The sequence below is a fragment of the Nelumbo nucifera genome, chromosome 3 (genome assembly GCF_055504915.1).
Source record: "Nelumbo nucifera cultivar China Antique chromosome 3, China Antique-T2T, whole genome shotgun sequence".
Lineage (NCBI taxonomy): Eukaryota > Viridiplantae > Streptophyta > Magnoliopsida > Proteales > Nelumbonaceae > Nelumbo > Nelumbo nucifera.
The window spans coordinates 41,722,885-41,794,973 of record NC_142651.1 but is presented as its reverse complement, the minus strand read 5'-3'; the positions used below and the strand labels follow the sequence as shown (position 1 = coordinate 41,794,973).

Below are 72,089 nucleotides of genomic sequence, written 5' to 3'. Positions count from 1 at the left end.
CATTTATATCTTGTTCCAATTGGAATGCAGAGGATCTACTTTTTTTTTATTTTATTTATTCTTTTGCACTAATGGAAGGATCTGCTTTGAGAAAATAATATTATAGCAACAATTAGGTTATTAGAGGGCCTAGAGGAATAACTTTTTAAGCAAGAAAAATCTGCACAAATAGTTTGATACCTTTAGATTAGGATGTATTCACCAATACACATATATTTACTAAAACTTATCCTTTAGGAATATGGTCACATGACCTTTAGGTTTCAAATTCTAAAATTTCCCTAATTATCAACCTTATTAAAAATTAAATCCTCCTTCCACACTATAACTTGATCTAGATATGTAAAGAGTGCAGCACGTATTGGACATTTCGACCCATGCCCTTTTACATTTTCAATTCACATTAAGAGGTCACATGACCATTTCCAAACGGAAATAAGAATTGTTCAAATAGGAGTGTAATTTGGGCAGGCCTAGCCTGAGCCCAAATCGATCCAACTCAAAATTTTACATGGATTAGGCTTGAATTTTCGCTCCTCAGACTGGATTTGGGCCCAAGAAGTTGGGTTACTTTTATTTTCAGGTTAGGCCCGGGCTTAACCATTAGGTAGCCCGAATCCGTCCTGAGCCCGGCCCAACAATACAAATTCACACACACATAAGGAAGTGTCTAAATACATGACCCTTAAAAATACAAATAAAATCATGCATATTGACAAACATCTCTTAGTGGGTATCGCATCTTAAAACCTTATCTTTCCTTTTTTTTTTCCTTTTTGACAACCAAATGAAGCCCTAGTTTAATCCCACTTGTATTGACAAAGATGTTTCAAATGTAACGTTTCACCTTATACTCATTTATTTACTCAATAGGAAAAACAAAAATTCAAAAGCAGCATTCACGAATCACAATCAATTCCACCACAACGAGCCGGTGGTCCTCCACATCTACATAGATACCCTTTTAAATGTTTCTATTATTGTTTTTTGGTTGACCAAAAAACCCTTGAAAAGCAGAGGATGGGGATCATGGGATTGAATTCTAAGAAAGCAAATCTCTTCTCTATTTTTGGTAAACAACCTTGCAAGATTCCTTGAGAGCAATTTCAGTATAAATAATCTTTCATGTGGCTAGGGATTTGAATTTCCAAAGGCTAATAACTTCCTTGCAAGTTCCACCTTCCAATTTAAAGCCCTATTTTTAAACTTGAGAGTCGCATTAAAGAAAGAAAGAAAAAAAAAAATTCTAAGGGCTCTATCTCCCTCTATAAAGATGTACCTCTTAGGTGGCTATTAGTGTTATTTTTTAATGGGACTATTATTGCTTTTTGGTTGGGTGGCTGCTTTAGAATATTGACTGTGTCCCCTTCTTATGGAAGCCATCCACGAAAAGTAGACCAATATAGTTTCAAACCTGATGTAAAACCAATTTAAAAGGAAAATATCTAGCTATCAGTTGCAATTCTTTAAAACCAAGCTGGGACGACTGAATGGTCGAACCTCTGCAGAAAAATGGTAAACTAGACAGCTTTCTGGTTCAAAGTTTTGGATGGTTTTGGTGGTCTTGCTGGTTGAGACACCTAGTTAAACCAAACAGCTTCCTGGGTGTCTGCTCTAGATTTTGAGAGTTGTGGAAAAAACTCGATTTTCCTGCTGGTTTTACTTTACAACAATGTCCATGGAGCTAAAAAGGGTTCAATCAAAGTAGACCAATGTACTAATCCGAGAGTGTTGCTGTAAATCATGTTAGTGGAGGACTAGAGCTATAAAAAGGGTTCAATCTAGAAATTCACTTCTCTCATCATATACATCATCTCACATGGAGAAAAAAGAAGGATGGGTTGTTCTAATTGATTAGATTAGGCCTTTTCTCTTGTTTTATTTATACTAGTAAATTTGCATGTATTTTGTATATGGCAATTTTAGATGATGAAAATAGTAATATACATCCAAATTATTTTAAGCTTTGTATATATTTCTGTGTGTATAAAATAATTCTATATTAGAGATGTCCTAAATGTTTTCTACAAATATTTTGTATGTTTTGTGTTCATATCTTTGTTTAATTTTTATTATTTAATTATGACATCATGGCTTGACCCATTTGACCCAAATGGTTGACCTTACCCACCACCTAGACAAAAGGACAATTTCATTTTTTGGTACAATATTGAAAAAAAATGAGATTTATATTATTAAAAGTATTGGACATAGATCTAATAGCATAATTTATAGGTGACAAAATATCTTAAATATATCATTTAATGAGAGAGAATGGGCGTTATTACCTCAAATATATGACTTAATGAGAGATTGAATGAGGTGAAAAATAATAGTTCGAATTACATTTTTTATATTTCCATGTGTATAAAAATAATTCTTATTTATGACACTTGTTTTTGTTTAATATGATGAATATACAATATTAGATATGCGCCCAAATATTTTTTTGCAAAAATTTATGTTTTTTTTTCATTTTTTTGAGTTTTATCATGTTTTTAATTTTTATTATTTAATTATGACATCAAATATTGACACATTTGACCTAAAGGTTGAACTTTTGACATAGACCAAATAGGAAATCAACTTAATTTTTTTGTTGGCTTTAAAATTTGTATTTCATTTGCATTATCAATAAAAACAACTTTTGTTTATGACACTTTTTTTTCTTTAATATGATTAATATAAAATATTAGAGAAATGGCCCATTTCCTACAATTTTTATTTAACTATGACATCATGGATTCACCCAATTAGACTAGATGGTTGAATTGGCTTACCCACCACTTGGATGGAAGAATGATTTTGTTTTTTTTTTTTTTGTTAATTTGACAAAAAAAAGGTAAATTACTAAAACCTCCCCTTAAGTTTCTAACTGTTATTGAAATCTCCCCTAAAGTTTGGTAATTGCAATACCTCCCTTGAATTTTCTAATACAAATGCAAGTAAACCCCCCCCCCTCAGAATCCTCTAACAAGAGGCACGCAAATGTCCAAAATACCCTTATAGCTATTATTGAGGCTAGTTTTTGCATAACAAACAATACAAACTTTAAACAACAAAAAAAAATGTTTAAAATTGCACCTTTACCTTTTAGGGATTCATATTAAAGGAAAATATATAAAATTAATCAATTTCAGAAAAGATTGGAAGGGTTTGTAGTAGTGATTGATATGAAAGGAAAACTTGGAAAATAAACATTTTAGTCAAAGTAACTACATGGTTATTTAGGACATTTTTCATGCTTCTTATTAGGGGATTATAAGAGAAAGGTTCTACTTGCAACTATGCTAAAGTTCAAAAGAGGTGATTGCAATTACCAAACTTCAGGGGAGGTTTTCAGAAATGGTCAGAAACTTCAGAGGACGTTTTAGCATTTTAGGCTTTAAAAACATGGGTTTCATATTGTTAAAAATTATTTTTTGTATTTGATAAAAATCTAATTATTAGAATTATCAAATAAAAAATACCTTAAATACAAGATTTAATGTGAGTTAATACCTTAAATATAAGATATAATGAGAGGGAATTAAATAAGGTGAAAATTATAAATGATATTATATTATTATCCCTTAGAATTAAAGAGGGACTAAATTAAAAAATAGGGGTAGTTTAGTAAAGTTCCATACCCTCATTGGTACTTTTAATTATAAATGATTAATATAAAAGTTCCGTACCCTCATGTATGTATGTATGTATGTATGTATGTATGTATGTATGTATGTATGTATGTATGTATGTATGTATGTATGTATGTATGTATGTATGTATGTATGTATGTATGTATAAAGTAAAAGTAAATATACACAAAAAATTCTGACTTCACGTGGAAACTTTAAACTACAATAAAAATTATTATTATTAAATTTTGTATTCTATTTCCATCATAAATAAAAATATTTTTTTTAATTTTTTTTATTTGATATGATGAATATAACTTTAGAAATGTTCACAAATGTTTTACACAAAATTTTTATACTTTTTCATTTTTTGTGTTTTATCCTTTTTTAATTATTTATTATTCAATTATGACACAATGAGTTTATTTGAAAAGTTAGACAATTGACCCACCATCTAGATAGGAAAATAGCTTTGCTTTTAGATCAATTTTAAATTATATATTTCATCTCCATTATATAAATAATTTTTACTTATTACACTTAATCTTTGTTTGATAAAATTAATATATTAGAGATGTGAATAATTTTTTTATAATTTTTATATTCTTTTGATTATTTGTAATTTTTTACTTTTTAAAGATTTATTGTTTAACTATGACATCATCGATTAAGCCATTTGACCCACGGCCCATAAAGGAAAATAGTTTGGTCTTTAACTTGATCTTAAATTTTTTATTACCTTTTCAACATTGATAAAATTAATTCTTATGTATAATACTTATTTTTTATCAATATAGCGAATGTATAATATTATAGATGTACCCAATATTTTATTTTGTATAAATATATAACATTAGATATGTGCCCAAATTTTTCTCTAGTTTTTTTTTTTTGTGTTTCTTTTTATTTTCTATTTTTAAAAATTTTATTATTTGACTATGACATCATTTCATTTCTAGGTTGACTTTAGATTTGATATTCCATTTTAATCATTAATAAAATCACTACTTATATTTTATACTTATTTTGTTTAGTACAATGAAAATATAATATTAGAGATACGCCCAATTATTTTTGTTTTTTTCTATATTTTATATTTTATTTATTTTAATTTTTTATTATTAAGTTAGGGCATTATAGATAAAATCATTTAACCCCAAATGGTTGAATTGCTTACCCACCACTAAGAATGAAGAAAATGGTTTTGTTTTCAAATTACTTTTCAAAATATTTATTTTTATATTATTAAAACTAATAGTATGGATTTAATTAGTATATTTTAGTGATGAGAAAATATATCTCAAATACAGGATTTAATGAGAGAATATAACTTATATATGAGATTTCATGAGAGAATAGGAAAATAGTTTTATTTCCAATTGGTTTTAAATTTCATATGCTATTTCCTTAATTAATAAAAATATTCTTATGTATCATAATTATTATTGTTCAATATGTCAAACATATGATATTAATTAAAAATGTTCATAAGTTTTTCTTTAATTTCTATATTTTTTTGAATTTTTTATTATTTAATTGTGGCAACTTGAGTTGGCCCATTTGACCCAAAATGGTTTAATTTCTTACCACCACCTAGATGAAAACATTATTTTTTCCACGTAGATTTTAAAAGGATAAGTTTTTATGTAATTGAAATTATTAATTTATTATGTGTGGATTTGATTAGTGGAATTTAGTGATGAGAATAAATAAAAATGATTTAAATATATGATTCAACGAGGGTGAATGGGAGTTAATACCTTAAATGTGGGATTTAAGGAGGGAATTGAAAGCATTGAATAATATTATTCAATTTACAGTTTTTATCCTCACAATAAGGCTATGTTTGGTTTGAAGGAAAAAGTAGGGAAAGGAAAGGAAAGGAAGGGAAACCTTTACAAATTTTGTATAGGTTTCTCTACATTTCCCTTCCTTTCCCTATTCTTTCCTTCAAACCAAACATAGCGTAAAGGGACCATATTTCAAAAAATGGGGTATTTTAGTCAAGAAATTTGCAGAAATTTTAGAATATATTCGTACTTTTTGTAATAGTATAGGTTTATGTATTGAACAATTCAATTCTTATGACTGTTGAGACTGATACATCAAGGGTGGCAAATAAAGGAAAAACAAAGACATTGAATTGGTCTTCCTTGGAATGAAGGATAGCTGGTTCATTTAACCAAGGTAATAGTAACAAGTTAAATTTGTAACTATATATACATTTCTTGATATTCATACGAGATATTGTTTCAGAACCCAGAATCTATAGTAAGAGAGGTAAGAGGTGGCTTATGCAAGCAAAAACTCTACTCACATAGCATCCAGTGGCACATTGGGAATATCCCCATACATGTATATTAAATTAATGGAGAGATGTTCCCAATGTGTAGCTGGATTCCCCTGCTTTCACAATGTTCGCAGAGTTTTTGGAAACATCTCCCCATTATTGTATAGTGAGATTCCCAATGTGCGGCTAGATTACCATGTATATTAAATTCATAGGAACATCTTCTCATTGGGAATTCTACTCACAAAGTGCTCTTCGCATAGCGCCACTTTACCAAATACCCCCTTAGAAATTTCTAGCTCAAAGGCAATGTTATACATGTATAGATAACCCAAATCATGGAATGGAATAATAAGAACCACATCTACAATCAGGCTTGGAAATTGAAATGAAGGATAGCTGGTTCAAAATCCGGAATATGTCTACAGTACTCTAAGGTCTCAAAATTCAGAGGATTAAGGTAGTGATTGTGTTGGTTCTCTCCTCTGGGACTTGTAACAGTTAGCCTTTGGATTTAATTTTGGAAAGTTTCCTCATCAAGTGTTATTTGCATTTCTATTGATTCTCTTAATCTCTCCTGTCATGTGATTATTAATTTGATCAATTTCATCATGCCAAGTGACCATTTTTATCGCAATTACGAGGAGATGTTTTCAATGCAAGGTAGGATGTGTGAGGTCCATGTGAGGAGTAAATCCTGATTCTTCATTTGATAAGATCTTATATACGTACCTCATGCATGTGGCACATTTACCCAATGTAATGTTTTTGAATCACCGTTGACCTGGACAGTTGGACTATTTGGACTGGGAACCGTTTAGACAACTGGTTTCGTTTTACCTCAAACCCGGTTCTCGGAAAAAAAAATCATTGAATTGATCAACAACTTGTTGATCTGGGCAGTCGAATCATCGACCCATTCGACAGCTTTTGGCTATTTCTTTATTTTAATTATTTGTTTTAATTTTTTTATCAGAACGGGCTGTCTGTTTGAACCAGATGGTTGAACTGTTGCCTTACAAACCGGTGGCAATTCTGGCAAGAATGATTACAATTCCGGATCGGTTTTTAAAACATTGCCCTAATTAATGTACAGGTGAAGCAGTCCTCGCTCCCACTTACTGGATTTTCTTTTTTATTGCTTCATGGGGCTAATACCTCTTTTGTATAGGTGGTCAACTCCATTATTGAAAATGAATTTAACGATTTTATTATTTTATCCTGAAAATAACATGCATGCTAATACATGCACATTGTGCGAACCTGGAATTGAAATCTGCTCCTCACATAAGGTGTTTTACACTGACCTCACAGGCACAGGAGATATTCTAAATATATAGTGGGATGTGCCTGTGAGGTCGGTGTGAGGCGCCCTATATGAGGAGCAGATCCTGTCTTGCGAACCTGATACATATATTGGCACTCAAGATATTTGGAAAATAGAGAATAAGAAAATTAACAGATATATTAACAAACTATCAAGATAAGGTTTGTCAGATATGAACAAATCAAGTAAGCTCAGATGTGATCCTAGTATTTACCAAGGCTTGTCATTTATGAGTGCACATGCATTGTAATAATTTTGTGCCCCGTTTGCCCCGTTTTAAAGCCATGCCATCATCATCATCATCATCGAGAATCTTGTGCTTTGCATAATAACATGGGTTACTTGTTCATTAAGGGCACACGCACAAGCCCACGCCTGATTTGAAGAATCATTTGTAGAGATGATTATGGACTGTGCTGGGCCGTGCATGGGCCAAGTTAATTTGTACAGGATTATAAGAGCAATTTGGGCTGTCTGGCCCATGTCCTAGGTCTTATAATATATGCCTGTGCACGGTTCTATGAGAGAACCAGGCTAGGTATTTGGATTTGTCCCAAAAAGCTGATGTGATTAAAGTTTTAAATCTAAATTTGTATTTAGAATTATAAAAAGTATCATACAAATTTGTGATACATACATTGTAATGCAAATGCATAGGTCGGACAAACTTGATCATTCCTGACCTTAGGGCCTTATTAAATTTTAACAAATAAATTGAAGCCTGCCCAAATTACACACCTATTGGTTATTGGCCATATTCTTTGTTAGCGATAACTCTCGTAGTTAAATAGTGGTCACAACACAAGTAGGAGTGTTCATGGTTTAGTCCACTCTAGTTTGGAAATAATCTCATATTAAACCAGATGATTATGGTCTGATAAACTTTCAGACCAAACCAAACCTTTTAGTATAACAATCAGGCCTAATTAGACCATTTTATTGTATTTAGCCCAATTAGAAAACCCTAATAATTTATATACCTGCATAAGTAAATTTGGTTTCTGCAAGTCGAAAAACTGGACTGAAATTTTAAAAGTATTTGGACTAGATCAGACCATTTTTAAAACCAAACCAAATCAGACCACCAATTTTAATTCGATTCGATCTGATTTGACAGTCTAGACCATCTAACGAACACAGATTTAGACTCATTTGTTGGTAAGAAAGAGAAATAACAAGTGTTAGACGATCATGGGGTGTGTTGCCTTTGCAATTGCAATGCTTCTCCTAAACATGACACCTTTGCAATTGCAATCCCTGTGTAAGGCTGAGTGCAGCAGCTTTTGGCTTTTGGGGTAAGTAGATTGCAGTCTACCTTAGAAATCTAAAATTATAGTCCCCTCCTGCTCTATTAATAAACTCCTTATAAACCGCATTTTGTCCGTGAATTTAATATCGATTTATAGTCGGGATTCATCCCACCTTACTAGGCCAAGATTTGTAGGAGTGGACTACACAATAAAAACCTTTTGGCTTTTTTAAGTGGATTTCACACATAGATAGCCTATAAATTACATTTAGTGAAAAATTCAGAGAACCCAAATCAATTGTCTGGTTATATGCTTCAATCTTCTTAAATAGCTTATCTAGAGTACTTCAAAGCAGTGGCTTTTGGGCTTGGCTTTGCAAGGTGGATAATGACCAATAGGAACACAGCTTATAAATTATGTTTGGTGAAAAATCAGAAAAGCTCATATATATATACCGTTGTTCAGCCAAAAAATTGGAGATGAAGCTTCTTTTAGCGATTTTTCTCCTAAGGTTCAGTTTGGAAGGAGTACAAATAAATATGTACAATATATACAAAATAATATAAAATATAAGGTTTTGCACTCTACATATTTGTATTTGTACACCTTCCAAATGGAGTCTAAGCAGCATTTTCATAGTGGTTCAGTCAGATTAAGAGCAACTCAATCAAATTAACGGGCCCTAATCCTATTAACCCAAAGCTACACTAGAGTAGAAAAATTAAAAAAAAAATGTTTTGTACAATAAAAGATTACCTCCGTAACTCCAATAGCATAACCTTCGGATGACTAAATAGGGATATAAATCACCAACTGATGCTGGTTTAGTTGGTAGGATCTCTGATTCATTACAGCAGAGACCTAAGATCAAATCCTGTTAGATGGGTGGGTGGGAGTTTAAGGCCTTAAAAGGATGGAGGTAGAAACCAGATTGACCCGAATTAGCATTTTGGGGCCAGTTTAATTTGCGGGAATAAAGGACTGGAATCAGAATTGGAATGGGCAATTCAGATTCCAACTATTTGGCTGCATGGAATTGGAATCCTATTCCCATTTCTGATGGAACGACATTCCCCTTTGAGGAAATGGTCATTCCCTCCCCCTCCCTAGGGAATGAAATCCCATTCTAACTGATTTCAATTCCCATTCTGATATTCCTATCTGAACCAAACAACTATGGGAATAGATCAATTCTATTTCTATTCCAGCTCCAAACCAAACAGACGTTATATTATTTCTGGATCAGGACTTCGGAGAAAAGCCCAACCCGAATCCACCCTGAGATTGCACCACTATCCTATATTATTTCTGGATCGGGTCTTCGGGTCAGGTCCATTTAAATTCGGAGAAAAGCCCAACCCAAATCAACCCTGTTATTGCACCACTGGTTCAGTTGTGTGTTCAGGTTTGAAATCCATGGAAGGGCAAACTCGCTATGTCATGAATTCATGATTGTGTCATCTTTCCCATCTGCCATTGCGGACAGCTATTCCTAACCATGGGCAAGACAAAGGCGGAAGACACCCGATGAACAGGGAAGATCGGAAAAGTAACACCGTATTACATGCCTTAACGCCTGCAGTTTTGTTCAGTTTGCCATAGACAATTTTACTTTGGAGAAGGCGGGAAACACGGCCTTTTAGGCTTTTTACCAGCGAAAAGAAAGAGGGGAAAAAAAGCAGAAGCTAAACAGGAGATTGATTAAAAGCAGCGGATTATCGAGTACTCTTTGTTCTTCTGATTTCCAAAATCCTAAATCTTGAAGCTGTTTGATTGTTTTGAGCCCTTGGATTAGAGCCTGGAGTTCCACATCATAGCTGCCGATGGCCCCCCAGCATGGTTCTCCTTCAGCAAAGACCGTACCTCTATCTGTGCATTGGATGATGAAAGCTCGTCCTGCAAGACCTGAGAGTGAGTCATATGATCCATCAGTGCAAAGTGTGGTGAGGGTGTTCCTTCTCACATCTGTGGGAAAAGGTGGTGCTAATATTTTCAAAACATTTGTCTTGAAAGCATTGATACTTCCACGCTCGAGATATGATATTCCTTGGATTTGTGTTCTTGTGATCTTAAATGAGATAATTTCTGGCTCACCATATGAGATATAATAAGATACAACCCTTCCCTATCAATTGTATAGCCTCCTGCGAGTTTTTCCCACCACCTTGTGATGCAAATATAAACTTCCTCTTCCTCTTTGATGTCATTCGGGTTCAACCCTACCTGTGCTTTATACCAAACTACTCTTGTAAAAGGGCATGTAAAGAGGAGATGCGAGGTTGTTTCCTTTTAACTTTTACAGAAAGGGTAGTCTGTTTCAGAGGGGTGAAGCCATTTTGTACATTTATTCCGGGTTAGGAGACCATTCCACACCACTTTCCAAATGAAAACTGAACACCTATAGGGAATATTCAGTTTCCATAGGTCCTTCCATGGGAAATGTGTTTGGGAGGACGATGGTTTTTGGTTTCCAAAAACATTGTATGTTGGTTTCCAAAAATATTTTGTTGCGTTTCCACAAAATATTATCTTGGCTAGACTCTGGGTCTGGTGTGATTTGGAGGATATGAGAGCATGTTTGTTCATCAAAAATTTGGGCCAGCATCTGGTGATTCCAGCTTCGATCTAGGTTCAGAAAAGATGAAACATGATGGTTTCCATGAGGCTCAATGATTGTATCTCTAGGATGCGGGATACCCCCTGTGATTGTTGGAACCCATGGATCCATAAAAGTTGCAATGTTCCTGCCCGAATTGACTTGTCATATTATGTTTGGCTTTAGTTCTTTGAGTAGCTTTTGTGTGGAACGCCACCATAAAGATGAAGTGTGGGTGGTTTTGGCCTGAAATGGGCTTTGAGTTGGAAAGTACCTCTGTTTGATGATTCGGCTCCATAGAGTGTTTGGAGAAGATATCATTCTCCAAACTTGTTTCCCAAAAACTGCCTTATTCATGTCTTAGCTTTTTCTGAAGCCCAAACCACCATTTTGTTTTGGTTGATTTGATATTCTCCATTGTATTGTGTGTTTGGACTTGCTATCACCCGTGTGCCATCAAAAATCTCTCATCAATTTGTTCAGTTTGGAGAGTGTTCATTTGGGGAGAATTGTTGTTTGCATGGAGTAAATTGGCATGGCTTGTAGAACTGATTGGATCGGAGTGGTGCGCCTTGCTTGGGATAGGAATCTGGAGTTCCAAGGTGTGATTTTTTATAGCACCCGATCCACTAGTGGTTGATATGTTGATATCCTATTGTCTTGAACTCCTAGTCTAGTACCCAGGTACTTTATGCCTTGTAGAGGCTTTCTGACCTTGAGAATATGGGAGATGAATTTTCTGTGGTGTCTTGGGACGTTGCTGCTAAACATGATGGAGGATTTCTCATAGCTTTCTTTTTGTCCTGAAAGCTGCTCAAAATGGATAAGATTTGGCATAAAACTTTAACTTATGACACATCCGCTTTGCAGAAAATGATGCAATCATCTGCAAAGAAAAAATGAGCAACAAACATGCCATTCCTGCAAATCTTAGCTCCTTCAATGAAACCTTCTCTTTCAGCACTTTAACTTATGACAAATCTTGGCTCCATACCCTTGATAAATAAATATGGGGTGAGAGGATCTCCCTGTCTAAGGCCCCGTCTTAGCTTAAAATGGCCATAACATTTGCCATTTAGTTTCACTGAGAATGTTGGGGTAAAGATACATTGATAAGTCATTTGAATCCATTTTGGTGGAAAACTCATTTTGTTGAGTGTCTCTTTGAGAAAAAGCTAGCCCATTCTATCAAAGGCTTTGGGCATGTCTAATTTTAGGGCGATAAACATTTCCTTTTTTCTACTTTCTCATTTGATGCAATATCTCCTTGGTTAGTATGATGTTGTTTGTTATTTGTCTGTTTTTTAGGAAGCCATATTGACCCACCTCTTCTAGCACTGGCTATAGTTTGAGCACTAACGACTTAAAGATAATCTTGTAGAGAACATTGCAAAGGCTGATAGGTCTGAAATGTGTGGTAGCTGTGGAGTCATGGACTTTTGGTATGAAAAAGTCCGAATACCAAATTTGTATTGTTTATTTCTTTGGGGAGATGTTCAGAGTGAAAAAATTGGAGCACCATTTGATGTATGCCATTTCCTATGACATCCCATAAGTGTTGAAAAAAAAAAAGCTGTGTAGCCATCTGGTCCTGGTGCTTTGTGGGGGTGCATCTGTTTCATTACCCATGTTACTTCTTCGAAGGTTGGGGGTTATAAAAGATTCTCTTTATATTGCTCCGTGAGGGTTGTGGTAGTGATCAAAGAAAAGAGATTGGTGTTTAAACTTTCATTGAGTGTCCCCACCTATTGCATGGAATTGATGAAGAGTTGAGCAACTTGCTCTTTATTGCATGTCCATTCTCTTGATGGTTTCCCAGAAGTGAGGCCTCTTTATACATTCTTTTTCCGAGCTTGGAGTCATGTTCAAGTATAAGTGACTAAGTCAGGGTAGCAATTGCCAATAAATACCTTTATATTGATTGATCATCTTAATTTAGCATGAATTTAAATCGTTTGAGAAAATTTCTGTGTTGAAATAATACAATACTACTTGTTCATTTATTGGTAGGTTTCATTCTTATTTCATGTGTTATCAGTTTGTATATATATTCAACAAGGTTGCTTTTTTCTTTGATGTATAATTGAATAATTAGAAACAGAACATTGTGTGTTCTCATTGGAAATAGTTGCTGATAGCCCGCTATAAACAAGACTTTAAGCAGCGTTTGTGAAAGCATAAGCCTTGAGTGCACCCAAGGTATGAATATTTATGTGGTTCGAGGAGTAAGCATTATATGAAATGCATCCTTTTTCATGCCTCCCTATTACTCAGTTTGGAAGGAGTACAAATGCAAATTTGTACAATGCAAATGCATATAAAATAATACAAAATATAAAATTTTGTACTCTACATATTTGTATTTGTACTCCTTCCAAGCTGGGCCTATGGAAGCATGCACTTCATGAAACTACCACACAGCTTTAAGAAAAGTGAAGTGCTTTTGAAAAGATGTAGAAAACATTTCTTTTTAAGTTAGCTCTCAAATCCAGCTAAGATTAAGCATCATAGCATGATAACCTTTATAGAAAGGCTCATTATAAATATCACACACCAAAGAAAAATGATCATTTATAGCCATTTATTAGAAAAAGGCATTATTTTGAAGCTTAGGCATTGCTTATGCATAGGGTTAAAACTTGCTCTTTAGTTAAGTGAGAACCATAGGAAGTTGTACGTTATTTTACACAATGAATCATAATCTCTTGCATCCATTATGAATTATGAAGAATTGAATCTCTGTTGTAGTATGAGATCATTCATGCAGTTTAAAAGAGTTGGAAATTGTAGATAAGTTATTACATCCAAAACCGCTTTCCCAACTTAACTATTGGTTTGTGTAGTCTCAATTATACTTTATAATTTAATCTTACAATATTGTTCTAGATGTGATTCAATCCAATAAAAACTATAAAATAATCTCAGATTATAGCAAGGAAAGAAAAGGAAGAAGAAGACAACAAGAAAGAAAAAGAAGAGGATGGAGAAGAAGGGAAAGGAGAAGAGAGTTTGATGGTCTCCTCTTCTACCTATCTTATATTTTTATTAATCTCAATAAAACTGAACAAATTACAAGTCTACCCTTAAGTAGGTGGCCAACTCATCAACATACTTAAAAAATATATAAAAAGATTAACAGGTAGGGGTGAGAAAAAAACCGAAAAACTGAACCAGTCGAAACCGAACCGAAAAATTGGTTAATCAAACCGACTGGTAGGGGTGAGCATTCAGTTTATTCGGTTAAAAACTGAACTAAATAAACCAAAATTTAAAAAATTGAATTAAAAAAAAATAAAAATTGAAACCAAAACTGAAATTTAGAAAAACCGAAATCATAACCAAAATTTTCGGTTCGGTTTTCGATTATTTCTATTAAAATTAAAATTTAATAATATACTTTATTATATATATTATAATATATATTATATATTATATATTATACATTATATATTATATGTTACATATTACATATTATATATTATATATTACATATAAGAATAAAAAGTTTGGTTAATTCGGGTTAACCGAAATAACTGAACCGATTTAACCGAGAAAACCAAAACCGAAATTTTCAGTTCAGTTATTCAGTTTTAACCAAATAATGCTCACCCCTACCAATTGGTATACATATATTTTTATATTATATATATGTATTTTATATATATTATATTTTTTATATATTATAAATTAATAAATATGCATTATATATAAATATATATTTATAATTTTTATTATATATTTTATAATATATATTGTAAAAACTAAAAAATCAAAAAACCAACGAACTGAATTGATGATTAACCAACTGGCTTTGGTTTGGTTTTAGTTATCGGTTTTCCAAAAACCGATAGTACCGGTTTGATTAAAAAAGGCCCCAAGGTTCGATTAACGGAACCGTAAGCACCCCTATTAACAAGCCCATAAAGAAAAGACCTATTATCAAACAAAACAACTAAGAAGCACTAATAATAAGACAATAATGGACTAGAGCCCATTCGCCTGGCCTAGTCTCTATACACTCCCCCTCAAGTTGAGTATAGATAATCAATTATGCCTAGATGCTTATATAGTGTATCAACTTTCTTTCTGGAATACCTTTTGTCAAAATATCAACCAATTGTCTTTAAAAGCAATAAATGGCAAACTGACTTCTCCTAAAGCAACTCTCTCTATCTCTATCTCTCTCCTTCTCTCTCTCTTTCTCTCTTTCTCATATAAAATGTCTATCAACCTCGGTGTGCTTAGTTCTATCATATTGGACAAGATTATGTACAGTGTTGATAGTTACTTGGTTATCGCAATATAGTATCATTGGCTTCTCACAGTCAATACCCAATTCTCTCAAAAGTGATATAAACCACAATAGTTCTGAAACTCCATGTGTCATTGCCTTGTACTTTATTTCAATTGAGGATCTAGCCACTATAGAGACTACTTATTCCTACATGACACAATGTTCCCTACTACTATAGCATAGCAACCTGAAGTGGATTTTTCATCATCAATACATACAACCCAATCAGCATCAGTGTATGCTTCCAACTTCATATGTCCATGCTTAGCAAACAAGATACCCTTCCTTGGAATTTCTTTCAGGTAATACAGAACCCTATAGCTACTAAATGTATATCTCTACAAAAATGCATGAACTAACTAATGACACTCACTGCATAGGAAATATCTAGTTGAGTCATGCAAAGATATAACAACTTCCCAAGCAGTCTCTGGAACAATACTCCACCATCAGTCAACAATTGACCATAAATAGCTAAGAGCTTATGATTTAAGTTTATAGGAATGGAAGTTGGTTTAGCACCCACTTTGCTAGCTTTTACAAGTAGGTTAAGGACATACTTATGTTGAGAAATGAAGAAGACCAAGCAACTTCAATTCCTAAGAAATATCTGAATTCACAAGTCTTTGATCTCAAACTCAATGTTAATAAATTTTGAAATTAACTACTTCTCGAGTATCATCACTAGTAACCACAATATTATCAACATAAATTTTGAAATTAACTACTTCTCGAGTCTCTCTTAACAAATAGGGTATGAACAGATTGAGTCTATGTATGATCAAAGGTAACAAGGGCAGCCCAAAATCTCTCAAAACAGACTCTAGGAGATTGTTTGAGGTCATAAAGAGACTTCCTCAATTTACACACTTTCCCTTGCATTTCTTTTCCATACACCCTTGGAGGTAAAGACATGTAGACGTCTCATGTAGGTTTTCATTCAATAAAACATTTTTAACATCAAATTAATGAAGTGACCAATCAAAGGTAGCGATCAAATATAGAGAAATATGAACTAAATATGACCAAACTTGGGGTTAGCAATTCAAATTTGAATCTATTGACTTGTGGATATTCAAATTTGGTCTAAGCCAGATCTTCCATTTTAGAATAGTTTCTTTTCTTTTTTTTTTACAATAGTCATTGTGGGAAAAGGTGGAAAACCAAACAAAAGGATCACAAAAAATAAAAATAAAATTGATGACCTATATATACATAAAATAAATCTTATGTAACATGCAAAATACCTTTAAAATAGTTTAACCCATGTATTACCAATTAATAATCATGGTCAAAATTTTTAGGCTCTATATAATTATTTTGTGTATGTGTGGCGTTCATGTAAAATATAATAGGATTTAGATCTTAGTTGGATTGAAGGACATAGGCATATTTGGTCTGGTTATCAAATGGATCCCACTTAATCCAAGTGCAATCCAATTAATTATATGTGGATGCCCAAGTCCTAAATAATTGAGTTGGAACTCAGATTTGGATTCAAACAATTGGGTACCATTGCACTGTGCTTGTTTTCTTCTTTTTAGGAAGAGAACTTCAATTTTTGTCTTCATTCTTACTTTTTTGGGGGGCTAGTAGAGTTTGATCATAATATGCTTGAGTAGGGGATTCAAAAGATCATACCATATGATGAAGGGTGATTTGGCACGACCTAGCAAGAAGGGGACATGTAGGCATGATCTGATCGAAGGATGACAATTCAGCCAAGCAAGCCCAGTTCGCAACTTCCGAAGTTCGAGTATTCAGCCACCTTGGCCCAAAACCCACCTAAGTGTAGTAGCACCTCAGCACCCAATCCAGTTCAGGACTAAAGAGTCGAAGTTCCAGCTCGGAGCTAATGAGTCGAAACACCATGTAACCGACTCCAAAGACCTCCCCAACAGATCCTGGATTTCTCAAGATCACGATAAGCCAACATATTCGACTTTCCCGAGATTATGATAAGAACTCATCCCGGTTCCGCCTGAATCAGAGATAGGCGATAAACTTTATCAACATACTGATCTCCTTAAAAAATGGAACTAAGCTTATCCCCACATCCCGGAGAACCCGAAGCCCTTTCGTGAGACCCACGACTACTCCAGTATATAAATACTCAAAACCTCAAGGCAAAGGTACGCGTGATTATTCTACTCACTAGCACTCAATCTTTCAAGCATTCAGCTCGCATTCATAGTAGAATTACTGACTTAAGCATCAGAGCGACCTCGCCAGGTTAGCTACCCCGGGTTCTTTGATGCACTATTTTGTAGATCGGTCCAACTCGCTGTCCAATCGAAGTTCGGATCGTCCTCCAGCTAGGAGTAGCCAGATTGTGCACTATCACCATATTAGGGCTATAATCAAATCCCATTCGGATCGAAGCCAATAAAATCTGAATTTAATCCAATTATTGAAATTTTATATATGAATCTGATCAAAATCCAATCAGATTTGAAGATTTTGATTTTGAATCCTAATGGATTCAGATCATATTTGGATTTAATCTGACTCCACTTTAATTTTTTAAAATACAAAAAAATTAAAAAGTTATAATGATTGAGATATGTCAAAATAATTCTAATGTGCCATTTTTTGAGATAACTAAAAAGTTATAATAATTGAGATCTATCTTGACTTGAAAGAAAAAAAAATTTTCTCATTTTTTGGTGGCTTAAAGTTTTCTATTTAATTTTCGTAATTAACTATAAAAATAATTCTAGTGTGTCACACTTGTCTTTGTTTAATGCGATAAACTTATAATGATTGAGATATGTTAAAATTCTAGAATTATTTTTGTAGTTAATTAAGGAAACAAAATAGAAAACATTTGTATTTATATCTATTAGTTTACCCATTTTACCCAAACAAATATATTAGTCACCACTTGATTGGAAAAGCAATTTTGTCTTTGAGTTATTTTAATTTAATTCCATTTTCATCATTAATAAAAATAATTCTTATTTATCACACTTATTTTTGTTTAATCTATATCTATACTATATATAAAAGTGTGGATGTAATGTGAACTTTTTGTGTACTAAAATTACCCTCTATTTCTTTATTTGAGAAAGAGTATAAAAGCCATTTTCTTATAGCTTTAATGCCAGCTTTAATGGCTACTAAAATTCCTATATTTGTGTATTTAATCTATATTTAATTATAAGGGTTGAAAATGTAACTTCAATTATTACTTTTGACCTCATTTAATCCCCTTTCATTAAGCTTTATACTTAACATATTAAATCTCATTTTCTCTTATTAAATCTTATATTTTTTAAATTATTTTTAACTAATAAATGCTACTAATTAAATTTATGTCAATATTTTTACAATATAAACCCATATATTTTAAAACTAACTCAAAAACAAAGCCATTTTTTATCCAAGTAGTGGCTAAGCAATTCAGCCATCTAAATCAAATTGATCAACCTACAAAGTCATAGTTAGGTAATAAAATTTTTAAAATAGAATAAACGTAGAAAATTACAGAAATGTAGAAAAAATAGACACATTTATGATATTTTTATTAATCAAATTAAAAAAAATAAGTGTAATAAACCAAAATTATTTTTATTGATAATGAAAATGAAATACAAAATTTAAAACTAACCAAAAATGAAATACAAAAGTTAATAATAAATAGTTCAACTTTTGAGTTAAATGTGTTAACCTTTAATGTCATAAATAATAAAAATTAATAAAATATAAAAATATATAAATGTGGCAAAAAAATGCATTCAAGCACATGTATAATATCATATATTTATCATATTAAATAATAAGTAAGTGTGATATGTTAGAATTATTTTTTCAAAAAATACAAACAATTATAGAAAAAATGAACACATCTATAATTTTATATTTACACTACTATTAACAATATGAATAAGATTGTGGAACTTTCTTTTGACTAAAATACTCATTTTTGAATTTAGTCCCTATTTAATTATAAGGTTTAAATTATAAATTAAACTACTAATTTTCACTTCATTCAATTTCCTTTATTTTAAATCTTACATTTGATAAATGAACAAAAGAAAAAAAATACATAAAAAAAAGATAAGACACTACAAAGAGAAGAGTCTAGCCAATTAGGTAGTCCTATCAATGAAACTTGAAACTTCACAACTCGAATCGATTATCACATATTTGGATGAGGTGTTTATGTAATCAGATTTGGATTTTGCAACATACATCCGATTAATAATAAAAACAAAAAAATATAAAATACATAAAAGTTATAGAAAATTTTGGATATATTATTAATATCATTATCATTATATAGAATTGCCATGTACAAAGCATGTGCACGCTTATTAGTATGATAAATACATAATATCAAAGATGTATCTAAATGTTTTTTTTTTACAAAATTTTGTGTCTCTATCATTTTAATTTTTTTTATTATTTAATTATTACATCATATATTGTTCCATTTGGCCTAAAAGGTTGAACCATTGACCCATCACTTGAATAGGAATACATTTTTTTTTCTAGTCAATTTTAAATTTTGTATTTCATTTCCATCATTAATAAGAATACCTTTTATTTATCATACTTATTTTTGTTTAATATAATAAGTATACAATATTAGAGGCATGCCCAATTTTTTTCACATTTTTTGTATTTTTACTTTTTTATTATTTAGCAATGACACCATGGATTGACCCATTTGGCTTAAATGATTTAACTACTTGCTCACCACCCAAACAGAAGAATGATTTTATTTTTGTGGTTTGTATGAAAGAAAAAATACCTTAAATAAATGATCCAATGAGAGAATATGAGAGCTTACACCTTAAGCATAGGACATTAGGACTTAATGTGAGGAAATTGAATGAAATAAAAAGTAATTTATAATTCAAATCATGATTTTTCCCTCACAATTACAGAGGGACTAAAATCAAAAGTAGAGGCCTTTTAGTCAAGAAAAAATCACAAAGCTCATTTATTTAATATACCTTAAATACAGAATTAATGAAAAGAGAATGAATGACCTTAAAAGCAGTGATTCAAATTATGTTTTTTTACCATCATAGTAAAGAGGTACCAAATTCAAAAGTAGGGGTATTTTAGTCTAGAAAAAATCTAAAATCTAGACATCATTCATACTTTTAATAGTAGTATAGATATAGATTTATTATTAGCAAAGTCAATTTGAAGTCTTCTTATTTTTTCTAGAAAAAACATGGACTAAAATTTCATAGAAACTAATTTCAGGCAATTTAAATTATACAAGACTTATGATATCAATATAAAAATTATTTCTAGTTTATGTTATTAATAGCGGTGCTTTAGTTTATTAATTGATAGTATAGCATTCCAATCCGTTTTGAGTTTGATGTCTAATTCTAAGGAAACAAATCAACTTGAACCTAAGGGTCCATTTGGTTTGCAATCAAGATTGGAATTGAAATTGGAATCACTAGAATGAGAATCCCATTCCCAAGGGGGAGCTTGGAATGGCTATTCCCCCTGTATAGGAGAATCTCATTCCGTCAAAAATGAAAATCAAAATCCCATTTCAAACAAACAAATGGTTGGAATCATAATGGCCCATTCCAATTTCAATGCTAGGCACCTATTCTAGGGAACTAAACAAACCCTAACTACTGGTCATGCTATAAGATCAAAACTTAGCTATCCTTCATTCAAGTGGTGTACGCCGGCCCTGTTTCAACAACCAATCTAGACCATCCGATATGACATATGATGCACAAAATGAACCAATGTTTACACTTACATATAGGATACCTTTCTAGGCCTTATGGCAAGGATAAAGTGTAGTATCCATTCTTATGAGTTCATACATACATACATACATACATACATACATACATACATACATACATACATACATACATACATACATTGTATTATTGTTGCATCTAGATTTCATCATATCCATTTGGGGTGATCAATTCTTAGTCCACTAGTTATAAAAAGAATTGGAATCAGAATACTCTGGAATTGGAAATGGAATCGCCTATTCCCAATGACTGTTTGATTCAAATAAGAATAAGAATCAAATTCTAATTTTCGTTGTTTGCTTCATTTGAAGTTGGAATTAGAATCAATCAGGCATTTTCAATTTTGTATTAGTTTATTTATATTTTATTAGCTCTTTAATATGAATTATTACAAATTTATTATTCTATTAATAGTTTACTATTATTTAATAACTAATATCTTAGTATTTATTATTAACTTGTGAATATTTTATTAATATATTATTATTATTTTATTATTACTTTACTAATATTTATTATTTTCTTATTTAATAATTTATATTGATATTTTTATTATTAATATTTTATTATAATATTATATTTATTACTATTTTATTAATATTTTATTAACAAGGGAATCCCATTCTGCCAAGAATAGGAATTAGATTCCCATTTCAACCAAACAAACAATTGGAATTGGCCATTCCAATTCTGATTCCTCTTGGTTTCCCTCGATTCCACGTCTAATTCCCCTTAGGGTCTGTTTGGTTCACAATCAGAATTTGAATCAAATCGAAATCCATTAGAATCAAATCATTTTTTTTATTCAAACAAGAATCAGAATGGGAATTGTCATCAACTGGAATGGGATTTCATTCTCAAAGGAGGGGAGGGAGTGTTTATTCTCTCAAATGGGGGAATGTCATTCTACCAAGAATGGGAATGGGATTCCAATTCAACCTTGCATCATCGTCCCATCATGCCTCGCCCCACACGACAACGACTGATACTTGTCCAGTCGCGTGCAATGGGGCGTTCCTGTGTGCGGGGCTAACGGGATGGACATTAGCCCCGCCTAGACCTGTTCATGGGCCGGGTGGCCCGACGGGCCGGCCCGGCCCGGTTCGGCCCCCGGACGGGCTTGAGCATGTGTTTTAGCCCGAGCTCGACTATTTTACGGGCCGGGCTCGGGATTTGTTAAAAAAGTCCAGCCCGAGCCCCGCCTGGCCCGACTTTTCCTAAACTACCTAACCCTAACCCTAACCCTAAATACTTAAAATTTTTCTTTTCATTCTCCTTTCTCACTCTCACTCTCAAAACCAACTTTCATTTCTCCCTCTCAACTCTCAGAACCAGTGAACCCAACTACACCTGCGAACTTAGTCACCGACGACCGACTCCACCAGAACTAGTCATCTCTCTCTTTGGCGGTGATCTCTCTCTCTCTAGCTGGCACCGTTTTCATCTTCTTTCTTCTCATTCTCAGTTCTCTCTCTTCTTAGAACTAGGTCTTCTATCTTTTCGGTTCTCTCTCCAGCCGGCGCCACCAGAACCCAGGCACACCGTTTTCATTCTGCGAACTCAGGCACCGCCGGCTGGCACCACCAAATCTAGATCGTCTCTCTCTCTCTCGAGCAATGAGCTCTCTTTCTCTCTCTCTCTCTCTCTACTTGGCATTGTTGTCATCTTCTATTTCTCACTTTTTGGGTTTCTATTCTCACTCTTAAACTCCCAAGAATCGGCAAACTCAACAGGCACCATTCTCTTAGACGGCACCGGCGCTCAGACTCCCAAGTCGGGCTTCGGGCTTGGGCCCGGACTTCGGGCTTTTTTGAGGGCCGGGCTCGGGCTCGGGCCTAAAAAGTTTATGTTAATAAAGAGCAAAAGCCCGGCCCGAGCCCGGCTCAGCCCAGCCCATGAACAGGTCTAGCCTTGCCCATTAGCCCCAAAATGAACTCAAAAGGGCTTTAGTCTGCGACTCTGCGAGCTTTTCCCATATTCCCGATCACCAGGTAAGTTCTAACCCTCGTTTTTTGTCGGGGGCTTTGGTTTTTTCATTAAACCCTCCTTTGATGCTTTGTTTTTCTTTTCAAACCATAGACGTTTTTTACCCTCTTCCACCTCCCACTCCGGCACCGGCGATCACTCCGGCCACCGTTTTTTGTATCGGTATTTTTCAATGCTCTATGAAGGAAAAACTAAGGAGTCTACTAAATCCAACCTCAAACGCTCAATCATTTTTGTGAAAAAAAAATCTGTTTGATACATAAAGTCATAAAATCAACCATATATCAACATAAAGTCAACCATAAAATCAAGCTTAAGTCATTTTTGTGCTGAGTGGATCTACTTTAAGGAGTCTACTTTTTCCATCTTTTCTGGTAATATTTCTATGGTTCAACCATACATCGACTAATTAATTCCCAAATGCCCCTGCATGTACCAACCATAATGACCATGCGAAAACACAGAGAATGGTATTATCTAAATTCTATGCTCGGGGATGTGACGGAGAGATCGCCAGTGCCGAAGATGGGGGCGGAGATCCGAGCTCGGGCAGACAACACGGGGTCAGAGCCTCTGATTTGAGCTTCAGGGGCGGGAATATGGGAAAAACTCGCTGAGTCACAGATTAAAGCCCTTTTGAGTTCATTTTGGGGCTAACGGGCCGGGTTAATGTCCGTCCCATTAGCCCTGCACACGGGAACACCCCACTGCATGCGACTGGACAGGTGTCAGTTGCACATCGTGTGGGGCGGTGATGCAAATTCAATGACTCAATTTCTTTCTTCAACCTACGACACATGGTTGAATCAGGAATGGGATCTGCTCCTCACACTTGGGCGTCTCACGTGTACATCCACTGTGCATTAGTAATATTTCCCGTGAATAATAAGTATGAAAGATGTTCACTGCCTTTCTATCGTTGGAAGTGATGCTTCAAGGGGAGAGACTGGATCTGCTCCTTACACTTGGCGCCTCACACGCACACCCTATCATTCATTGGGAACATCTCCCGTTTTTATTAGTTATTATTCACGGGAGATGTTCCTAATGCACGGTGGATGTACATATGAGGCGCTCATTTGTGAGAGCAGATCCCGTCACTCAAGGGAAACGCTGACACATGATCACCACACTTTTTTTTGTGTGGAAGCTCCGGCCCAACGTGTGAACACGTGGCAACTCGGCGGAACCCATATGTCTTATTCACGACGACACCCCAATTCACACCCGCAACGAGAAGCAAAATTGATTCCATACTTCCAATTGATGGACCTCCTACATCAATGGAAGCTGGCGCGGGCGCACAGCTACACATGACCAGTAATGTAATCAATTTCCCCTTCCTTCTCCCATTCATCCTTCATACATATTCAAATAAAATTCTTCTCCCTCTCTGCAATCTGCATGCGTCTCTCTCCATCACTGAGAGAACTAATACTGAGCATCTCCCATGAACCATGATATGATATCAATTTCTCGTACTCGTATATAATGAAATGATTCATACACACCAAACACAACCGCTTACTCTCCTCCTCCCTCGCATTTTCTACAGACCCAACCGTTTCGAATTCGGGATTACTCTCTTTTCAGAAGCCTCAACCGACAGAACAAAGAAGTTTTCCCCTTCCCTTCCCTGCTTCTCTTCCGGGGGTAATCTCTGTTTCTAGTCTACCATTTCCAATTCCAGTACTTATTTTGTTTTCATTTTTGAAGAGTATTACACGAAAAGAATCGAATTGTTGGGATTGGGAAACATTTTTCTGGTTATTTCTGTTTTCATGCACTGAGTTTTTGGGTGTAAAGAATGAGAGAAACTCAAAACTCAAAACTCAAGACTCAAAAGGGATGGTAGATACCCTCCCTTCATGGATGATTGCAGCCGCATCAAGAATTGCTTTCGACGGGGAAGTTTCTTCAATGCCTGAGGCCATGTTAACAGGGAGGAGGAAAGTTTCCCCCTCCCAACCTAACCACTCTAACACCTTTTCTGATGTTCATTTGGGTTTCGGAGAACGTGCCTTCTCTGCAGCTGGTGCAGCCTTTCTGTCTGTAATCCTTGTTAATCCCCTTGACGTCGCCAAGGTATCTACTATTCTCCTTATTCTTCCATTATTTTATTTAGTTACTGCACTGATGTCGCCATATTAATATATTAATTACCCAATAGTTCGATAGTTTTTATTTATTTTCATGTGATCCTAGAAGATGCACATTCTTATTTTCTTCCTCTGTTTTTTAGAGATTGTTGTTTCTATCGTAACATATCTTTCGCTTGTTTTTTCAATCGTTTTCCTACTGTTACTATGAAGTTCTTCTTCTTCCAATTGTTTGAACAAGCTAAGCTGTTTTTTTCCCTTTATTGCTTTCTCTTTTATTCAAATGAAATGGGTAGACGCGAGAAGTTATCATTTCATCATCATCATCATTACTCTTTTATTTTTTACGATATGTGTATTGCTGAGTTCTGATTGAATTTATCTTTGCCTTTTTCCTGGGATGTGTAGATAATAGATAGAACAAATTTATGTTTGCTTCTTTTCTTTGGTATAATGCATAGAACAGAATTATCATTAATTTGATTATGCTTATTCCTATGGATTTTTCTTTGGTATATATTTATGTACATTGTATGTACTTGTATTGTTTTTATGTCTTCATTTCTGGAGTTCCTCTAATTAGGGGATTTCATCCTTTTGTTAGTTGCTTTGACTGCGTAGTGCATAACTTAAAATGTAGGATCTGCTAAGACTAAAGGGTATAATATATATTCCTGATTCTTCCTTTACCCTCTAGACAAGGTTGCAAGCTCAGGCTGCTACAGATCCTTATTCACATTCAGGACATCATGTCAACGGTTGTATGGCGTCTCTTGGACCAGAAAGGGTATGTGGTGTTTAATCTTCTGTTGCTAACCAAACTTTAAATGGACATAAAACTTGTGCAAGGGCTTTTGTGCATGTGATGTTTTATAGTTTCTGAAAGGTACACTGAAGTTTGAATTCACGTAGCTCTTTCATTTATTGGTTGTAGAAGTTGGTGTTCTTGATATCTTGTCTTGAAATAAGAATTCTCATCAATCTTACTGTTGTTCTTTTGTAAGAGAAATTGCTAGAACCTTTTATTGGGGAGCTGAAACAAGAAATTTTGTTAATGCTGGTAAAAGAACCATTTTATTAAAATATTACTGACAGATTTAGTGCACTTTTTTCTCACTGTTTGCTGACCTTGTATCTCTACTTAACTAAGCCTTGTCCAACCATATTTGCCCTGCTACACTGCCATTGCACTCTATTTGGGTATCTTAACCCTAAATATAGAATTAAGTTGATGCATCCTGTTCTGACCTTGCTTTGGTGATGCAGTCACAATGGGCAACGAATGAGGTGTCCTTAACCATTACCTTATATACACAAGGGCCACTACCAATGTTGGTCCCATATATCTGGGGTCTTGGGAGGGGTGGACTGGATACCGCTAGCCTCCAGCACATTTTTGCATGTCAAATGCAAATCCGCATTCTCATGCTTGTCAGCTGGAGATTTTACCATAGAATCAAGCAATGGCATCTTGGCTAATATGCACACAGGGATCTTTTGACATCCTTAGGGCTCAATACCTTGAAGGTTTACATATGTATGGGCCCATCCCCCTGTGTGTGTGTGTGTGTGTATGTGTGTCTCTTTCTCATGTCTATTGTTAGTTTCCTTTTCCTTGTAAACCAATCATTGAAGTCTTATTGCAAGTTCTGCAACTTAAACTACAAAAGTACCTCAGGGTTCAAGGATGTACAGCCACCTCACCTTGTTTTCCATGCCAGTCTTTTTTTGTTGGATCCAACTTGCTTCTTTTCTGTAGCTTGCTTCTTTGTTAATTCCTGGGCAATGCTCATCATACAATTTCCTCCTTTTTGTGCCATACAGATTATCTTATACCACACATATCTAACATTGTGTCATTTAAAGTGGGTCTGACAACTATAAGTTCAGACAGGCCCCACACACAATGTTGTTGATGTGTGGTGTAAGATGATTTGTAAGTCATAGAAGTAAAACTATTTGTATTCATAGTGTTTTGTTAACTAGTCTATCCCCCACCCCCACCCCCACCCCCTTTCTGAATCTTGAATCTTGGATGGTAATGATAAAAAGGATTCATGTTAAAAGCATGGAGTGATTATAGAAAGATGATGTGGAAGGGCATTAAATGAAAAGCTAGAAAATAGAAATCCATCCTAAATTACAAGTGATACAGTTATGCAAAAAGCATTCTTTGGCAACAAAGTATCTCTGTATATATATATATATATATATATATATATATATATATATATATATATATAAAGCATTCATTTGATTGAGCATGACAGATAATCTCCACTCTTTTACAGCCATGACTCCATTCACTGGCATTTGTGGAGTCTTATCTTGCTCTACCAAGATTGTTAGGCTCCTATTTAGATGGTCCTCTAAGTCAGAAAGAAGAGCTTTCACCTTTACCTTGGTGAAGGTTTTTATTTTTTATTTTGTACATTGAGGTAGGCATTGGAGTCTCTACTTTTGAATTTTGTACATGTGTACTGTTTTCATAATATTTATAAAATCATTTCTGATCTGTTAATGATAGAAAGAATCTTTGCCTTGGTGAAAAATCTACTTTGTCCCTGTATCCTTTTCTATTTTGTTGGTGGTTCTTATATTTTTGAGAGTTTCTCAGATGGAACTTTTTATTATTTTCTGTTAATTGCATTGATTGTGCCAATTAATTTTGCTTGGAACATGTTGATTCAGATGTATTCAGATTTGAAATGTTCTCCATCATGTACCCGTGCTGGATATTTTGGTGCTGAAATGGCTTGCACTCCTGAGTGTTCTCGGTACAAAGGAACAATGGATGTCTTTTACAAGATTATTCGACAGGTTTCTGTACTTAAGCCTTAAATTATGAGTGCATTAAAGACTATATAAGGAGAACTGTGCTAATTGTAAACTATATTACCCAGATACAGCAAGGACACAACTGGACAAGGTGTTGGATGCAGAATTTGCATTAAAAATGGAAGCATCCAACATGATATGATACCTTGTACGGGTATCTGTGGTATCATAGGTTTAAAGATTTCATTGTGTATATAGGTTCTTCTTAGGCCCTTTTTTTTTCAGTGATGAGTAATTAAGGTCCGACAGTATTTTTTGATTAACATAGTTACTAAACCTGGACTAGTCCTTACTTACTGACAGGAAGAATTGTGAGCTGGACCCCCTGCCTACTTGGTTGATATGGGAGAGCTCTCTAATATGGTTCTACTTGAATAAATAAAGCTTTATAAACAGCATACATCATAAAAGATAAAACTTATTATGTCTAGTATCTACGTAATAGGCAATGTTTAAAAATGTGGAGACATAAGGCAAGGTGCCAGGGCTTTTAGATGTGCGAAGCATAAACTCCATTCGCCTCACCTAATTGCCAAGCAGTTTTCTATAGCGTGTTATAAAAAAACTTTTATATTAATTTTTTGAGGTTATAATTATAAAATAGACATTTTTAAACTAAAATATTCATTTTGTGTGTTTATACACCAACTTCTTTTTATTATTTTCTTATTTGTTAGGGTTTAATCAACACTAACATTGCTAAATGCCATATTGAACCCTCAAAGACTTCAAAACCTGAACCAATAAGTAAGGAAGAACATAAAATGTTGTCCAGTCAACACATTTTCTTCTTTTTCTTTACTAATTTTGTGTGTTTATATACTATTTTCTTCTTCTTCTTCTTCTTCTTCTAATAGGGGTTCAGCATATATATATATATATATATAATTTTCTTTTCTTTATTCTTTTTCTTCTCATGAATATGTTGGAATATGTTGATTTTCTATACTTTAACATGAAATGTATACTTTTCTTATGAAAATTATGGATATTTATTAAGGAAATATGACTATGGAACCTAGGGAACTACCCTAGGATACATGTTTTTACTTGTCGCCTAGCCTCGCCTTGGTGCCTTGAAAACTATGGATTACATAAACAAGGACTAAGAATATTAAGAGCTTGAGAGAAAGTTGGCACATTCTTAAAGTCTAGTTAACAACTATCAAAAAGCTCTAAATGTTAAATAATACCTCAAAACAGTTTTAAACATGTTGAAGGATGATACAAGCACGAATAAATACGTATATATGTGTAAGTGCATACATGTATACACAATTTAATTCAAGGTGTAAGGAATGTAGCTTACACTTTTGGGTATGAGTGTCAAGGTTGAGATTTGATGTAAGCCTCAAGGCATAAGCCTCATATGCCATTTAAAACATTGTTAAGAACAGTACATTGAGATTATACTAGTTGTAAGAGCATGCGTTTGCATGTCTTCCTGCACATATGTCAGGAAAGGGTGAGAATGCAAGTAGTCTAGATGGCACCGATTGGGTCAATCTTCTAGAAAGGATCCCAGAAAGAAAATTATGAATAAGGGTGCAAGTCGGGTTGGCCCGAGCTAATAGTTTACACTTTACACTGTTTTGGGTTGGGTCCAATGAAATTTTGACAAAATCCCAACCCTAACCTGCAAAAGTTGCACCCCTGATTATGAAGGGAAAAGGTCTTCAGGAAAAAAAAACTATAAAATAGGGATTCCTTGAAGAGGAGAGACTCCCTTTTTTGCCTTCTCTCTCTCTCTCTCTCTCTGATCTGAGATCTGAAATCCCCTTTTCCCTGCTACCTTTGACAGCTACTCTTCCAAGGTTCAATTTCTGTCGTACTTCGAGCCAAGACCCCTCTGAATGCCTGACCCACACCCATTTACACTAGTATATGTACAAATTCTATTCTTACAGTAGGAAGGACTAAGCTATTCCCTTAAAGTTATCACTAATATCCAGATTTTCTTGCTAAGTGAATTTCTGCATTTACTACACTTTTTTATTGGTTGTTTGATGTTTGACACGGGTTTGTTTGCTCAGGAAGGAGTTGGGAGACTGTGGAGAGGTACGAATGCAAACTTAGCACTGGCAATCCCAACTGTAAGTTCTCTTTTTGTTTTAAGTTCATCTTCTATTAATTTCTATTTTTTTATAGTCAACAGTAAAATGAGATATTTGTAAAAAATTCTTTACAAAACATTCCTTGGTTGTGGTCTGTGTGGAGTTCTGTAACCCCTATTCTTGTTAGAGTTTGCTAAACTATTATCTGAAGCACTAGGGAACCACCTTAACAAGCAGTTCATGCTATTGGCTAGTTGCCTAGGTGATGGAATTTTTTTTTTTTAAGTAGAAAACATATATCCTAGGGTAGTTCCCTAGGTTCCATAAACATATTTCCTTTATAATTATCTATAATTTTCATAAGAAAAGTATAAACTTCATATTAAAGTATAGAAAAAACAACATATTCATGAGAAGAAAAAGAAGAAAAGAAAAGGTTGAAGAAGAACAAAATGTGTTGATTAGACAAAATTTTAAGTTCTTCCTTATTGGTTCAGATATTGAAGTCTTTGAGGTTCAATACAGCATTTAGCAATGTTTGTGTTGATTAAGCCCTAACAAATAAGAAAATAATAAAAAGAAATTAGTATATAAACACACAAAATGAATGTTTTAGTTTAATAATATCTAGTTTCTAATTATAATCTCAAAAAATTAAGAATACAAAAAGTATTTTATAACACAATGTACAATATTGCTTGGTGATTAGGTGAGGCAAGCCTCCAAGGGTGCCTTGTCACCTAGGTGCCTACCTAGGCGTCACCTTGACAACTATGGGCTAGTGCACTTGCTTCTCTAACTAGAAACTTGAATATTCAAGGAATCTCTTTCTGTGAACTTACCCAATGAAAACTACTTGATAGTCACCTTGTACAAGCATTTCTGTCCAACCAAACATAAGTGTAAATCTTAAACCTTGAATGAGAGCTAATATTCTTGCTTTTAAGGAATTACTACAAGTCTACAACCCAGAGGCCCTGAGAAACAAGAGCACTAGCCTGGCTGGGGTGGATATAAAATTCTTTTTCACTGGGATTTTTATAGTGGTGAATGATTTTTTTTTTGAATTGTCAACCAGGTGGGGATTTACTTGCCATCCTATGACATTCTCCGCAACTGGATCGAAGCATTCACAACCAAGAATTCTCCTAGTTTGACACCATATGCCCCCTTAGTTGCAGGATCAGTGGCACGATCTTTAGCTTGCATTACCTGCTATCCAATTGAATTAGCAAAAACACGCATGCAGGTATGAACTCTGTGGATTGGTATTTTCATTTACTTAAGATTTCTTATGTATATAGAAATGAATTTTTGTGTTAACCAAGTAGAAATCATTAATGGGGTATTTTACAGTTTGTAACTGGGTTTTTCTTGATTCTGTTAAATGTATACATGCATATATACACATCTGTTATCTACCTATCTTTCTAATCTATATCTATCCATCATCAAAACTGCATTTTCATGCTTGTCAGCCTGCATTCTAATGATGGAACATACATGAAGCCAGAGATACAAGGTTTTACTATTGTTGTTTATTGTTATACTGTTTCTCCATTTTTGCTGTATTTGTTGTTTTTATTAACACTGGAAAACAAACTGGATCTTCCCATCTTGAAATACTGCTTTTCTTTTTGTTTTCCTTGACTAAAGTGCTTTTAGCTTTCAAACATGAAATTTTCATTTGTATATTGTGCAATACCTTTCTGAAAATCAGTTTAATGATGTCTGTGTTATTATTTTACTGTCTCCTTTGTCAGGCATTCAAAGAAACTCAAACTGGTGTCAAGCCCCCAGGAGTTCGGAAGACCCTACTTGGAGTGCTTTCCCCTGTTAGGAACACAAATAAGAACCTTAAAAACTGTAAGTTATACTTCTGGTTCTGGTTTGATATTCATTTTAGGCATGATTTACTATTATTCAACTTGTTATGTAGATTAGATTTTGATTGATAAAGAATAGCATGGACAAGAACCTCCTGGTCTTACATAGTTAAAACCTTAGATAATATAAATAATTATTAAACCAAGTTTTTAGGTATCAGAGCTGATAGTGATTACCATTTGCTGCATTGTATAAAACTTCATTGGATACTGCACATAAAGAAAAAAAAGCTATTACTCTGTGCTGGTCCTGGTTATCTGGGATCTTTGGAGTTGTGGACTTGTATGAACCTAATCTCTGCCATTTTAGCATGAAATGGCTGCATACATGCTTGAACCCACTTTTTGAAACTTGTCAGACTGAGATTAGGAGCCCTCAATCTCCAAGGGGTGAAAGGGTCAATGTGCTCCACTTTTCTGATGACACGTTGTGTTTCATTGACGCTTCTTTCGCTCAATTAGAAACACTAGTGGGAAATCTTTTCTTGGTTTGAAGTGGTAACAGGGCTAAAACTGAACCTGGGAAAATCTTCTCTGATTCCGGTGGGAAGAATTGAGGACATAGTTGTGTGGGCAGAAGCTCTGGGTTGTAAGTGGACAGGCTCCCAACTACCTATCTTGGTCTTCCATTGGGTGCAAAGTGCTCTTCTACAGCAATTTGGGAGGAAATACTTGAGAGGAAACTCATTTCCTGGAAGGCAAAGTACCTATCAAAAGGGGGAAGGGTAACCTTGATTAAAAGCACTCTTGCAAATCTGCCAATGTATTTTCTATCTCTCTTTCCCATCCCTAGCTCAATAGCAAAGAGAATAGAAAAATTACGAAGAGACTTTTATGGAAAGATGAAAAAAAGATTCACATGATAGCATGGGATCTGATTTGCACTCCACGGAATTCAGGTGGTTTGGGACTGAGAAGAATAAAAACCTTCAACACAGCCTTATTGGGAAAGTGGATTTGGAGATTTGGAGTGGAAGAAAATGGCTGGTGGAGGATGGATGACTGCTATCAACTTGCCTTCATATGGATGCTTGCTATGGAAAGCTATAATGAAAGCACTTCCTGATGTCCTAAAAGGAGTGGGTTTCAAGTTAGGTATGGGGGAAGAATCCACTTCTGGAAGGACAAATGGCTTGGCTTGATGATGTATATTTGGAAGAGAAATTTCCTCAGTTATTCTCAATGGCTGAGGATAAAGAAGCAATGGTTGCTGACTCTTTTGAGTTAGTCCAAGGTGAAGTGGTGTGGAAGCTCAAATTCTGAAGAGATATCCAAGACTGGGAAGTGGATGAAGTTGTGAACTTGCTGAGTAACCTAAATACATTTTCCTTTCAGCCCCAGTTAGAAGACCAATAGATCTGGAATTGGACTGCTGATGGAAAGTTCTCGGCTAGATCTTTTACTGATGGTCTGACTATTAGAAGGGCAACTGACTTCCCATGTAAACAGATCTGGAGTCCTCAATCTCCATCCAAAATCAACTTCTTGATGCGGGCCTCAGCACTAGGGAAATGCCTAACAAGAAGCAATCTGGCAAGAAGAGGTATCAGCTTAGATGACCTTAGCTGTGAAATTTGTGGTCTTGATGAGTGAACATCTCTGTATTCATTGCAAGTTCGCTTGGACCATCCGGTCTCATTTCCTTCATGCTGTTGGTGTTTGTTGGGTAATGCCGGGTACAGTAAAGGATCTGTTTCAAAGCTGGTACCTTCTGGGCTTATCAAAAAAGGGCAAATGCATTTGGAGAGCCATTCCGGAAGCAGTAATCAGCACTATATGGTCTGAGAGAAATGACAGAGTATTTAGAGAAGAGAAGAAAGAGCCTGAGCTGTTAATCCAGTCTATTGTGGCCAGACTTGCTTCTTGGCTTTCTATCATCCCTGATTTTTGTAATCAGAACTTGTTTTTGATGCTTAGTTCAGTTAGTCTGTGGGATCTATGATCATATCCTTTGGGGGTGAACTGGCCTGTGGTTTTCCCCCATCCTTATATGATTATCTTCATGAATAAAATTTATCTTACCTCGTTTCAAAAAAAAAAAAAAACCCCATAGGACTAAGCACTGACCCACCTCAAATGATGTTAGTACTTGGTAATGCATCAATTGCACACAAAAAAACACTTGTTAGAGGGTTGCATATAGTCAACCAGGATCAGTTCTTGTGCAGTGTGACAGTAGTTGTTTCAGCAGTTTGACCCAGTAGAGAATGAAGGAGACAGAAGAAGAAGAAACAGTCGAACTTAGTAGGCTTAAACCCTACTAGTTGACCATAAGTATGAATTATGTTCTAATTAGTGTACAAAGACTTAACTACCCTCACTTAAGTATGGGACAAGATGACTACAGAAGTAATATTAGGACTGCCACATCAGCATATAACTTAAACATGAAAAAAAGTCTAATCTACCTTTATTCGACCAACACTAACACTCCCCCTCAAGTTGGAGAATATATGTCATATAATCCCAGCTTGTTACATATATAGTTCACTCTCCCTGAGCTCAAACCTTTTGTAAACAAATCCGCCCACTGATCACCTGAGCCCACATATCCGGTGCTATCTCTCCATTAAGGACTTTCTCCTTCACAAAATGGCAATCAATCTCTATGTGCTTTGTTCTCTCATGAAAAATAAGATTAGATGAGATGTGAATTGCAGCTTGATTATCACAATACAATCTCATGGTCTGTCCATTGAGAATCCAATATCTTGCAGGAGATTTTTCAGCCATACTAATTCACATGTAGTGTGTGTCATGGCTCTGTATTCAGATTCAGCACTACTCCTTGCCACAATGGTTTGCTTCTTACTCTTCCATGTCACCAGATTTCCTCCAAGAAATGTGCAGTAACTTGTAGTAGATCTTCCATCCGACACTGAGCTTGCCCAATCTGCATCTGTATACCCAATTACCTCAAGTCTTCCTCCTGGTTTGTATAACAACCCACGGCCTGGAGCTCCCTTCAGGTACCTTACAATTCTAAGAACTGCATCCCAGTGAGGTATCCAGGGGTTCTTCATAAATTGGCTCACCACACTAACAGCAAAGGAGATGTCCGGTCTTGTGATGGTTAATATCAATGAGAAAAAGATTGTGATCTAACATGATGATCACATAAATGAGGGAACTCAAAAAAAGAAAAAAAAAAGAGAGGACATTCTACCAATTGGCATCCATGCTTTATGGATCACATTCTAGTTGTACTTGTGGATAAATTTCATAATCATTGCAGTTACAGACATACATACTGCTAACAAACTTTTCTTAGGATGGGTGCCATTAATCTTCAGCAGGTGCTTTGAAACAAATCTTTCCTGTCTAGCTGCAGCTAGCTCCATCTCAAGGGATAATAATTTATGCTATTCCTATGGATGCTCATGCAAGAAAACAATATTTGCACATTAAATGCATGCATGCATGTGTGGGACTTTCAATGAATTTTTCTTTACTACAAAAAATGGGTATACATGCACTCATATCAATACATAAAGGGGTATGCTTAGTTATTTGCCCCTAGGCAGTGGCCATTGGGCCTCCACCTAGCTGATGGTTTAACTATACTGAGTACAGGATCCTGTCCTTTAAGTTAGATAGTCAATTACTGAACATTACATTTAACTTGATAGCCTAATTTCCCTATGGTCAGGATTGGTGGATGCATCCACAAGTTGTTAGAACTCCTTCATTTCAGAAAAGAAAAAGAACTTTCACTTTTGAATGAAAAAAAAAAATATTTTGTTGGTTTAACATATAAAGGTTATGTAGTGTATCACTTGTAAATTGGGACCCATAGGAGAATCTGATGTATACTATAACCCACTTAATGAGACCTGTATGACCATAACATTAAGTAGGTTGCACAAGGAATTGGTGAGTATCATGGGAAAGTTCAATCCATTTCTAATCAAATAATGTGTTTTAGTTGATTTGTTTTCTTGCAGTACAAAACTACCGCATCTTGTGGACAGGTGTAGGAACACAACTTGCTCGGGATGTTCCCTACTCTGCAATTTGCTGGTCAACCCTTGAGCCAGTAAGATTTTATCCTTCTCTGTTCTACTGATGGATTTGTTTTCTCTTCTCTAAATTGTCCAATTAGCTACCCAATTTGATGCCATTACTCTTTTTCCCCTTTTATTTTGTTGTCTTTCTTTTAGATAAGGAGAAAAATCCTTGTTATGGTTGGTGAGGAAGCTAATGCAGCAAGCATCCTTGGGGCAAATTTCTCTGCTGGTTTCATTGCTGGTAGTCTTGCTGCTGCTGCTACGTGTCCCTTGGATGTTGTGAAAACTCGAAGACAAATTGAGGTTCTTTCTCAATACAAAACAACTATTTAGTATTCTGATAAGCCACAACTTTGGTTCCTGACACAGTTGAACTTGTGAACTTTCAACACTAACATGATTAAATGCAGTTCTTGTGAGGTGCAGGATTGAATTGACAATAACACCCCCCCCCCCCCAAAAAAAAAAAAAAAAAGAAAAGAAAAACTTTGCCTCTCTCCATCTCTGCTTGTCAGTTAAAATGTGAAACTGCAAGTCATGATGAGTTAGGTGTCTCTGTGTCCAGTCTTCTACTACACATGTATGAATGAAATACAAAAAGGAAATTGAGTGTATATATCTTCCAGGTATATACTGATAGCAATAGCTTCTACCGGTGCATATTCACACTTAGTGCCATTTGGTAGGTCCATTGCATGTTGATAGACTGTTGTATGAGACTGCCTGACCTGCATGAGATTAGGAAAAACTATGGGAAACTGGAAAACATGGTAAACTCTCATAAAGGCCATTATCCAGTGCTAATCCCAACCACCCAGAATCTTTGGAGTGGTGAACTAGATACAGACCCAACCTTCAGCGTTTTTAGCATGAAGTGGCTGCTCTCAAACTCAAAGCTGTATTCTCATGTTGTCAGCCCAAGAGCTTACCATCACACCAAGCAGTTCCCTTGGGAATGAAACAAAAGACAGATGAAACCCATAGCACTTTTTCTGCATTTATCTGTGTATGGATATTGTGGTGGAATTTGAACTGAAATTCCTTCTGCTCCAATTGCCTAGTGAAATCCAGAAGTTTCACTCAGGATGATCATGTACCCCCAAACCCATAGGTAATCTATGGCTAGTATGATGAAGGCATGACCCAATCCCCAGATCTCACCTAGTTGACACCTTACTGTCAACTAGGTGAATCCATTCACACACTCTTAATGTGTTAATAACATATGTTTACTTCTATATTGATAGATTAACTATTTACCTTTGTTTTCCATTTAGCGACTTGAGTTTTGTTGGTTTCCAGAAAGATCCAAGGAAAGCAATGGGAATGACGACTAGGCAAACGTTAATGGAGGTCTGGAGGTATGATTTGCTTTAGTACATACATGATATATGCTATGTAATACATGAAAATGTATGCCTAATTGGATCAAGTAAAGAAGTTCCCTAGATGGCCCCACATCCATTGTTTGGAGGAATCCTATGGTTTGATCCGATCCATCCATCAGATAGAGAACCCTCTTAACTTTTCCATTGTTCACTCACCCAGTGCGCATCAGCTTTATACCCTCTAATTGGAGTTTCCCTCAGCTGAAATTTTCTATCCAAGAGGTCAATTAGAGGAACATGTAGGGCTCTTTTAGGCGCCAGATCAATGGTCCATGTGTAAGATTCCTGGATCATTTAAGGAAGCTCCTTAGGTGACCCTACCTATTTTTTGTCACTGGAGTAATCCTGTCAACAAAAACAATCCATCAGATGGGAGATTATTGGGATATGCCATATTGTTAACTATCCAAGCCCATGGGGCCTTATAATGTAAAGTTTTCAATAAAATGCTGAAATAGAAGCGCTTAGTATGATTATGTCCTAAAAGAACCTTATGTATTAATGAAGTTACCGTTTCCAATAAAAGAAGTAGTTGGACTCTTTTGACCCTGAATCCAGGTTCTCATATAGGGTCTGAGATCATCAAAATGGAGATCACTAATCATCCCAGGAACCTTCCACGTGACAACTTCTTTTAGGGCTCAGAAGGAGAAATAGGATTCTCTTTCCATCCTTGAATGATAAATTTTACGACAGAAAACCTTGCCAGATGGTCAAAATTAACCCTTTTTATAGGCTTTTCTAGAACTGAAAAAGGAACTTCATTTGTTATGTGATGTGAGCATGCCACTAATTACTATACCATTTTGACACAAAAATAAATTTTGATGTGAGCATGCCACTAATTACTCTCCATCAAAATGGAGAGTGATTGTTGTCAGGATCATCTGATTCTACAATACTCTCTTTAGACCTCAGAGACAAGAACATCTTCTGATCCTTTATATGTACCATACCATGATGAATAAATAGTTAAATATGTAGTTTGGCCTCTCAGCTCTGAATGAACCTTGGAATAATGAAAAAGTGAATCTAAGTTAAGTTTAACTGTCGAACAGGGATGGAGGAATAAAGGGGCTCTTCATGGGTGTTGGCCCACGTGTTGGTCGTGCCGGTCCATCAGTTGGGATTGTCGTTTCTTTTTATGAGGTGGTGAAGTATGTTCTATACCAAAGAAGTGAAACATCATGACAAAATGGTAGCTCTTGATAATATCTAAGATTACAGTCCTTAACAACCTCCTCTCTCTTCTCTTCCGGTGAAGTGAAGCACTGAGCAAAGGACAACCTAGAGGCAAAACTAATATCTGAATAATGTGGTTGAACCATCCTCATTGACTGAGGCACGGTGCTGACGGATCTTTTTTTCTTTGTTCTTGGTCAAATCCAATCCAATTTTGGCACTTGTAATTATGAAAAGATTACTTATTAATACATTTGAAATTTTATTAAGCCGGGCATTCAGCAAGCATTATTTTTGCTAGCAGTCTGGTGCAGTGAGTCTCACAAGCGAGGCATACTTCAAGGAGTCCGGATTAGCTGCACTTGACAGTTGTGTTTGGGGTTCTGTAAGCATACGTTTCATCCTTATAAACACATATCATGCCACATCATCACTTTATAAGTCTATGTTTTTAAAACTTTATATATGCCATATAATGTCTGGGTCATGGGTCATTGGTTCGTTTGCCCGGGTTGAACAGGTTAGATCATGCCACATCATCACTCTATCAATAATTAGTGTATAATTATATTCTACATCTAATATATGCATTGTTTTATATTTAATTTATATTTTTAATTCGGTTTATAATTTTTTATTTGTAAAAAATGCTAAAAATTGCAATTTGAGGGTTTTTTTTTTTTTGCGAAGATAATGAAGTAAGACACATTTAGCCTATTGGGATGCATAAATTTTGAAAAGTTATAAAAAAAAAAAAGATAACCTGATACCTGACCATGGAAGTTTGCATACACTTTATTCTGTTAGTGTGCTACTCACGAGTCACAACTAAGTCACCATGTTGAATGAGTCAATTCCATTCGCCCAGATCACATTTCGAATGGTTCAACCAGTTGGGTTAATAATGGATCAAAAAGCACTGTTATAAATTTTATTCTTGGGTTCTGACTATGATTCGGGAAAAAACTTGTAACAACCAATTGGTATCACAACACAAAAGGGGGTAATCAATCAGGTGGTATTTATCAAAATTTAAGATGGGGGGAGTTGATTGGTGAAAGCTTTTCTATATTTTTTTCTTATTGTTTACACATTTTTTGGTAATAGTTTATTCAAGTACCTAAAGCCTTAGTCTTTGCGGATTTTTTAAATTTTTTAAAACTTTACTTCTTCGAAAAGGGTGGACACTGCACCTGGGGTGCTAGAAGGCTACTGTACCTTTCAATACGCTGAGTGCTTTGAAACACTACCCGTCTGTGGCAGTACATTTGCCCTACCATCTGCTTGGTGTTTTTGGTTTTTCTCAATTTGATTGATTTAATCATTTATAGGTGAGACTGGTACACACAATTCTTTCATGATATTTCAATTTCCAACTCTTTCAAAGAATGGGTTGGCTTTGAATACGTACTTGCCTTGCCTGCCCTGAGCACGGTCAATAACCTTATGGCCCTGACACCAATTTTAAGCCCATTATGTCCATTATTGAACACTGACTGAGCCAAGCCTTCCACTAGTCTCACTAGGTCACTACCAGTATCCTGGATCTGCTGTTTGCCACATTGTATGTAGAATCCTACCATGTGTACAGAACACTGGCGTGATTGGTTAAGCATGGTGAAATGGTAGATCCCAACATTTTTTCTTTTTTTTTTTGTAATCGTAGACCTCAACATTGGGAGATTAAGCAAGGCCACACTTCAACACAGACCAGGATATTATTAGTTTATTACTCTGGGAAGACGGATGAAAGTTCCACTAAAAGGGCAGTCCAGTCCATGATGCTCCCACCAATGTGGGGTTTGGGGAGGGACAGATGTGCTCAGCTTTACCCCTGCAACAAATTTGGTAGCTTCTTTGGATCTTGGAGTTGCTACACACAAGACTTGCATGAGATGTTCCTGTAGTGTCTTGTGGTTAGGGTGTGATAGAGTCTTGTGGTTAGAAGATCTGAGCTCACTTCTTTGCTGTTACTGTGCTATAAATATTTTTTTTTTGGTATTGTACTGTGCTATAAGTCTATAACTGAAACCTCTTTTCTGGTTTTCTTTTTTATTCATAAAAAGTCAAAATAAAAAAAAAAAATACGTTGCTTTGTTTTAGATACTTTCAAACGAGTCCGGATCTGCAATACAGCGATTCTTGTACGATGTGTTGTGCAATCAATTAGATCCACTCATATGTCCAAAACTCGTGTCTCATCCCTTCTGTCAAGGGGCTAGTGGTCATCTGTCAGTTAACTATTTTTAATTGAAAAATTTTGAAAATAACCATTTTTTGAAATGAGAAAACAGTTGGTTTAGTTAATCTCATTAGTGTTTTTTATTAATTTAAAATTCAAATATTATTTCTTTATTTTGTGAAATACCGTTGAACCATCAATAGCGAAATTTATACTGCTGGAAGATTGGGGTACTTTTCTATTCCATAATAAAGACACTTGGCCTATTAAAGATAAAGCTTGCAAAACTTTGTTTGATAATACGAAGGATCGAAGTATCAATATTAGGTATCTTATCAGCTAGCTTGAATACGGATACAGATATAAATGCACTTTAATAATGTATAGTCATGAACGAAAGATATTACACACAACTCGTGGGATACAATTGTGGCATATCTCATATTCATGGCGATAGATACAGATACAATACATTTCATATCGAGAGTATCGTATCAATAACATTTCTCTCCAAATATTTTCTTTTCACCTAACATCACATGGTAAATGATGAAAAAACATTCTTCTTTTTTAAGGCAAAAGGAACCATTCAAAAGTCAAAACACAAGGATGCATCAATAACCCTTTGTACAGTAGCATACAAAAGAACGTTTACTAGTGGCTACTCTAGCCATAGCATGAGCCTTTTTTACAACATTTCTACATATGATCAAGAAGGGCTTGTTCACTCCACGTAATGTTTCCCATGGTTCCTTTAATCTTACAAAGAGCAGCTAAAGCATTAGAAAAAAGAACATCATGACAAAATTGACGGAGAGCAGCTTCTGTAAGCCCCTAACGATTGCCTGAAGTTCAGCTTCTATGGATAGGGTCTATTCAGAACTGAATAGAATCGACCTCAAACCAGCCTTGGACCAAATTCTTAGAACCGATTCCAATCCAGGTCGGTTCTAGGGTCTAGGGGTTTACCCTACTCAAACCAATCATGGTTGGCCTTGGTGGAATTTACCTTGAAACCAAACTAGCCTTGAAATAAACCCCAAAATATTTTTAGGGATGTGAAGATTTAAACCCAAGCACAGCACTCATGGTTAGACCTTGGAATTGACCCAGAACCACAATGGAGACATGAAGCTACTGTCTAACCGCCTGGTCAATCATGGAGACATGATTGTCAACCAGTCCCGGGTCTACCATGGAGACATGAAGCTACTGGATCAAGTTTAAGTCCTCTAAAGCATGGTTTTAAAAACCAGACCTGGGTGAAATGATCTAACCACCTGGTCTGATGCGAGTTTGGATCACCTACCAACAAAATGTGTTCCAACACCCTCCCAACGTGATCTGACACCACACATCTAATACATGACAGGTCTCACTTTTATGGTGGGTCACAGTATCATTGCAACATGCGTGGTGTCAGATCATGTTGGGAGGGTATTGGAACATGCTTTGTTGGCAGGTCATCCCATCACGTCTGATGCCGGGTCAGATGGTTTTGGGATCTAAAACCGGACCCAGATCCATGTCTGGTTCCCGGGTTGTTAACTGGTCTGACTGTCCAATTCGGTCCAGTTTTCAAAACCATGCTCTAAAGAGAACCTTATTTATGATGTCCCATATACCTCATAGGGTAGCTAAAATTTCTGCAAGGTATTCTTTTTTACTGTGTTTGTCACCATCGAAGTCAACATACCAATTTTCTATGAAATTGAAGTGGTTTTCAATTGTTAACCTCTTTGGATTTATACCCCAGTTGAGCTTGAAGCCAAACAGCTTTGGAGAAGCTGCAATAAAAAAGAGATGCAGTTGGGTTCCTCCACATTGTTACAGAAAGTGCATAAAGTGTCATTTCTTCTTCAAAAAGCTCCAGTTTGCTTGCTTGGTTTTAATCGCACTTAGATTATACTTTCAAGCAAAAATCTGGCATCTGAAAGGAGCTAGTAAAGACCATATCCTCGTCCAATTTGTTGACCTGCTAGAGCTTGTTCCATGTCTTGCAATGAATGTTCTATAGGCTGATTGAACAGAGAAGGAACCATTTTTGGACCATTCTACAATCTACATTATAGTATCCTCTTGAGTTGAAGAGTTTCTGGACACGTTGAGGATGTTATCCACGCTGGGAGCTTCAGAAAAAAAAAAATTATTTAATAGATGTCTATTCTAGATACCCTGATCAGTAATGAAATGAGACACTTTCAAATCTGTCACTTGTGTATTATTACAAATATTTGGTTTAAAAAGAGGTTTATTACTCACTGACCAAGGGATCCACGGATCAGTTATTGCATGGCTCTACCTCCTTCTCCTATTTTTCAATACAGCTCCTGTTCTTTATTTTGTAAGAGAAGAGACTATTTCATTTGAGATATCTTGAATGAATTTGTTTTGCCCATAGGTCATTATTTTTGTTCAAAAGCTTCCATATTTGCTTTGAGAATAGAGCCTTGTTCCTTGATTCACATGATCTGATTCCCAGTCCATTTTTTTAGTTTGCAGATAGACTTCCAGGACATCTTATGTCCGTAGGTATTTGATATAGATCCTTTTCACCAAAAATTTCTTTGCATCTTCTCCAGATTGTAGTTGTCATAAAAATAGCTTTCTCGATCAATGCCCTCGAGATCTGCCCGTTCGAACAGCCTTTACAGTCTTGCATCGAAAACATCTCCATACTTCTTTGCTTTATTTCATGGGGAGATATTCCCAATACAAGACTATAATGGCTGTTGGAATGCCCTCGAGATCAACCTTAGATACATGGTTAAGCTTATGTTATAACCTATAACATTTAAAATTTTAATCTTATTTCGATAAAAAAAAAGTTTTTTAAAAGATAATCCAAAGTTCTTTATTATTTCTTTATCATTTTTTTTCTTAGATTCTTAATCCAATAGAGTTGAACAAGTCAACTAGATGGTTGGACTGCTTGATATAACAACATGGTGCGTACCTATTCACACAAAAAGATTCATGAATTGTAACAACATTTTCAAACATGTTATTGAATAAAGTAGTCAGATTGACCCATCACCTGACCAGGTTTCTAGCCTTATAGGTCTATTTATCCCCCAAAAAACTAATGACTAAATTTGTTGATTTGATTAATGACAAAGTAATTGGCCAATTGAACCACTGAACCATTTGACCTTTATAATTGGTCACTCGTTTGACATTAATTATCTTTTTCAATTATTTTAATTCATTTCCATAAATAACAATAATTCTCATTTGTCATATTTTTTTAATATGATGGATATATAATGTTGGATATTCATGCCCCCTTTTGCAAATTTCTACATTTATTTTGTACTTTTACATTTTTATCTATTTTTATATTTTATTATTTAATTTATTATGTCATGGGTTGAAGCGTTTGACCTATATATTTGAATCACTAGTGCCACCCAAAGGAAAGGTGGTTCCATTTATGAGTATTTTTAAAACATTGGTTATAGAATGGAAGCTTAAAGCCATAAGATTGGAAGAAAGCTTCAATTAACTTCCTATTTTTTGTCTATTTTGAGCTTAACTTTCACAGAACTTTGGCTTTCAAAGAAAATCTTACCAAACTATAAATGATCTTTCTTGAGCTTTATGGCTTTCAGAAGCCCAGTCATAGCCTAACCAAACAGGGTTTAAATTGAGGTAAAGTTGTTTTCTAAAAGGGTTCGACTATGATATGGAAAAAATATGATATCTGAAAATTTTCTGACCAATCAATTAGAATCATAAACGTGGTAGTCAATCAGGTGTTATTTATCAAAATTCATGGGTGAGTTTTGATTGATCAAAACTCTTCCCATACCATATCTTTTCCACATCATAGATTTTCCCTTTCTAAAAAGAGCTTAGATCTCCTACCCACAAACTGTTCTCACATCCCTACCCTAAGCTAGACACTACAGATGCACATTAGGAATATGTCCATTGTCATTCATGAAGAGATGTTCCCAATACATAGTGGTAGTGTGTAGTTGACAGAGACGTGGTCAAAAGTTTGTGGGTAGGAGATCTAAAGTGTTCCAAAAATATGGTTTGGCTTAACAGAATGACCTTCAAAGGCACTAACTACCACAAGGATGACATAAAGGAACTCGAATTCACCATGTTTTGTGTTAGACATTTGTTAGGTTGGGGTGGGGTTATGGTCAAGGTTCAAAATATTTGTAATCATATATCATATTTGAAAGTATGGATGCCAATATAGATACACTTTGGATATGCATGAATACAATGAAAGATATGAATCCACTTGAATGTATGAAGAAACTCTTATAAGATCTCATAAATCAATAGCACTATTACACTAAATCTAAAGTTGAAATAACTATAAATAAGGTATAAACACATAAGAAACACACATTTTAATAGTTTATATAAAGAGATATATTACACTTAACAATACCAAGAGTTTAGAACATGTAAATATTATACAATAACTTTACTATAAATAGTGCAGCAAACAATTTCTGAGATTCTAATCTACCAAAAATTCATTATAAGACACATAAAAGTGTAGTAGATCAATGAATTTGGAATATATAATTATTTATTTTTCTTAAAATATTAAAAAAATATTTTTGACATAAATTATTCATAGATCAATGCGCTTTAGTAGATCATTGATGAATCGTATTATAGGTTTTTTTCTTGCATTAAAAAACAATTATTTTTTTTTATAATTTTCATATTTTTTTGTGGCGGTTTATATGTCCGCAACATAGACAAAAGAAGTGGGCTTCCAGGCAAATCATTCATAGATAAGACGTGAATGGCCCACAAATCATATTCCCTTTTCGTTGGGCAAATTCCACACTCAGAAGAATGACTCTTTTGTATCAAAACGGCATGGAAGGCCCCGTGAATTTAAACTTACTCCAAAGAAGCCACATTCTCTAATTGAAATGAATTACGGTACACTCGGTACCATACCTTTTATATTATATACCTTATATTAAGACCAGCATAGACCCCGTCCATGATGATGATTAATACAAATTGCCATTTCCAGTTTTCCACCTCAAAATTGATGTTTTTCACACATTTATTTTTCTAACTAAAATGACAAACATGTATAATGGCAATACATATAACTAAAAGTCATCCATAGAAGTGACCAAACTAGAAAGAATTAACTATCGATCCTTTGAAAAAGCTGACCGTGCATACAATGCAATGGAAGTATTCATCTTGAAAGATGCCATGAAAGGGTTTCGTTTTACTTCCACAAAAGGCAATGGGTCCTCAATGGGTGATCTGGTTGTCAGAGACTGATAGTAGTAGTTTATTGAGGACTGGGAATGAAATTGCCATCGTTTATGTCTGGCGAATGGTGGTATTTTAGTTTGTTTTGGTCATGGGCTGTTTGTAATATTTTGAACTCTACATATTTATATTTGTATTTGTATTCCTTCCAAACTGAGCGGAAGCTTCATGTGCATGTGCATGACAAATTTGGCATGGGTGTCGTGTAAAAATGTAATCATAATCAATAGTGTCTTTAATAAAAAGACAAACAAGGAACTAATTGTAATTGGGTAGCGTGGTGACATGTCTCACGTACTTGCAGAAAAGCCCCCAGAGAGCCCCAGGCTGTTTTTTTCCCTTATAAATGGACCAATAATCCTTTGCTTTCAACTAGGACTAGTTTATAAACCGCAAAGGACAGGAAATGAGTGAAGCAACAGATGAAATTAAATAAATAGTCTGAATTTAACAAAAAGAAAGAAAAGAGCTAATCAGAAAAAAAGATGAAGAAAGAATATGTCAAACAAAAGTGAATACAAAAGAGAAGACATGAATGGAAAAGAAAAGAAGAAGGGACCAAGGAAAGAGAAATCTTTCTCCTACACGGCAACAACACTAACTCAACTCTCCCCCAAGCACATTACACCAACCCAAATCCAAAAGAAATATGTCAACCATCACCATCAGATCAACCACCCAGAGACTATCATCATCATTTGTATTCTTATGATTACAACACCATCCACCTACTTTGCTCTCTCCATCTTCTGTATAGTAGAGTAGCACCCCCTCCATCCTCTTATCTTTGATGATTGATCAACACATTCAGAAGAAATTGTAAGAGGATGCGTCCAATGGGTGGATGAGGTATGTCAGCACTAGCGCCACCAACATCAGCACGTATGCAATCCCTTGATCGATTGATGTTCCTGTGTATCGAAACACAACCACGTCCATCACCATCTATTCTATAGCAATAAAGACAACCAAAGAATTCAAACAATGGAAAAAGGATTTTTTTTTTATATTTTCTTTCTTTTTTTTTGTCGTGGAGTCGTGGAGAGGAGGAATTTGAGTACCAAGCAAAAGAAAAAAAATTCATGATTGACCGCTGAAAATGATCAACAGAGCAAAGACGCAAGATAAAATACTAATAAAGTAGTGGAATGTTGAACAAAGATACATTCAAATGACCTTACACAGATCTAGAAAATAACAAGATGGTTAAATGTTGGAGATCAAAAAGATTAAAGACATTTCAAAGCCACAACCCTCAAGAGGAGGAAATGAAATGAGAGCAAATGCCGAAAACTAAAATAGATTTCAAAGGATGAATGAAAAGCAACTTTCTTTTAATAGAAAGAAGAGAGCAAATTGGAGATCTGTAGCGAAAAACACCGGATAAATGGAAGCAAGATTTTTAACAGTGAAGCCTAGAATAGGGAGAAAATTTTTGTGAAGTTAACAGGAAAGAACAGTAACGACCGTCTCATGCAGATGAAACACAGTACATTGATAGTTATTCGAACTCATGGACCAAAAACACCGGATGCTCCATTTCACAGCAACGTGATGATAAAGAAGACAAATTCCATATACACATAGAAGTAAACAATGAGAATCATCAACAAAGAAAATCTACCGAAAATATGATGTTACGAAAAGATTAAAAAAATGAAATGGGAACCAAAAAACGGAAACAAAAAATGTACCGTCGCTTGTAGGAGCGGGAGCAGGAGCCACGGATTGAGCCTGGACGGCAGGTAAGGCAACGGCGAAAATGAGAGCGACGATGGCCACTACTCCGAAAGAAACCCTAGAAACAGCCATTTTTCCCTAGTTATCTGTTCTGCTGTTCGTACGAAACCCTGGAGATCTCTCTCTCTCTCTCTCTCTCTCTGCGAACTCTCTTTCGCAAAGGAAGGGAAGAAATCGAGTAGGGAAGCTTGAAATCTCTGTAAATCGGCTCCGGAGAGCCGCAGAGAGAGAAGACGAGACGGAGGAAGAAGAGGAAAAAAAGAACCACAGAAGAAAGGGTATGAGGCAGGGAAGCGATGATATATATAGAAAGAGAGAGTGTGTGTGTGTGAAGGATAGAGCAAGAGAGCCTTGGGACGTCCATGGATGTGTCGTTTTATACTGGTCAGTGGTGACGTAGTACTCTCTCTCTCTCTCCTCGTCGTCGTCTTTTACGAGACGAGAAGGCAGAGAGACAAAACCGGCGTGCCACTAAGCGGCCGGTCCTCTTCTTGTGGGGCCCGCCCCGCGTGTCTCGCTTCCCGACCCCCACCCCCACCCTGCAAGTCTGTAATATGTAACCCCACCTCCCATGTGATCGTCCTGTTTATTCCCCGCTACGATCGCCACACTCTCTGTCGGCCCAGTTGCTGCCAGCTGGTGCCTCCTTATGCTCCCACGTGGCACTGTCTAATTGGCCTTCTCTACAGATTTCCCCCCTTCTCCCTCTCATTGAATGTGTCTTCTGTCTGCTCCGTGCTCCCCCTCCCTCTCAGGCTCTCTCACCCATTCTTTGAGGAAGCATGGTGTGGTTAATATTACTTTGACATCGATGCCCCTGTCTTTTATTGTTATTACGCTTCATAATGGTGAATGAAGTGCACTGCACACTATTAAGGGTTGTTTAATTAATAACAAAGGCCTATTACAGGCAGATTACCTGTACTCGAGGGCTGTTTTATTAATAATAACGCCCCACGTCAGCCATGTGCCAAAGTGAGATATGGGACCATGTACAATGGATTGAGCAATCTATCACAATTAACGTGTCACTGTTCCCCACACATGAAGCCCACGAGAGACCAACCCAAACACTAGCGTGTCCACTTGTTCCCATGGCCCATCTCCCCCGTGCTTCGGGAATATCTTCCCTGTGTCATGGGTAGATGTTCCATTTGGAACAGTTCCAAACTTACATAAGCATGGTTTTGAAAACCGAACGGTTGGACCGGTTGACCCATTAACCAGTTAGTAACTGGTTCCATTTCACCTTAAAATCCCTTTTGGCCCAAAACCATTAATTTGGTTAATGATTTATTGATCGGAGTGATTGAACCTTCAATCCGGCAGCCCGAATAATGGTTTTTATCCATTTTTATTTTATTTATTTTTTATTTTCTTTTAAATTAGAATGAGCCATCCATTCAAATCGGATGGTCAGACTGTTCGGCTCAAAAACCAGCCCCCAGAACAGTTTCGTGTCCAGCCCAATTTTTAAAACCTTGCACATACGGAATGGACTGTGGGGCGCATGTGAAGAGTGCTGTGTGGAAAGCCCATCCCGTCTCTTGTGAGATATCTAAGTGGTCATGGGACATATTCATTTGATGGCTGAAATGGAGCATTATAGTTGATTAGCATCCCCTAATAATCAATTAGGATCTGCTTTTCACAGAGCTCTCCTTATATCGACCTTACAGTCGCACCTCACGAATTAATATCTGCTTCTCACATTGCGCTTCTTATATATCTCGACTTTACAGATACACTCTACCATCTATTACGAATATCTCTCATAAATAATAACATATATACAATTGTACAAGCATGGGAGATGTTTTCAATATATGACTGATACATGCTGTGAAATGAAAATCCGGACTCTCCCATAACACAAAAAGTACAGTTATAGTTATTGATTTGAATTATTCACGTCCACAGGTTGTGGGGAGTCTCAAGCCTGGATCTATTATTTGCCAGTGTATAATAAACAGGTTACATAACCACCAATTTTACGAGTTCAGATCTGCGCCCCACAATACATCCACCATGTATTGAGAATATTTTCCGATGTGATCAATTTTGTTACTATCATGGGAGATGTTGGACATTGTGGGGCGCAAATGTAAACTCCAATTTTACACGGCTTTGAAAGGGCAGTTTGACCGTTTGAGTTTGCTCATCAGGCGTCGGGCAATAAACAAGAAGGGCAGTAATTCCGAAGGAATCTACTTAAACTTGATTCCGAACTTATTAATATTTTAATTCAAATTGAATTAAATAAGTAGGTCAAAATATTATTAAAAATAGCTTCCATAAGACTCAAAGCCAAAGCATACGAGACTTTAACTGATATTTAATTATTTATTTAAAGCAATCAACTTTAATAAAATGCATATAAAGGCAATATTGTTTATTGTTGGAAAGGGTGGAGGATCAAGAGATTCATGATGACCAACCAATAATCTGATCAGATTTTTCAAAGAGGGACGATTGAGAGGCTTATAGTAAATTGAAAGTGACGGAGTGTGAGTTGTGATTTGCTTGATATTCCTTGTTTGGCGTTCAATTTATGTAAAATGGCGATACCGATGGTCGATGGACACTGTGTCTGTGTCCAATCTGGTCCAAGTCCGAGTCTCCGACCAAAGCTTGTGAGAGGTCAAGCATGTGCAGGCGTTCCAATTGAGGCTGGGGGACCATCAAATGGCAACGGGCAGCTGATCGAGCTGAAATTTCGACGTTCGAAAAGTTTGAAATTCCCAAATAAAACGTTGGACTTCAACGTTCTCGTAACGGTTTCCTGCATTTAAATTCAGCAAAAGGCCAAAGGGGTGTCTCCTACACGCAACACTGCAACAGCAACAGATGGCGGTTCTACAGTTCTGCTGATCTAGCTAGTAGCTAGCAGCAGCAAGGTTTGCTGGATTTATATAAAAACTAATAATTGCCTGCATTTTAAATTCCCTCCAACCAATTTTTCTTTCTTTGTTTGTTTTTAGCCTTTTACGGTTGTCTCTGTAATCTCAGTACAGGAGAGAAAAAAAGAAGCTATCATTAATTTATTATTGTGAAGCTATGTACCCTGTCGAAATTATCTCCAGAATGAAGACAAAAAACCTGGAAAGTTTTTTATGAAGGCTTGTTCTTCTTTGCCAAACCTAAATGGGAAGAGAGATGGTCATCGATTTAGAGGAGCAACCGAGATTGGCCCACCAGGTGATCGATATATTGCAGATTCAATCAATGGTAGGTGGTAGGCTGGTAGCTTGTCCATTTGGTCCTCTAGCTATCTCCCTCTCGGAGCTGGCAAGTGCCAAGTTGCGGTAGTGGTTAAGGTTGAACTGACCTCTTTCTCTTCATAGCTATAGAAGACATTTTCAATTCAAAATTCAAGCTCAAATTGCCTGGAAATTCTAAGGTTTTTTCGGTTTGGAATTAGATTGATAAAATAATGAAAATTAATAGCTTAAAATATAAAACTAGAGGAGAAGAAATTGAACAAAATGGAAAGGGAGATAGTTAGTTATGAAGTATTAAGGTATTCTGAGTGCAATGAATTAAATATTTTCAGGGATTACCTGTTACCACCCTATTTATTTATAGACTTAAGCTGTATTGTGTTTGGTTTGAAAGTAAAGGTAGGGAAAGGTTCAAACCATATTAAACCAAAATAAGGTTTTATTTATTTATTCATTTTCATGTTGTAGTAATACTTCTATGAGACATGTATATATATGTTTGGAGCATGAAGGATTTTAAAACCGGACTGGACAGGGAACCATTCTGAAGATCAATTCCCAAGTCGAAGGGTTTGATCGTCCAATTCGAACAGATGACATGTTCTAACTTAAAAAATAAAATAAAAGTAAATAAATAATGAGCAATAACCATTGTTAGGTCGATGGTTGAATGGTTCAACGGTTTGACCGCCTAGGCCAATGGATCGCTGACCAAATCAATGGTTTTGACCAAAAAGTGGTTTTAGGGTAAAACAGAACCAGTTACCTAACCAGTTTTTTATTTTTCTGGTATGACCGTTTGGTCCGGTTTTGAAAACCATGTGGAGCATAGTGGTTACCTTTGAGTGAGATCTATTGCTTTTTTTTACATGCTTCAAGGTAGGGGCTGCTCACGGTTCAGTAAACCGAACTGTGAGCCTATTTTTGAAACCGAACTAGTATTGTTGATTTCTACAAAACTAGTAACTGAAACTGAATGGAAGTCGATCGATTAACCGGTTGACCGGTTTGATTAACCGTCAGTTCGGTTCGTCAATTTTTTGTTTTTTAATTTACAATTATATATTATAAAAATATATAAAATATTATATATGAAATAATAAATAATATATTTTATATTATAAATATATATATATATACATATATTTACATATAACGCATATTTATTAATTTATAATATATAGAAAATATAATATATATATATAATATACATAAAATCAATGTTTTAAAAAGTGACCCAAAACCAAAACCATTCTAGCCATCGGTTTCTGGGTTGACAATTCAACCGTCTGGTCCAAACAGATGGCCCGTTCTGACAAAATAAATTAAAAAATAATTAAAATTTAAAAACAGTAAAAAACTGTTGAACGGGACCGATAATTCAATCACCCAGATCAACGAATCATTGACCGATTCAATAGTTTTTGGCCAGAAACCGGATTTGAGGTAAAATAAAACTAATAGCTTGAACGATTCCTAGGCCAAATGGTCCAACCATTCAAAGCAATATATACCCCAATTGGTTTGATAAACTGTCAGTTTTCTAGAAATACCACAAAATAAAACTAATAGCTTGAACGATTCCTAGGCCAAATGGTCCAACCATTCAAAGCAATATATACCCCAATTGGTTTGATAAACTGTCAGTTTTCAAGAAATACCACACCAACCAATTCGATTTTTCGGTTGGTTTGGTATCTAACAGATCCCACCACAAGGAGTATGTAGCAACGGACTCCTGCTTTAATGAAGTATAATTGATTGGTAATCGGTTAAAATCCAATAAAAGAATGAGCCAGCAGTGCCACTTTTCAAAGGTGAAATGGTGTGGAAGGTGCCGGGGAATCATTATGAACTGCTATGCGTGGATTGTCACAAGGGGTGTTATGTAGGGATCCTCACCCCACCCACAAGGCAACCCCTATGTACAGTGTTTGTGTGGGCTAATTGGTAACAAGGATCAGAACCCACTGGATGCCTGTATCTCACAACGAACCTTCAACTTTCTTTATCATATAGATTTAGTACAATAATTTTAGATCATGATGTCTTGCTCCCTACAATCATCTTTATGACCAAGTCCAACTATATCTATCTATCTATTTATCTCTCTCTCTATATGAACCAGACCCACTTGCTAATTACTCTCGACCGTAGCGGTAGAAAGTATTAGTCATATATAGTTGTATTCATTAGGCTCAGTTTGGAAGAGGTATAATTATAAATATATACAGTTTAAATCTATCTATACCTATACTACTTATAAAAGTGTGAATGACGAGGTATTGGCTTCTTAAAATTTTCTTTATTGCAATATCCCTCCTCTTGAATTTAATTCATCTCCGCAAAAAATGTAATTAAAAGAATACCATCAAATACATTCAATTACCTTTCATTAAGTCTCGCAATTAAGTCATTAAATAAATAACATTCTCTCTCATTGAATCCAACATTTATACTTTTATTTAACATCATTAGATTCCACTAATAAATTCATACACAATAATTATTAATAGAATGAAATTTTACATTTTTAAAATAAAACATAGAAATGAAATTATATTTTTCATCTAGGCAGTGGGTAAGTAGTTCAACCATTTGGGCCAAATGGATTATTTCATCATATCATAAATAAATAATATAAATTTAGAAATATAAAAAATACTTTTGTTTATCATCATTAAATTCCACTAATAAATCCATACACAATAATTATTAATAGAATGAAATTTTATATTTTTAAAATAAACCTAGAAATGAAATCATATTTTCCATCTAAGTCGTGGGTAAGTACTTCAACCATTTGGGTCAAATGGATAATTTCATGATGTCATAAATAAATAATACAAACTTAGAAATATAAGAGATACAAAAATATAGAAAAAAAAGAAACTTTGAAAAAAATTGGACACATTTCTATTATTATATACTTGTCATATTAAAAAATAACTATGATAAAATAGACATAATTTTATTAATGATGGACATCAAATATACAGCTTAAAACCGATGAGAAATTAAACCATCTTTCTATCTAAGGGGTGGATTAGTGGTTCAACCTTACAGGTCAAATAGGTTGGCCCGTGATGTATAATGAAAAATAATTTTTTTAAATAGAATAGAACAAAAAAATATAAAATAATTTTGGGCACATCTATAATATTAAATACTAATAATTTAAACAAAACTAAGTATGATAAATAATAATTATTTTATCAATGATACAAATGAAATGCAAAATTTAAAACCAATTTGAAAATGAAACTATTTCCATATCTAGATGTTAAGTAGGTCAATGATCTAACATTTCTGGGTCAAATGGGTTAATCTATGATGTCATAACTAAGTAACGAATATTAAATACATACATACATACATAAGCTTAAAGAAAAATGTAACTTTTGTATAAAGCATTTTGATACAATTGTATTGTTATATATTCACCATATTAAACAATAATAAATGTGAAAATAAAAATTACTTTTAACGATGATGAAAATAAAAATGGAATACATAATTTAATCTATCCATGTCAAATGAATGTTATTATTAAATAATAAAATACATAAAATTCTAGAAAATGTAGAAATTTGTCTATAATTTTGGGTATATTCTATAATATTATATATTCATCATATAAAAAAAAGTGTGATTAATGAGAATTATTTTCATTAATGATAAAAATGGGATAAAAAAATAAAAAGTATTAATGTCTAACACATGACCTGACTAACCATGTCAAGTGGTTCAATAATTTAATTAATTAGGTCATCGTAGGCAAGTGGTTTGATAGAGATGCAAATAGATCATATCATATTTGAATTAGGGTATATTCAAATATGATCTGATCCAAAAATTCGACCAGATCTCATATATTGATTTAAATCCAAATCCAATCAAGATGTCACATATTCAAATGTGATACAATCTGATTTAATTTTTTTAAAATTAATAAATTATTAAAATAAAAAAAAATATAACAATTAAAATAAAAACAAAAAAATAAGTATTTTTTCAACTATTTCTATCATATAAAAAGTTTAAAAAATGCAATATAAATAACATATTTTATAAATAAATAATAAATAACATATATACTATGTATAAATAATTGATTTGACCACAATATTAAAAACCAACGTTCAAACAATATATTGGAGTTGAATTTCCTCTTGGTAAATAAGTATATTTTATTAACTCATAAATTAAATAATAAATATAAAAATTATAGAATTTTTTATAAATTTTATCAAAAAATTTGAACATACATTACTATTATATATTCTTCGTATTAAACAAAAATATGTTTGAAAAAATGAGAACTATTGTTAGTAAAGATAGAAATGGCTAAAATACAAAGAAAAAAAATGAATTAATGTCTTAATCATAGTCCATTTTCCTAGTTAAATAGGTTAATGATTCAACCAGTAAGGTCATTTGGTTATTGATTATTATCATCATCATCATTTGGTACTGCCACATGCAAAAATAAATGCAGAAATGAGAATTATTTTTATTAATGATGAAAATGTAATACATGACTTAAAATCAACTGAAAAAGAAAAAATAGTTTTTCATCCAAGTGGTGGGTTAGTGGCTCAACTATCCATGTCAAATGGATCAACACATGATGTTATTATTACATAATAAAATATATAAAATTCTAGAAAATGTAAAAATTTGTAGATAATTTTGGATACACTCTATAATATTATATACTCATCATATAAAAAAGTGTGATTAATGAGAATTATTTTCATTAATGACAGAAATGGGATAAAAATTACGATAAAAAATAAAGAGCGTTAATGCCTAACACATGACCCCACTAACCATATCAAATGGTTCAATGATTTAATTAGCTAGGTCACTGTAGGCAAGTGTTTTGATAGGGATGCAAATAGATTGGATCGAATTTGAATCAGGGTATATTTCAATTCGATTTGATCCAAAGATCTAATCAGATCTCATAAAATATTGATTTAAATATGAATCCGATCAATATGTTGTATATCCGATTCTGATATGACCCAATTTAATTTTAAAAATAATAAATTATTAAAAGGAAAAGAAAATATAATAATTGAAACAAAAAATATAAGTATTTTTTCAACTATTTTCATCATATAAGAAGTTTACAAAAATGGAATATAAATAATATATTTATAATAAATAACATATATATTATATATAAATGATATATATATATATATAATTGATTCAACCATAATATTAAAAACCAACATTCAAATAATATATTGGAATTGCATTTCCTCTTGATAAATAAGTATTTTTTATTATCTCATAAATTAAATAAAAATATAAAAATATAGATTTTTTTTATATTTTATAGAGAAATATGATCATACATTAACATTATATATTCTTCATATTAAACAAAAATATGTTTGAAAAATAAGAATTATTGTTAGTAAAGATAGAAGTGGCTAAAATACAAAGAAAAAAAATGAATTTATATCTTAATCATAGTCCATTTTCCTAGTTAAATAGGTTAATGGTTCAACCAATAAGGTCATTTGGTTGCTGACTATTATCATCATCATCATCATCATCATTTGATATTGCCACATGCAACACGCGTACACTTTTATTAGTACATACAAAATGATACAAAGTATAAGATTTTACACTTTACATATTTATATTTATACTCCTTCCAAAGTTAGTTTAAAGAAACAATTAGGAGCGACAACAGCAATTACAGAAACAAACAATAACAAAGAAAAAAAAACAAAGAAAACAACAAAGTCACCCAAAAATTAGAATCCAAAAAGACTGCACTCTTTGAAGATCTAGCTATCACCCTTAGAAGAGCTTTCCAATTGATGAAGCGATGTTGAAATGTCTCTTTGTCAATCTGTTAATATCTATAATAACTGAGAAAGATTAGAATCCAAATTTTCAAAATAAAGGAAATTTCTATCCTTCCAAATCTATCACAAACAAAAAGCCATTCTAATTGTTGTATTAGAATCACAGATCCCATTGATAGTTATAAAATCTAAAAACCATTTTCCATAGCCTGTATTAGGATCTAAAAAGCCATCATTTAAACCCAAGCTAGAACCAAACCAAATACACATTGCTTTATTACAGAAAACCAACACATGAAGAATGGATTCTTCTCCATCTTCACATCTCAAGCAAGGAGATCTAACCAGGAGACCATTGACACAACATCTCCAAAGGAAATGTTTAATGCCAATAGTGTAAAAACACATGCCATACACATATGCAAGTAAATATTAATCATATATGATTTATGGTATTTGAATTTAACTTTGCGGCCTATGTGGAAACCAAAGCAAGTATCAACTTATATGGTTTAAATGTTTTTCAAAAAAAAAACTAAAATTATAATGAAAACTCTTGGTTAAAAACATGTGGCATTTCGTTGTCAACAGGATAAAAGAAAGTGAAAGAAATTAAAAAACATATTTTAAGTGAGAAAATCTTTATTCTCTTACTGGCGTTTGTTTGTTGCTAAGAAAAATAAAAAAAAAAGTTTTTATTTTTGTTTAATTTGACGGTCCATAAGTCAAGTCCAATTAATTTTGTATTTTTTTTCTAAATAAGAGTGATAGCGTTTTGGAAGAGATGGTTGTTTTACAAAGTTGGCGTGATAAAAAAATTATTTTGAGAACAAAAGTAAAAGTAAAAGCATTTTTCAAAGTTTTGCCCCCTCAAATAATCCAATTGGTTTTGTAGACAATTCTATTTCACTCCCTCTCCACTTTTTTTTGAGTGCTATAGTAAATGTGCATCTGTGTTTTGCCTATGACAATTATTTTTTGATGATGATGGTGATAGTAATAATGTATTTCTATTTTTTTACAATTTTTATATTTACTAGTGGAATGGCCCGTGCAGTGCATGGGATATTTGAAATTGATGGTGATGTTTGACTATGCTTTCTTGGGCATAAATGAAAGTTTGCACACCGTTCAAGTCCTAAGACAATTATATAATACATAAAAAAGACTCCTTACAAAATGCCAAGATCTGAATTTTATAATATGCATATAATGTTGGTTGCAAATGCATCAGACTGAAACATTAATGCACCAAATTAATGATAAAATTATGTTCAACAACATTATATATAGATACAATTCATCCCAATGAAACACAAAATTTATGGAGAATAGGAGATGCCACTCTTAACCGCTCTCCTGTTTTGTGATAACCTAAAACCTATGAAAATAATTATTATTAATGGTTAGAAGTAAACAAAGCTATTATGTTAATTTATTCAACTAACTATTGAATAGCAGAAGTCATTATCTAAAATGACTATTAAATTACTTACATTAAGTCTAAAAACATTTTCTTCTTACTTTTTAACTAAGAGGAGATAAAGAAATTAATTGGAAGCAAAATTTATCAACCAACCACTAAATTAGCATGTATTCAAACACCTTCTAGGCATGTTGAGCACCTCCGAACATTTGTCCAAGAATAAAACAATTCATAATGTGTCACAGTGTTGCATACAATTGAAGACATGAGTTGTAGGCCCTGCTTAACAACCACACGCATGATAACATTCAGTTCCAATGGCCAAATGCCCTTATAAGACCTGGGCCTAATTGACAAACATGTCTAGGGCCCATGGAATGAAATTTCCGTGTTTTCATTTTTCTGTAATTTATGGATTTTCTTTGTTTTTTGTAATTTCTGTTATTTTTCATCAATTTTTATGATTTTCTACATTTTTTATAAATTTTCTATGTATTTCTTTGTCTTTTGTTATTTATATTTTTTTCTTCATTTTCTGTGTTTTTTATAATTATTTTGCAATTTTTATTTTTATTTAATTTATGTTATTTTCCAATTTTCTATCTTTTATTTATATATTATGTATTTTTATAGTTATATTTTTCTAGAATTTATGTATTATGTGAAAAATTAACGGGTTGGGTAGGTTAACGAGTTGATGGGTTACGTGGGTTGGGTTGAAGCTCAACCCAAACCTTAGTACCTAACCCACCCAATGACTTTTTAGAAAAGACAATTTTGTTTTTTTTTTGCCAACAACTATCATGCACCCTTATATAGAATTGGAATATATCAGAATAACCAAAAAACTAAGGGGTAGTATTAGTACAAAAAATCAAGGTCTTTAGACCACACTAACTGAATGATTCTCATTTTTTGTATATGGTAGTATATATAAATTTTTATTTTATTCTACAATTTTTGTTCATTTTCTGTAATTTATGGTCTTTCTTTGTTTTTTTATTTTATAGTTTTCTCTTCAATTTTTATGATTTTCTATATTTTTGTAAATTTTCTCTATGTTTTTTTGTAATTTATATTATTTTCTTCATTTTATGTGTTAGTTCACAATTATTTTGCAATGACAATATATACAATGGGAAAAATAGAAAGTTGAAGGTAAAGATGGGAAGTAAAATCGGGGTCTTTTGACCAAACGAATTGCAACATTGGTATGGATTTGTAATTTATGTTATTTTCTTCAATTTTTTTGAATTTCTATATTTTTTGTAAATTTTCTATGTATTTCTTTGTTTTTGTAATTTATATTATTTTATTCATTTTATATTTTTTTCATAATTATTTTGCAATGACATATATACAATGGGAAAAAATAGAAAGTTGAGGGTAAAGTTGGAAAGTAAAACCAAGGTGTTTTTTACCAAACCGATTGCAACATTCTCAGTTTTTTCAATGTATGGTACATAAATTTCTATGATTTTCTATATTTTTGTGAATTTTCTATGCATTTCTTTGTCTTTTTTGTAATTTATATTATTTTCTTCATTTTATGTTTTTCCTAATTATTTTGCAATAACAATATATACAATGGGAAAAAAATAGAAAGTTGAGGGTAAAGTTGAAAAGTAAAATCAGGTTGTTTTGACCAAACCAATTGCAACATTCTATTTTTTTAGTATATGGTATAGAAATTCTTCTGATTTTCTATATCTTTTTTTAATTTTTTGTGTATTTCTTTGTTTTTTTGTAATTTATATTGTTTTCCTCATTTTGAGAAGAAAGGTGTGTAGGATAAGGGAGACATCATTTCTACTTCCTCCTTCCTACTATGAAGTAGGGGGAATGGATAAGATATACACCATACAAAGAGGAGTTTAAAGGCGAGTATTTATGTCTTCGCTTCTCATGTGTGAACGGTGACATTTGGCCTTTTGCCTCCTGCCATTATGCTTGTCAATGGTGGGGCCGTTATTTGCATATCTAATGGCTAGAGTCTAGATATAGGCTGATCTTGATTTGTTTATATTCGGATTCAAATTGAACATTCGTCCAATTTTTGTAGAAGAGCCCAAATCTCCTACCAACAAAACACATTCCAAACCCCTACAACCCTACCAAGTATCAAACCCCTACGGTATTATGTTAGTAGGGTGTCAGATTACCGGACTGGCCCGATGATCATCAAGAAAAAACACCCTAAAACAAATCAATATAATAAATCTGAAAGCATTTCCTAATCAAATACAACTTATTACATTAGTAAAGACAATCAAAATGGAGGGAAAATGGACAAAATACCTAAAAAAACAAGGAGAAAACCAAAAAACGTTTCATTTAATCAGTGAACTCCTCTGTTAACCCAGTGAACTCGTGGCAAGGGAGTTTTAACAACAGCAAGGGCCGCCAAAACTTCTGACTCCTCGACTAAAAAAAAAAATGACGGGTCACTACAAGTTCACTCTCCAAAGAATAGCTGTCATCGTGGGTCACCGAGAAGCTGAATATCTTACTACCCCTTTTCTGTCTTCCATTGCGCTCATCATCATCATCCAATCCCTCTTCTAAAGCCACAATCGAGGAGCTCGAATTCTCATTGGAAACAGTATATCCTCTCTCTCCCTCGATCCATTATATGGTTGACAAACTCTAATGCGAAACACACTCTGAGAAGTTTCGACGACGTTCTAGTAGTATTGCACGTCTATGGGGTAGGGGAACACCACTATCTTCATCGTCTTCCGGCGGCGAAACACACAGTTCACTAGAAAAAAAGGATCAGGCATCATCACCAGAACTGCTCATCAGTTGGGTTTTATTTTAAAATTTGAGGAATAGTAGAGGGCTAATTCGACATTTTCTTTCTTTCATTTAGCACTCAACGGTAATGTCAATTTTTAGAGACAATTAGGGTACTTTAAGACAATATGTAAACAGTAAGGGTATAGTTAGTCAAATTCACAAACAGTAGGGGTAGTTTAAGGAAATTGCCATTAATAAAATGAGAATTATGGGTTAAAAATACCCTATTTAATAAGAGAAAATGAGAGTTAATGCCTCAAATATAAGACTTAATGAGAGGGAATTGAATGAGGTAAAAAATAATACTTTAAATTACATTTTTGCCTTAACAATTATAGAGGGACTAGTTTAAAAATAAGAGTATTTTAAACTAAAAGAAAAAAAAATCTATAAGCTGATCCATACTTTTAATAATAGTATAAATATTCGAATTGAGAATTGAGAGTTCTACCCATTCAAGCCATGTAAGATAGTGTTCACGATATGATTTTATTATGTAATTGGTAAAGCACCCCCTACATTGGTATCCAAAAAAATGACAAAATAGCAGACACTTTTATTAGAAATCACATTCCTCACAACCCCCAAAAAACATGGATAGGTCAGTAATTTGGTTTTGTTCCAAATACGATTTTGTTATGTAATTGGTAAAATATATACCCCCAACATCAAATTTCTGTTTGCATGGTTGAGATTATTTTGAGTTAAAAGTCACAAAATGTTCCTACTACAAACATAAATGAGTGGGAAGGGGTGTTTGGCGAAATGTCAAATTAATGTTTCCTCCATCAGCTGCCCATTTGAAGAAATACTCCAATGACCTGGCTGGATTATATTAATTGGCATTCAATATGGGTAGTATAGAGATATATTCTAATGCATAAATCCTATCACCAAAACAACAAAGGTTTCCTTTTCCTGTTGGTTCTATGCTTCTCGAACCATTCGATTTGCATCTATATCGTCTTAATATGCAAATTCTCAGAAAACATTTATTTTTAAATTTGACCATCAGATTAGAGTCAGTCAATACACATTCTAAGGCTCAGTTTGGAAGGAGTACAAATACAAATATGCACAGTGCAAATACATACAAAATACAAGATTTTGCATTCTACGAATTTATATTTATACTCCTTCCAAACTCAGCTTAAATGTTTTAGCTAACAACACCAATACCAAACGCAATACTACTCAAAACACTTGTTCAATGCATATAATCGGCACAAGTACCAACCAAACAAGTTTCATATAACAATTTGACATGAAATTCCATTGCCTCTCTAAACATTTGAGCCTGAAATGGCAGTTATTTTCTTTAATACATGTGAGATTACGTTACGATTGAGTAGATTCCACCGTAAAGTATAACAAATTAATTAATCAGGGTTCTTCCACTTTATTGTGACTTTGTGAGATCATTGCACCAGGCCTTGCGTTACGTTACATGGCATGAATTATGGCGTGCACACTGGCTTCGGCCCCGGGTGGAGTGAAGCCTATTGAAAGCATTGATGAATACTTATTATTGTACTTCCCATCCCCATGTTTATGCTAATGCCCTGAACCTGCGTATTGATTCTTACTCTCCAATGAAAGTTGGCGAGTGGCTAACTGCTTATTGGTGGTATCGTGATGCAGAGTTCATGGCTTTTATGGTTCTGTTCTTGTCATGTATATATGGAGGACCCGCAATAAATACATTTTTTAGCATACTCCGTTTGGTCCAATTACATTCATTACTCGGGCCCAAGGCCAAGCCTATATGATCATATCCATTACTCATTTGGGGACTACATCATCCATCTTGGCAAATCCATTGAGGATAGTGTAATTCCCTCACTATGATTTTCAAAACCGGACTGGACTGGAAAAACCAGTAATCATTCAGCCCCTCGAGGCTGTTATACTGTTAACTGTTATTTATTAAATAACTATTGAAAAGGTCAAAAAAACTGTTGATCTGAGTGGTTGAACCGTTAAACCGTTCAACCCAGGCAGCGGTTCGCGGGAAGCAAAATTTATTTTCGTTCAATTAAAAAAAACAAAAAAATGGCCTTCATGTCCCCCGATTCCAACCTTATGAGTTAGGGTTACTGGGTTAGAATGAAAGTTCATTTTCGTTCTAACCCTTCAAAGTTCCAAGCTCCACCCTTCCTTCCTGAGCTCTCAGACCTCATACTCCAACGATGCGACCGACGACCTACGGTAGCCACAACCGACGTCGACCGATGACCTGCAACAGCCACAACCGATGTCAACCGACAATGAATCACAACGGCCGGCAACTACAGCGGATTTCCTTCCTCAAAAGGGCTTCATCTACAGTGGTGAGCAACAAGGAGCAGCGGCGGATTTCCTTTCTCTTGTAATCAGAAGGAGCAGCAGCGGTCGATTTTGCAATAGTGGCCGGCGGTGAGCTTTGAATTTTTTTGCTTAATTTTTATTAGAAAACTCAATATGATAAAAGTTTTCATATGCAAAATATCATATTGGTTTTCTGTATTTTTTTCAGTATTTTTCTGTATTTGTTTGCATTTTTTTGTTTTATTTTTCTGTTTTTATTTTCACTTTTCTGTTTTTTTCTATATTTATTTGCAATTTACTGTGTTTTTATGTAGTTTTTTGGATTTTTTTCTGTAATTTTTGCACTTTGTTATTTTTGTATTTAGATAGTTTTATTTTCTGTTTTTTATTTAATTTTATGCTATTTTTATTATTTATAAATATATTTTTAATTTTTAATTTATTTATGACATCACGGATCGAACCATTTGATCCATACAATTGAACCGCTTAACCGGAAACCGGTTCCCTGACCTGATCAATTTCCGGGTCGTTTTTAAAAACCTTGCCCATAGCATTGTCAAGATTAATTTTGACACAGTTGTTAGTGAGCAGAGAGTTCAGGAGTGCCTAGAGCCGGGACCATAACGATAACGGGTGTCATTTGTTGTCCAGAACTGTCCCTGTTCACCAACTTGGAAGCAGAAGCCCTGGGAAATGTATTGCGTTTTGCAGAGAAGAGAAGCCATCTCTTGGAGCTTTCATTATTGATTTATTGCAGAGGTGTGATTTCGCGCCTTCCCCTTTACCTCTTTTCAGTCGTAGTCAAATAATTATCCAAGCATGAATACAAAGCAGGAAATTTCCCTTCCTGTTCCATGTGGGAATTGGCAGAAATCAGCTTCGCGAAATATCAAATAAATAATATAGTACTGGAATTTTACATCGCGGTTGGGAAGGTTCAAATTCGAAAGTGATGCTGATGCCCACTCAAAATAGTAAAGTTAAAGTGTCCTTTCTAGTTAGTTTTCGAAGAAAGTGAATGAGCCTGAATGCAACTTCTTTTGCCGTCCAAAGTACCTGTAAGGGTGGGATAATCACACAACTTCACATCACAAAACAAAGAATGAGGTACCCACAACCACAATGTGGTCCATGTTCTGAAGAACCCAATTATGCCTACTACTCTAGTAGTAACTCGGGCAAACCAAAAACTAACAAGGACTACTGGAACACCTGAATGGCTGAATCCTCTATATTGAAAGCAAACCAAACAACTCCAATCTAAAAAGGCGATCCTGTGACTGGGGCATTTTCATGCGGCGCTAGAACATATGTTATGGAAAGCAACTGGCTATATTGGGTCCTAAAAGTTTTAGGGGTGGCTAGCAACCCAAAAGGACTTAAATGTTTTAATCATGGTTTTAAAAAATGACTATTGTTCTGGTCATCAGTTTTTGGGTTGATGGTTCGACCATCTTATTTGAACGGTTGGCTCATTCTAACAATAAAAATAAAAAAATGGTCAAAAACTGCTGAACGGGGTCGATGGTTTGACCATCCAAGTCAATGAATCGTTGACCAATTCAACAGTTTTTGACCAGGGGTCGGGTTTGGGGTAAAATGGAACCAGTTGTCTTGACAGTTCCCAGACCAAACGGTCCGACCATCCAAGTCAACGGCAGTTTGAAAACCATGATTCTAATCACATTACCCTTCCCAATTTCGCAGCTTTCAGCAATGCCATCAACCAATGTGGCCAAGAGAAATAGATCTTGTTGCAATGATATTTAGAGATTAAAAGACCCCAGTGGAAAACCCAAAAGGAATTTTTCTTTGACTGCTATGGACAGAGGTTTTCAACCATGTAAGGGTGAGGCTAAAGCATATCTAGGCTATTCACCCAACAAGCAACAAGAACTAGATTAATCATTTGCCCATTCTCCTAGCATCAATCCCATACACCATTATGTATTACTTCCTTTTCCTGTTTTCCCGCTTTCTTTGTGACTGTATTACTCTCTGCGAATAGTAACCTTCGAGGCTTTTTTTTACTTAAAAAACTTCAATGTCATATTCATGCAAAACAAAGAAAATGGATGATTTCCTTAGGAAATGATATTCAATAAGAAAAAACTAATTATCTTTCAAGAAACCTGAAAAGTCAAACAATATATGGATGCCATCAGATTGAATCGAGAGGATTGATCCTCCATTTGGAAAATTAATGACTAGTAGAAAATTAGAAAGAATGTCATTTTCATATAATCACTCTGGAAAATATCTGTCTTTCATGACCTTTCTGTGTGCAACTAAACGTTAGAAAATAGCATTTCCTGGGAATTATTTGATTTCTTTCATTTTATGTGCAACTAAATGGAGCCCAAGTACAAAGTGCTGAAATAAAATCTCTTTATGGAAAGAATATTACTTGGCTAAAAGAGGGTGAAGCAACAATCACAAAAGCCACCAATCTGGAATTTAACCTCAGCTGCCATATGTAAGACACTTGTAAAAGGACTATATTTAACCTTACAAGGGCATGGACAACAAAAACCATGCTCCATCAACTGGAAAGGACAGGATATGCAAGTGTCTAATACTTTATACAATCTCTTTCTAACCAGCAGATCATGGTCCTTGCATTATTCTCCGTATATCAAGCCATGGATCACAAGATTATGCAGAAATTTGCTGTAATGGATGACAAAAACTGAGTAGAAATTTGCTGTAATGGATCACAAATTTGACCTTTGAAATGCAAATCTAGCCTCACTTATATAGAGGGTATAACTATTGGTGAAAATCTTGAAACGTCAAATCTAATGAAGTATATCTCAGCCTATTTTGGCATCAAATCCTCAGCTCATTATTCCTACATTGCCCTCTTACAGATACTATGCAACAACATTTCAGCATAAAACCGCCCTCAATGTTCCTACCCTTAAAATTGTGATTCAAGAAAATCTGAGAAGGAAGAAGGGCAACTAGCTGCTAATCCACCAACGATTGAAACAGTGAAATGTCATCCTAAGTTTATGAAAGAAGTGCCTAAAGATGTGTTGTAAGTGCTCGAGGAACAACTTCAACTAAAAGGTAATGATAGATTGCCAGCTAGTCTCTTCAAAGAGTTCATTGCAGATCAAAAATAGCTTCAGCACATTGATACTGTGATTCCTGAAAATAAGGCTCACTGTGGAAGAAGTACAAATACAAATATGTATAGTGCAAATACATACAAAATAATACAAAATACAAGGTTTTGCACCCTACATATTTTTATTTGTACTCGTTACAAACTGAGACTAAAGAGTAATCTTTTGTATTGCTAATTTCTTCATCCTTGTAGTTCTTAGTACCAGCTTATAATAACTTGTGATCTAGAGCAAACTTTGACCATTTCTCACTATAAAACTCAAGAACGAGTTTTTTTTTTTTTTTGGTAGAGGGAGAATAATGTTGATACAGAAGCAAGGAAAAATCCATGTAAAAATACATCAGTTTTCCAATTCCTATACCTATTTCAAATTTTGAGGTGTGAGGGGAATTGGGGTTTTTGAGTATTTTTAAATTATTTCTTAGTTATAGGTGTCTTAAGAATAGGATTTTAAATCTTATAACATTGGTAAATCAAAATTATTATTTATGGTAATTTTTGGACTTACTATTTATAAAAATTCCCATAATTATTATCTACAGTAAAATTGCAATATATTATTTTTGGTATTTTTTGGTTTCTTTACATTTAGTCTTAGTAGGATACTGGGATTAGAAAATTGTTACTAGAGTTGCTTTAGGAGTTTAGTCCTTTTTTGAGTATCCCTAAGAGTTGTTTATGGGTTTGTCTTGTAAAGAGGAGTCTGTAAAGAGATATCCGAGTTCTTATGTTGTGTATAAGTGGGTCATAGTAATTGCAATTTATAAAAGTTGATTTGATAACATAATGTTTAGATTATTGAATTCTGGTTGTTCCTAAGAATTTCACCTTTTTTCCCTCTCGATTCTTCTTCCAGGTGACTACGACCTATCTCATTGTTGATTAGTTGTTTACTATAACAGCAAGAGTTTTCCTTCCATCTAAATCTCTTCATTCTTTGGTGGACAGAAGGCTATCTATTTGCTTCTCCATCATTAATCACTCAAATTTCCTTTCATCAACCCATAAAGCTCATCACTAGATCTGAAATTTGTAAAACCACTGCCTTGTCCTACATCAAGATGAATCTAAAACTCGTTCTGGATGGAAAACATGTTCAGCACTCTTTTACTTTCTCCTTTTTCTTTTTTTGAAAAATAGTGCTTTTCTCCTTTTTCAAGAAACAGGATGGCCTCTGGGCTCTGGTCTACTATACCTGGATAATTGTACAAAGGTGTAGAGCTGTTTAGTGGGACAGGCTGCCTGCGGGCCAGCACGGCCTGGTTACTGTAGCAGACAGGCCATGCCAGGCCTGGCCCAAACCCACATGACATGCCAGGTTGGGGCTTTGCAGCCCATGGGCCGGCACAGCACTGGGTTTTAAGGCCCACATGCCATGCCAGCATGGCCCACATATATAAATATGTAAATAATTATACATAATAATGTATTAATATGTATACAAAATATATGTATATAAATTTTTATTTTCAATTTTATTATACTATTTCATTGCAATTTATTGTAATTTTTTCATTTTCATTTTATTATATCATATATAAACAATTTTATATATCAAAATTCATAATGGAATAAAATTTTAAGATTTTTTTTCAATATCTTGTCCATCTTGTTAATTTATTTAAATTTTTCATTATTTTTTTCAATTTTTCTAAAAATTCATGTTGGGCTCCCCTCTTGGGGGGATTCGTGCCAAGAAGGCACAGCCTAGTGTGGTGGCCCACATAAGTGGGTTGTGCCGGCCCAACCCAACCCACATTTAGACTTGTTCATGGGCCGGGTAGCCCAACAACCCAGCCCAGCCCCCGGACGGGCTTGAACACAGATTTGAACCCATGGGCTTGACCTTGGGATTTGTTAAAAACGCCCGACTTTTAGGTTAAACCAAAAACCCTAAATATCTTAACCCCTCTCTTCTCATTCATCTCTTTCTAGTCGAACATCAATTCTCTCTTCTCAGTAGTTGAATACTCACCAGCGCAACCTTACACTCTCAAGCAGACAGAACCAGTGAACACTCATCAGCGCAACCAATGAACTCCAACAGACCGACGATGAGTCCTCTCTCTCTCTCTCTCTCTCTCTCTCTCATCTCAGACGCGAACTCAAGCACCAGCGAGGCAGTGAACACAAGCACCGGCAGCAGCGATGAGTCCTCTCTCTCTCTCTCAGACATGAACTCAGCACTGACGAACACAATCATCGGCGATGAATCCTTTCTCTTTGTCATCTTTCTGTTAGGCAGGGCCCGAGCTTCGGGCTTTTTATTAGAGCCGGGCTCGGGCCCAAATTGTAGGCCCATTGGTCAGACCAGGCTCGGACTCGGGCCTAACAAAATCCTGTTTATGAAGAGTAAAAGCCCAGCCCATGAACAGGTCTACCCACATTACACCTCTACAAGAGTGATATATCAAGTTGAATAGTTTAATATTTAGTGTAAATTCCTTATCTGACACCATGTCCTTGCTATAAATGGGTAACATAGGCCTTGTTTAGTTTAGTAAGGGCTTTTAAGAGTCATCATTCATCAATTCCCTTTCCCTACTCCCAATTCCGTTGCATTTAATCAAGATCAATGCATGGGAAAATAGGAGACAGAATTATAGTTGGAAATGCAGAAAAGCAGCCTACATTGGGCTTCATTCAGATGCAAAAAAGCTGCCTACTCCCATTTCCTGACTAGAATGGCTTGCTGTGGGGCCCTAGTCACCAATCTATGTTTTGGAAGAATGGTAAAAGATTTGTATGCTTCTTGTAGAAAATAACAATAGGCAGAGCATTAATCACCTTTCTTCAGGTGCTCAGTTGCTCAACTATAAAATTGGTTCTGTAAGGCTCTTATTTGTATTTGGCACCCAACTTTTTTAAGTACTTATTTTTTAAAATAAGCACTTATTTTGTATTGGGTCTTTGGTACTCTTTTTCTCTAATAAGCATTTATGACTACTTTATCCTTTATTTTCTTTCAAAATTTCAAAATATACCCTTTAAAAGCATTTTTATTAAATTACTTTTGTAAAAACACTTTTATGAAAGTACTTTTATAAAAGGATTTTACGAAAGCACTTTTACAAAAGCACATTTATAAAGTACTTATATGAAAAAATTATAAGAAAAGCACTTTTATAAAAGTTTTCATAAAAGTACTTTTATAAAAATTCTTTCATAAAAGTACTTTTGTAAAAATGCTTTTGTAAAAGTGCTTTCATAAATGTACTATGTTAAAAGTGTTAATATAAAAATACATTTACAAAAGTACTTTTGTAAAAGTGCTTTCATAAAAATACTTTTATAAAAGTGCTTTTGTAAAAGTTCTTTCACAAAAGTGCTTTTATAAAATTCAACTAGAGATAATTTTGGAAGAAAAAAGTTGAATAAGTGCTTATTGTATAACCACTAAAAAAAAATTGGAAATTTGGGCTTCAAAAATAAGCCCTTATTTTTAAAATAAACACTTATTTCAGACTTATTCCTCAAATACCAATAAGTGCTTAATGGCCCAAATAAGAACTTACTTTGAATAAGCACTTATTTTTAAGCACTCCCAAGCATGGCTTTAAACTCTGTTAAGAAGCAAGTAAATTGGTCAACACAAGAATTGACCAACTAACCAGAATTCGTTTTTCAATATTAATGGGTCCCATGAAAAACAACGCTTCTTGAGTGTATCAATAACCTGGGAAAATATTACCTTCTATCCATTTGGATAAATAACCTTCCTCCTCACAGAGAAAATTGCTAATACATGATGGAACAACATTGCCCCTTCTAATAATGGCCATCTTATGGGTAAAGTGACAATTGCCTTACTTTACCTAGGAAACAAAAGAACACTGGTAAGTGTACTTATTTCCAGGAAACATTTACCCGGCTAAGTTCATTTACCCAGGTAAATGGCTTCCCGAACAAGGCCCTAAATCTATTTGGGTACCTTTGAGGGTGGGCAGGACTTGATAAATTGGAGATCGGATTTGGTGCCAGGCCATTTTAAGGTTGGGAACAGAATATTATTGTTGAGTCTTCGCAGGAAAGCAACTCTCCAAGGAAAGCTATTTAACAAACAAAAATATACACTCAGAATCACTTTGACAGCTGAAAATCCTTGATTCAACCCCAGAAGGAAATTCTTAACTGCTGCTAATGATAACTTGTTCATCTGCCAAAGCGGTTCTAATGGATTCAGTATCCCACCAGATCAAATGAAGGTGTCCGTCTAAACGTGGATCTCATCATGAAGTAAAATTGCTGGCAAGGTTACGAGAATGGCCCTTGATATTTGTAACTACTTCTGCTTCATGTTAGAGGTAAAGGACCAACTTCAGCTTCACTTTTAAAATATTTGTTGCTTTGGACACAAATCCAGTGGGCATGCTGATCCTATTTTAGGTCTATGATCAAATGACTGGAAATTAGCTCCAGCTGGCAGAGATACAAAGACTTGAAAGGAGAAATGCAGTAGTAAGCATGAAGCAAGCAAGCACAATCAAACCCAAAACATACAGTGGTACACAACAGAAATTTACAGCCCCAGAGTTGTGCCATTTCGACACTGAATTTCCACCATATCAAGCTCATTAATCACATCCTTGCTTCTCTGAATTCCTTTTGCAAAGGAATTTTCATAAAATAAACTTCATTTTACTTGGCAAAAGGAAAGATCCAACCATGCTTCAAAGGTTTTCTTTGAAACAGGAGTGCATGGCTTACTTGGATAGTTTACACTGCTAATTTAGGATCAACTGTCCCTGTAGCATTGCCTTCTCCAGTTAGAGCCCGGTCTGGGTCCTGCATGGAATGTGATTCATCAGTGAAGTTCAACTGGAAATTGATTAAGGATGGAAAATCAGGAACCAACATGCACGGACCTCTATTCCCCATTTGATATAATCAGGTGACTCACAAGCTTTGTACTCGTCAACCAAGCTTTCTATTATTTCTCGAGATTCATCAAATTCAGAAAGATCATTATCCTATCCATATATGACAGTGGAATGATATGAGATAAATGAAAAACAAGTGAAATTTTTACCATATGGAACCATAACACATGATGCACATTGTTAGTTACAAAAATCAAATGGGAAACCTGCATCTTGGAAACAATTATAATTATACATATGGAAGTGAAAAGAATTTAGAAAATAGAAAATAAACCAAATCTCATCAACTAAAATAAAATTTAGAACTATGTTTTAATGGAAGATGCAATAGCTTATGTTTGACTGCAATACTTGGTAACTGTTAATATAGCAAATTACAAATTAAAAAGAAAACGAATATACAAAATGATCAAAAGGCATTTCTCAGTATAAAAACAACACAGTTAATCTCAAATAAATATACACTTGACAGCATTCAACTTACTGCAAACATAGGGAACTTCCGATAGTTGTCAAGGAAGGCTTGTTTCTTTCTCAACTTCTCATACTGGCTCAAACATTTACTGAAGAGGTGCCGTATACTAGTATGGCTAGCTAGCATAAGACCACTAACCTAATAAAAAGGGTAGGTACAGTTAGTAAAAACTCCTGTAAAATAATCTGAGCATTCTTCTGAAACACAATAAAACAACTGCCCCTCCCCCCACCCCACCCCACTCCCAGAAA

At 34.6% G+C, this 72,089-nt stretch overlaps 3 protein-coding genes across 6 annotated transcripts in view; 1 reads left to right on the top strand and 2 right to left on the bottom strand.

Annotated features, from left to right (window-relative positions):
• Nucleotides 1-24,329: 24,329 nt before the first annotated feature.
• LOC104603946 (mitochondrial carrier protein MTM1-like) lies at nucleotides 24,330-38,858 on the top strand. 4 transcript variants are annotated; one of them, XM_010268125.2, is made up of 11 exons: nucleotides 24,330-24,438; nucleotides 24,669-25,198; nucleotides 25,910-25,999; nucleotides 27,904-28,032; nucleotides 30,084-30,143; nucleotides 31,183-31,353; nucleotides 31,868-31,970; nucleotides 35,935-36,026; nucleotides 36,151-36,300; nucleotides 37,300-37,358; nucleotides 38,444-38,858. In XM_010268125.2, the coding sequence occupies exons 2-11, from the start codon at nucleotides 24,962-24,964 to the stop codon at nucleotides 38,574-38,576; spliced, it is 1,224 nt and encodes a 407-aa protein (XP_010266427.1). In that variant the 5' UTR covers nucleotides 24,330-24,438; nucleotides 24,669-24,961; the 3' UTR covers nucleotides 38,577-38,858. The 4 variants fall into 4 exon arrangements, with proteins under 4 accessions (XP_010266427.1, XP_010266428.1, XP_088758241.1 ...); XM_010268126.2 differs by having other exon boundaries at nucleotides 24,340-24,766; nucleotides 25,128-25,198; XM_088902115.1 differs by lacking the exon at nucleotides 24,330-24,438 and having other exon boundaries at nucleotides 24,627-25,198.
• Nucleotides 38,859-46,427: 7,569 nt separating this feature from the next.
• LOC104603947 (arabinogalactan protein 41-like) lies at nucleotides 46,428-48,096 on the bottom strand. The gene is made up of 2 exons (XM_010268128.3): nucleotides 47,715-48,096; nucleotides 46,428-46,931 (listed from the first exon to the last, which is right to left on the bottom strand). Exons 1-2 carry the CDS (start codon nucleotides 47,830-47,832, stop codon nucleotides 46,828-46,830), a joined length of 222 nt encoding a protein of 73 aa, XP_010266430.1. The 5' UTR covers nucleotides 47,833-48,096; the 3' UTR covers nucleotides 46,428-46,827.
• Nucleotides 48,097-70,921: 22,825 nt separating this feature from the next.
• LOC104603949 (tubulin gamma-1 chain) overlaps nucleotides 70,922-72,089 on the bottom strand; it is a 23,746-nt gene continuing 22,578 nt past the window's right edge. The window contains exons 9-11 of the mRNA XM_010268129.3: nucleotides 71,848-71,976; nucleotides 71,349-71,453; nucleotides 70,922-71,268 (exon numbers count right to left, since the gene is read on the bottom strand). Coding sequence (XP_010266431.1) covers nucleotides 71,200-71,268; nucleotides 71,349-71,453; nucleotides 71,848-71,976 — 303 coding nt within the window. The 3' untranslated portion in view covers nucleotides 70,922-71,199. The remainder of the gene's footprint in view (nucleotides 71,269-71,348; nucleotides 71,454-71,847; nucleotides 71,977-72,089) is intronic.

What these genes read in the sequence shown, in the direction of transcription:
- LOC104603946 (XM_010268125.2), top strand. Translation starts at nt 24,962, where the DNA reads ATGGTAGATACCCTCCCTTCATGGATGATTGCAGCCGCATCAAGAATT. An exon ending in CGTCTCTTGGACCAGAAAGG is followed by an intron (nt 26,000 to 27,903) that starts GTATGTGGTGTT and finishes ATGTTGATTCAG; the next exon opens with ATGTATTCAGATTTGAAATG. An exon ending in TAGCACTGGCAATCCCAACT is followed by an intron (nt 30,144 to 31,182) that starts GTAAGTTCTCTT and finishes ATTGTCAACCAG; the next exon opens with GTGGGGATTTACTTGCCATC.
- LOC104603947 (XM_010268128.3), bottom strand. Translation starts at nt 47,832, where the DNA reads ATGGCTGTTTCTAGGGTTTCTTTCGGAGTAGTGGCCATCGTCGCTCTC. An exon ending in TCCCGCTCCTACAAGCGACG is followed by an intron (nt 46,932 to 47,714) that starts GTACATTTTTTG and finishes TTCGATACACAG; the next exon opens with GAACATCAATCGATCAAGGG.